Below are 64,081 nucleotides of genomic sequence, written 5' to 3'. Positions count from 1 at the left end.
ACACGCAAAAACCCACAAATTCTGACAAACTCCAAGCATTGATTATGCAAGAATGGGCTGCCATCAGTCAGGATGTGGCCCAGAAGTTAATTGACAGCATGCCAGGGCGGATTGAGGAGATCTTGAAAAAGAAGGGTCAACACTGCAAATATTGACTCTTTGCATCAACTTCATGTAATTGTCATTAAAAGCCTTTGACACGTATGAAATGCTTGTAATTATACGTCAGTATTCCATAGTAACATCTGACAAAAATATCTAAAGACCCTGAAGCAGCAAACTTTGTGGAAATTAATATTTGTGTCATTCTCAAACCTTTTGGCCACAACTGTAGGCTGTCTCATTGTTGCCGGTGATCAGGCCTACCACCGTTGTGTCATCAGCAAACTTAATGTTGGAGTTGTGCTTGGCCACGCAGGCATGGGTGAACGGGGTACAGGAGGGGACTAAGCCCGCACCCCTGTGGGGGCCCCCGTGTTGAGGATCAGTGAGGCAGATGTGTTGTTCCCTACCCTTACCACCTTGGGGCAGCCCATCAGGAAGTCCATGATCCAGTTGCAGAGGGAGGTGTTTAGTCACAGGGCCCTTAGCTTAGTGATGAGCTTTGTGGGCACTATGGTGTTGAACGCTGAGCTGTAGTCAGTGAACAGCATTCTCACATAGGAGTTCCTTTTGTCCAGGTGGGAAAGGGCAGTGTGGAGTGCGATTGAGATTGCGTCTTCTGTGGATCTGTTGGGGCGGGGGAGGGTGGGTGGGTTAGTGAATTGGAGTGGGTCTAGGGTTTACGGGATGATGTGAGCCGTAACCAGCCTTTCAAAGCACTTCATGGCTACCAACGTGAGTGCTACGGAGCGGTAATCATTTAGGCAGGTTACCTTCGCTTTCTTGGTCACAGGGACTATGGTGGTCTGCTTGAAACATGTCGGTATTACAGACTCGGTCAGGAAGAGGTTGAAAATGTCAGTGAAGACACTTGCAAGTTGGTCAGCGTATGCTCGGAGTCCACATCCTGGTAATCCGTCTGGCCCCGCGGTCTTGTGAATGATGACCTGTTTTAAAGAACTTGCTCACATTGGCTATGGAGAGCGTGATCACACAGTCATCCGGAACAGCTGGTGCTCTCATGCATACTTCGGTGTTGCTTGCCTCGACATGAGCATAAAAGGCATTTATCGCATCTGGTACGCTTGCGTCACTGGGCAGCTCGCGGCTGGGTTTCCCTTCGTAGTCCGCAATAGGTTGCGAGCCCTGCCACATCCAACGAGCGTCAGAGCTGGTGTAGTAGGATTCAATCTTAGTCCTGTGTTGACGCTTTGCCAGTTTGATGGTTCGTTTGAGGGCATAGTGGGATTTCTTATGTGTCCGGATTAGTGTCCCGCTCCTTGAAAGCGGCAGATCTAGCCTTTAGCTCAATGCGGATGTTGCCTGTAATCCATTGCTTCTGGTTGAGATATGTACGTACGGTCACTGTGGTGACAACGTTGTCGATGCACTTATTGATGAAGCCGGTGACTGAGGTTGTATATTCCTCAATGCCATTGGATGAGTCCCGCAACATATTCCAGTCTGTGCTAGCAAAACAGTTCTGTAGCGATTGTACAATATTTGCCCATATTTTCTAAATTCTTCAAACTCTGTCAAGGTGGTTGTTGATCATTGCTAAACAGCCATTTTCAAGTCTTGCCATATTTTCTAATCGATTTTAAGTCAAAACTATAACTAGGCCACTTGGGAACATTCAATGTCGTCTTGGTTAGCAACTCCAGTGTAGATTTGGTCTTGTGATTTAGGTTTATTGTCCTGCTGAAAGGTGAATTTGTCTCCCAGTGTCTGTTGGCAAGTAGAATGACCAGGTTTTCCTGTAGGATTTTAACTGTGCTTAGCTGTATTCCATTTTATTTTAATCCTAAAAAACTCCATAGTCCTTGCCGATGACAAGCATACCCATAAAATGACGCAGCTACCACCATGCTTGAAAATATGAAGAGCGGTAGTCAGTGATGTGTCAAGGGCTATTTGACCAAGAAGGAGAGTGATGGAGTGCTGCCTCACATGACCTGGTCTCCACAATCACCTGACCTCAACCCAATTGAGAGGGTTTGGAATGAGTTGGACCACAGAGTGAAGGAAAAGCAGCCAACAATTGCTCAGCATATGCGGGAACTCCTTCAAGACTGTTGGAAAAGCATTCCAGGTGAAGCTGGTTGAGAGGGCCAAGTGTGTAAAGCTGTCAAGGCAAAGGGTGGCTACTTTGAAGAATATCAAATATACTTGTTACACTTTTTTGGTTACTACATGATTCCATATGTTATTTCATATTTTTGATTAGCTAACGTTCTTGATTCTAGTTACTAAGATAAATAAAACATCTCAAATTAGCTACTTTAAACTTCCTTGAGGTATTTTTTTAACAGCTTCACATTTTGTTACTCCAGTTGTCAGTTTGATCACAAACCATTTACCCACTCATTGTGGCGCCCAAATAAAAAAATTACAGTTGGAACTCAACAGCAGAAAATACTTGATTATTGTTGCTAGGCTACCAGTTACAGTGATTTTAGTTTGTGCGCACATTTACGCAGAGTGAATATAAAAATTATAGCTAGTGTATGAAAGAATGACATGGATTTAATATTTGTGAAATTATTGAGCATGTCCTCAAATAAGCATCAGAAACTGTCCTTATTTAGCATATCAAAAAGCAAATCAAGATCCTGATATGGACCTCAGGCAAGCTCATATGAATTGTATGTGCTGAGAAAATATACTATGTAGGCCTACTGTATTTGTCATCATAGGCCTATGTGGACATCTTATTTTCTCTATCTCAGAATATCTAATGAGTCAATATCCGGCCATATCATGTATGATATCCTGAAGGAAAGATTTTTGCATAAAATATGTATTTCATATTTGTCATTATTGAGCACGGGCGGAAAACTCAAATGCATCTGATATCGCCCTTATTTTCACCATATCAAAAAGCATATCAAGATCCTGATATGGACCTCAGCCAAGACAAACATAGGCCTATCTGGAATTAATATAGCTTAACATATTGAATGCTGAGAAAACACATATGTGATGTTGTAAACAGTCAGTATTTGTCAACATGAAGAGAGAAAATAGGATGTCTCAGGATATTGAATGAGTCCATATCCGGCCATAGGAAATGTCCATGTGTGATATTCGGAGTAATCCAAATATCATATACACTGAGTATACCAAACATCGGAACAGCCTGAATTCGTTGGGGCATGGAGTGTGGATTTAACAAGTGACATCAATAAGGGATCATCGCTCTCACCTGGTATGTCTTTGTCATGGAAAGAGCAGGTGTTGTTAATGTTTTGTTCACTCTGTATGTCTGAAAGACGTGCATATACACAAAACTAAAAAAATGCATGTTTGTTTTCTCTAGAATATCAAAAACGTGTCATTGACTATGTTGTCCCTCAGCAATCTGGAATGCAGGCAGACATATGGAGAGAGATAGAGAGAGAGCCTGTTTTGCTCTCTATTTACATTTCTTAGGCAACAGGCTGGATAACTTCTGTACTCCTTCCCTTTTGTTCCCTCCTCCGTCCTTCCATCCAAGTTAGAAGATTCCTGCAAAAGAAGAGAATCAAGAATTGAATAAGGCAGTTGAGAGTTGTAACGTTAGAATGAGTGTTGAGGGGGAGCAGGGACAGGCAAAATGTATCGTACTGTCAAATACCAAATACACAAAAATACAACGATCCCTGATGAATCAAGAATCAAGATCCCTGATGAATCTGTCCCTACTGCAGTATGGAGTGTTGACCGCTCTGTCCCAACTGCAGTATGGAGTGTTGACTGATACGCTCGAGCAAGCAGCCTGTGCACAGAGATCTACTGCTGAGTGTGAAGCACAGATTCAAATCCTAGTTTTAGCTGGAACTGATATGCCAACCTCCTTATTTAGATACTGAAATTAAAATAAGATTACTGCACGCTTTATGTTAATTGCTTAAAGGGAAAATATAGTAGTCATATTTTCACGGTCAAATTCAGGTGCTATAATTTTGGACTAATTATTGATGGAAATAAATGCGATTAAAATAGGGTTTTGTAAATCCTGGTGGATTATAGTAAGATTTTGAAATGAAAGACAGGCCTACGTGTTATTTAGTTAGTCATAATTTAGTTAATTTAGTTTAGTTAGTTGGTCATAACAACATTCAGTGGAACATACAAAATATGCAGCCGACACACACAGCAAGACGTAGTAAAAGTGAAAGCATTTATAACATCAGAGATTCTCTAAATTAGGGACCATCTTTGATAGCTATAGGACCGCAGAGACTGTCACACATTTTGGCTTTTAATGATCTAGCAAATTCGATGACTTGGAAGTGAACTATATCAACTTTCTTTGGTATTACATCACCTGCCGAATATAAACCTCAAATGGCCCTACTCCTGAAAAAGTTAAGTGGGACAGATAAGCTGAAGTTGACTCAGCCCGAGTACCATTAGCCGAAGCCCATAGTAATATGATTCTGCCGGACTTGGGAAGAGCTCGGCCGGCATGAAACCCCGCTGAGTCCCCTGAGTCTCAAACGGAATAGGCCCGAGCCCAGCGTGTTGACTGGGTACAGTATGCCACGAGACCCAAAGCCGCTTTGGTGCATTCTGCCAGCTGTTGTTTGCCAAGTGTGCTAAGCTGAAACATGCAAAACCTGCTGAAAAAATAACATTACCCCAATTTTAATAACTGTAATGATGTCTTATGTGCAAACACTATGCACATGTTTATATAGATTGGTGTTTACTAATTGAGTAGCATTTCGATAACTGGTCAGTAGTTCAATCAGATTTAAATCAAAAACTAGATATCAAAGCAAATAAGATGTATTTTTCATGATGTCAAAAGACTTCATGAAAAGTACATATTTTAATCAAATCAAATTGTACTTGTCACATGCACCTAATACAGGTGTAGACAGGTGTAGACCTTACAGAAAAATTCTTACTAACAAGCCCTTAACCAACAATGCAGTTTATAAAAAAAAGGGAAAAAAAGCAAGGGCTAAGAATAACAAATAATTAAAATGAAAAGCAGCATAAAAAAAACAATAGCAGGGTTATATACAGGGGGTACCGATACAGAGTCAATGTGCGGGGGCACCGGTGTCGAGGTAATTGAGGTACATGTAGGTAGAGTTATTAAAGTGACCATTTGTATTTTTATTTGCTTCAACTTTATTTAACCAGGTAGGCCAGTTGAGAACAAGTTCTCATTTACAACTGTGACCTGGCCAAGATAAAGCAAAGCAGTGCGACAAAAACAACACAGAGTTACACATAAACAAAGGTACAGTCAATAACCCAATATAAAAAATCTATGAACAGTGTGCAAATGTAGAAGAGTAGGGAGGTAGGCAATAAATAGGCCATAGAGGTGAAATAATTAAAATGTAGCATTAACACTGTAGCGATAGATGTGCAGATGATGACGTGTAAGTAGAAATACTGGGGTGCAAAAGAGCAATAAGATAAACAACAATATGGGGATGAGGTAGTTGGGTGTGCTATTTACAGATTGGCTGTGTACAGGTACAGTGATCGGTAAGCTGCTCTGACAGCTGAAGTTAGAGAAGGAGATATAAGTCTCCAGCATCAGTGATTTTTGCAATTCGTTCCAGTCATTGGCAGCAGAGAACTGGAAGGAAAGGCGACCAAAGGAAGTGTTGGCTTTGGGGATGACCAGTGAAATATACCTGCTGGAGCGCGTGCTACGGGTGGGTGTTGCTATGGTGACCAGTGAGCTGAGATAAGGCGGCGCTTTACCTAGCAAAGACTTATAGATGACCTAGAGCCAGTGGGTTAGGCGACAAATCTGTAGAAAGGGCCAGCCAACGAGAGCATACAGGTCGCAGTGGTGGGTAGTATAAGGGGCTTTAGTGACGGTGAGAGACTTGTTTCTGGAAAGGTGGATTTTTAAAAGTAGAAGCTCTAATTGTTTGGGCACAGACCTGGATAGTATGACAGAACTCTGCAGGCTCTCTCTGCAGTAGATTGCAACTCCGCCCCCTTTGGCAGTTCTATCTTGTCGGAAAATGTTGCAGTTGGGGATGGAAATATCAGGATTTTTGGTGGCCTTCCTAAGCCAGGATTCAGACCCGGCTAAGACATCCGGGTTGGCGGAGTGTGCTAAAGCAGTGAATAAAACAAACTTAGGGAGGAGGCTTCTAATGTTAACATGCATGAAACCAAGGCTTTTACGGTTACAGAAGTCAACAAGTGAGAGCGGCTGGGGAATGGGAGTGGTGCTGGGGCTGCAGGGCCTGGGCTAATCTCTACATCACCAGAGGAACAGAGGATGAGTAGGATAAGGGTACGGCTAAAGGCTATAAGAACTGGTTGTCTAGTGCATTCGGGAAAAGGGAGTAAAATTAGCAGATTTCTGGCTGTGGAATAATAGATTCAAGGCATAATGTACAGACAAGTGTATGGTAAGATGTGAGTACAGTGGAGGTAAGCCTAGGCATTGAGTGACGATGAGAGAGGTTTTGTCTCTAGAGGCACCAGTTAAGCCAGGTGAGGTCAGCGCATGTGTGGGGGGTGGAACAAAAGGGCTATCTAAGGCATATTGGGCAGGGCTGGGGGCTCTGAAATAAGACAATAATCACTAACCAAAACAGCAATAGAGAAGGCATATTGACATTAGGGAGAGGCATGTGTAGCCGAGTGATCATAGGGTCCAATGAGTAGCAATAGATGAGTCAGGGAGCTGATTCAGTTGTCGCTACTATGCTAGGCGAGCTGGAGACACGGCGATTCAGACAGCTAGTGGGCCGGTGCTAGCAGATGGGCCTCCGGCGACGTCGCAACGGAAGAGCCTGTTGAAACCACCTCGGACGATTACATCAACAGACCAGTCGTGATTCGGCGGGGCTCTGTGTCTGCAGTAAAGGGTTCAGGACAATTGGCAAAAGAGGTATTGTAGCTCAAGAATTGGCTGGTGGACCTCTTCGGCAAGCCGGAAGATGGGCCTAGCTCAAGGCTAGCTCAAGGCCAACTGGTGCTTTCTTCGGGACAGAGACATTAGCCAGGAGTAACCACTCGGATTCTAGCTAGCTAGCTGCGATGATCCGGTGTAAAGGTTCAGAGCTTGCGGTAGGAATCCGGAGATGTGGAAGAGAAAAAGCAGTCAGATATGCTCTGGGTTGATATCGCGCTGTGCAGACTGGCAGGTATCGACTGAGCTGAGGCTTGCTGGTGTCCGATTTAACGGTGAAGACAGCTAGCAGTGGCTAACTGACTACTAGCTAGTAGCTAGTTCGCTGGCTAGCTTCTGATGGGGGTTCCGGTTCTAATGTATGAAAATAGCAGATCCGTACCACATTGGGTGAGGCGGGTTGCAGAAGAGTATATTCAGTCCGTAGATGGAAAGTGAGATTAAAATATATATGAAATTTAAACAACAAAAAAAACGAGGAAGAAAATTATATTTATATAGGACAAGACGGGACAAGAGAAAACACACATCCGACTGCTACGCCATCTTGGAACGAAGAAATGCATAGATAATAACAGTGTAGCAGCAGCGTAGAAGGGGGGGGCTTTGCAAATAGTCTGTGTAGCCATTTGATTAGATGTTCAGGAGTCTTATGGCTTGGGGGTAGACGCTGTTTAGAAACCTCTTTGACATAGACTTGGCACTCCAGTACCGCTTGCTGTGCGGTAGCAGACAGAACAGTCTATGACTAGGGTGGCTGGAGTCTTTGACAATTTTTAGGGCCTTCCTCTCACACCGCCTGGTATAGAGGTCCTGAATGGCAGGAAGCTTGGACCCAGTGATTTACTGGGCCGTTCACACTACCCTCTGTAATGCCTTGTGGTCGGAGGCCGAGCAGTTGCCACACCAGGCAGTGATTCAACCAGTCAGGATGCTCTCGATGGTGCAGTTGTAAAGCCTTTTGAGGATCTAAAGACCCATGCCAAATCTTTTCAGTCTCCTGAGGGGGAATAGGTTTTGTCGTGCCCTCTTCACGACTGTCTTTGTGTGCTTGGACCATGTTAGTTTGTTGGTGATGTGGACGCCAAGGAACTTGAAGCTCTCAACCTGCTCCACTACAGCCCCATCGATGAGGATGGGGGCGTGCTCGGTCCTCCTTTTCCTGTACTCCACAATCATCTCCTTTGTCTTGATCACGTTAAGGGAGAGGTTGTTGTCCTTGCACCACACGGTCTGGTCTATGACCTCCTCTCTATAGGCTGTTTCATTGTTGTCGGTGATTAGGCCTACCACTGTTGTGCCATCAGCAAACTTAATCATGGTGTTGGAGTCGTGCATGGCCGTGCAGTCATGACGGAACAGCGAGTACAGGAGGGGACTGAGCACGCACCCCTGAGGGGCCCCCGTGTTGAGGATCAGGATGGCGGATGTGTTGTTACCTACCCTTACCACCTGGGGGCGGTCCGTCAGGAAGTCCAGGATACAGTTGCAGAGGGTGGTGTTTAGTCCCAGGGTCCTTAGCTTAGTGATGAGCTTTGAGGGCACTATGGTGTTGAACACTAAGCTGTAGTCAATGAACAGCGTTCTCACATAGGTGTTCCTTTTGTCCAGCTATGAAAGGGCAGTGTGGAGTGCAATAGAGATTGCATCATCTGTGGATGATGCAAATTGGAGTCGGTCTAGGGTTTCTGGGATAATGGTGTTGATGTGATCCATTACCAGCCTTTCAAAGCATTTCATGGCTACAGATGTGAGTGCTATGGGTCGGTAGTCATTTCGGCAGGTTACCTTCACTTTCTTGGGCACAGGGACTATGGTGGTCTGCTTAAAACATGTTGGTATTACAAACTCAGACAGGAAGAGGTTGAAAATGTCAGTGAAGACACATGCCAGTTGGTCAGCGCATGCTCGGAGTACATGTCCTGGTAATCCATTTGGCCCTGCGGCCTTGTGAGTTTTGACCTGTTTAAAGGTGTTACTCACATTGGCTGCGGAGAGCATGATCACGCATTTGTCCGGAACAGCTGATGCTCTCATGCATGTTTCAGTGTTATTTGCCTCAAAGCGAGCATAGAAGTTATTTAGCTTGTCTGGTAGGCTCGTGTCAATGGGCAGCTCTCGGCTGTGCTTCCCTTTATAGTCTGTAATAGTTTGCAAGCCCTGCCACATCCGACGAGTGTTGGACCGGTGTAGTACGATTCAATCTTAGTCCTGTATTGACGCATTGTCTGTTTGATGGTTCGTCGGAGGGCATAGCAGGATTTTTTAAAGCTTCCGGGTTAGAGTCCTGCTCCTTGAAAGCGGCAGCTCTACTCTTTAGCTCAGTGCGAATGTTGCCGGTAATCCATGGCTTCTGGTTGGGGTATGTATGTACAGTCGCTGTGGGGACGACATCCTCAATGCACTTATTGATAAAGCCAGTGACTGATGTGGTGTTCTCCTCATGCCATCGGAAGAATCCCGGAACATATTCCAGTCTGTACTAGCAAAACAGTCCTGTAGTTTAGCATTAGCTTCATCTGACCATCTTTTATAGACCGAGTCACTGGTGCTTCCTGCTTTAATATTTGCTTGTAAGCAGGAAACAGGAGGATCAAATTATGGTCAGATTTGCCAAATGGAGGGCGAGGAAGAGCTTTCTACATGTCTCTGTGTGTGGAGTAAAGGTGGTCTAGAATTTTCTTCCGTCTGGTTGCACATTTAACATGCTGATTGAAATTAGGAAAACTGATTAAACTTTCCCTGCATTAAAGTCCCGGCCACTAGGAGTGCCGCCTCTGGATGAGCGTTTTCCTGTTTGATTATGGCGGTATACAGCTCATTGAGTGTGGTTTTAGTGCCAGCATTGGTCCTTGGTGGTATGTAGACAGTTACGAAAAATACAGATGAAAACTCTCTAGGTAGATAGTGTGGTCTACAGCGTATCATGAGATACTCTACCTCAGGCGAGCAAAACCTCAAGACTTCCTTAGATATCGTGCACCAGCTGTTGTTTACATATATGCATAGGCCCTCGCCCTGTGTCTTACCAGAGGCTGCTGTTCTATCCTGCCGATAGAGTGCATTACCCGCCAGCTGTATGTTCTTAATGTCACCGTTCAGCTACGACTCGGTGAAACATAAGATTTTACAGTTTTTAATGTCCCGTTGGTAGGATATGGCTGCTTTCAGTTCATCCCATTTATTTTACAGCGATTGAACGTTAGCTAGCAGGACGGAAGGCAAAGGCAGATTAACCACTCGTCACCTGATCCTCACAAGGCACCCTGTTCTTTTTCCGCAAAATCCTAACAATGGATTCCTTCTCCAGCGAATGACATGGATCTGGGTCTGGTCGGGTATCTGTAGTACATCCTTCCCGTCCGACTCATTGAAGAAAATCTTTGTCTAATCTGAGATGAGCAATCGCAGTTCTGATGTCCAGAAACTGTTTTCGGTCATAAGAGACAGTAGCAGCAACATTATGTACAAAACAAGTTACGAACAATGCGAAAAAACAAACAAAATAGCATGGTTGGTTAAGAGCCGATAAGATGGCAGCCATCCCCTCCGGCGCCATCTTTAATCCTTTAATCCACAATCTGGTTGTAAAACGTTCCGACCAGATTTCAACCAGCAAAATACGTCTTTATCACATCGTATGCCAACTGGGAAGTAACTCCATTCTTATGTATTTTATTCCTCTCATGTTGCTATTTTTATTATATTTTTTAACTCTGCATCATTGGGAATGGTTTGTAATAAGCAAGCAGTGCCCCGTTGTATTTGGCACATGTGACAAATATAATTTGATGATTAGATTTTTGTGTGATTCCCCAAGTCAGTGATGGAATACAGAAGCATAACTGCCTTTGAGGTCCACCATCAAAATGTGCTGTTGCTATGGTAACAAGCAGCAGCAGAAATTATGTTTTGAGCAAGTAGTGTTCTTGGGGGAGATGAAAATAAAATTATATTTCTGTCTCAATGGAATGAACATGTCTAGACACTGTTACTCATACATCCAAATCAATATTTGCAAATAAAATCAACTCTTCACAACATTGATTTGATATCGATCGTCTCGCTCACATCAAAAGTCCAACCAAGAGGTTTTTCTTTTTCCTATTTAATCGCCCCTGTTGCCATGGTGAGGGCAGGACCATGAGGGATTATTACCACAAAAAATGTAATTTCAAGATGGAGCAATAATAAGACCATTAGCCTGAAGTGGCGTATTGGCCGAATGATGTCATGTTCTATGCAGGACAGACACAGACAGTATGCCTGAACATGGCTGGAATAGCAGAAAATACCTGGGACAGGAGACTCGAGGACAATGAGTAGGATGAAGATCATGCTGAAAAATGTAAGTAAAACTGTAATCAAGCAAGTCCAATTCAAATATTAATCTTTCCATTAGAACATGTCTGACATACTTTGCTGAATTCATATCAACAGGTCCCTGGTCAAGGTCTTTCAGAATGCTTCATTGCCTCTGTTCGGACAGCCTCTGATCAACTACTACCTTGCGAGCATTCTGCCAATGGCCACAAGGTAATTTCAGTTTTATGTAAATGGTTCACCAACCCTAGATTTTATTTATTTGTTGTTGTTGATACTTTTGCATAAAGGATTGGCAGAAATTACAACCTACAATATAATAATACCATAAAGATCAATGTTTAAAATAAACTACAAAACATTTTTATTTGAATTAAATACATTTCAAAATGCAGGTACTGTATTTTGCATTTTAAAATACAGAAATACATTTGCAAGTAGTCTGCCCGAACAGCAACAACATTCTCACCATCGGTTACAAAAACTTCTTACTTGCTATAACTGTGTTTTGTTGTTATTTAGCTACGCCAGATGAATGCACTTACTGTAAGTCATTCTGGATAAGAGTGTCTGCTAAATGACTGAAATGTGAAAGTGAACATACCAAAATGAACCACAAAGCACACTGGGTATTATAATTGGCCGTGTTACAGGGTAGAGCTCATTACAATAATACTCAGCATGCTTTGCATTTGTCAATTTTTACTTATAAACTCAGCAAAAAAAGAAATGTCAACTGCATTTATTTTCAGCAAACTTAACATGTGTAAATATTTGTATTAACATAAGATTCAACAACTGAGACATAAACTAAACAAGTTCCACAGACATGTGACTAACAGAAATTGAATAATGTGTCCCTGAACAAACGGGGGTCAAAAGTAAAAAGTAACAGTCAGTATCTGATATGGCCACCAGCTGCATTAAGTACTGCAGTGCATCTCCTCCTCATGGACTGCACCAGATTTGCCAGTTCTTGTTGTGAGATGTTACCCCACTCTTCCACCAAGACACCTGCAAGTCCCTGGACATTTCTGGGGGGAATGGCCCTAGCCCTCACCCTCCGATCCAACTGGTCCCAGACGTGCTCAATGGGATTGAGATCCGGGCTCTTCGCTGGCCATGGCAGAACACTAACATTCCTGTCTTGCAGGAAATCCCGCACAGAACGAGCAGTATGGCTGGTGGCATTGTCATGCTGGAGGGTCATGTCAGGATGAGCCTGCAGGACGGGTACCACATGAGGGAGGAGGATGTCTTCCCTGTAACGCACAGCGTTGAGATTGCCTGCAATGACAACAAGCTCATTCCGATGATGCTGTGACACACCGCCCCAGACCATGACGGACCCTCCTCCTCTAAACTGATCCCGCTCCAGAGTACAGGCCTCGGTGTAATGCTCATTCCTTCGACAATAAACGCAAATCCGACCATCACCCCTGGTGAAACAAAACCGCGACTCGTCAGTGAAGAGCACTTTTTGCCAGTCCTGTCTGATCACGCGACGGTGTTTTTTGTTGTTGCCCTGGCCACATCTGCAGTCTTCATGCTACAGACCAAACTGCTACAGACCTATATCTATCCTACCCTGTCTTTCTAAGGTCTTCGAAAGCCAAGTTAACAAACAGATTACCGACCATTTCGAATCCCACCGTACCTTCTCCGCTATGCAATCTGGTTTCAGAGTTGGTCATGGGTGCACCTCAGCCACGCTCAAGGTCCTAAACAACATCATAACCGCCATCGATAAGAGACATTACTGTGCAGCCGTATTCATCGACCTGGCCAAGGCTTTAGACTGTCAATCACCACATTCTTATTGGTAGACTCGACAGCATTGGTTTCTCAAATGATTGCCTCACATGGTTTACCAACTACTTCTCTGATAGAGTTCAGTGTGTCGAATCAGAGGGCCTGTTGTCCGGACCTCTGGCAGTCTCTATAGGTGTGCCACAGGGTTCAATTCTCAGGCTGACTCTCTTCTCTTTATACATCAATGATGTTGCTCTTGCTGCTGGTGATTCTCTGATCCACCTCTATGCAGACGACACCATTCTGTATACGTCTGGCCCCTCTTTGGACACTGTGTTAACAAACCTCCAGACAAGCTTCAATGCCATACAACTCTCCTTCTGTGGCCTCCAACGGCTCTTAAACGCAGGTAAAACTAAATGCATGCTATTCAATCGATCACTGCCCGCATCCTGCACTCATGCTGCCAAACATACCCTCGTAAAACTGACCATCCTACCGATCTTCGACTTCAGTGATGTCATCTATAAAATAGCCTCCAACACTCTACTCAAGAAACTGGATGCAGTCTATCACAGTGCCATCCGTTTTGTCACCAAAGCCCCATACACTACCCACCATTGCGACCTGTACGCTCTCGTTGGTTGGCCCTCGCTTCATACTCGTTGCCAAACCCACTGGCTACAGGTTATCTACAAGTCTCTGCTAGGTAAAGCCCCGCCTTATCTCAGCTCATTGGTCACCATAGCAGCACCCACTCGTAGCACGCGCTCCAGCAGGTATATCTCACTGGTCACCCCCAAAGCCAATTCCTCCTTTGGTCGTCTTTCCTTACAGTTCTCTGCTGCCAAAGACTGGAACGAACTGCAAAAATCTCTGAAGCTGGAGACTCATATCTCCCTCACTAGCTTTAAGCACCAGCTGTCCGAGCAGCTCACAGATCACTGCACCTGTACATAGCCCATCTGTAAACAGCCCATCTACCTACCTCATCCCCATACTGTATTTATTTATTTATTTATCTTGCTCCTTTGCACCCCAGTATCTCTACTTGCACATTCATCTTCTGCACATCTTCCATTCCAGTGTTTAATAGCTATATTGTAATTACTTCACCACCATGGTCTATTTATTGCCTTAACTTACCTCATTTGCACTCACTGTATATAGACTTTTTGTTTTCTTTTGTTCTACTGTATTATTGACTGTATGTTTTGTTTATTCCATATGTAACTCTGTTGTTGTATGTGTCGAATTGCTATGCTTTATCTTGGCCAGTTCGCAGTTGCAAATGAGAACTTGTTCTCAACTAGCCTACCTGGTTAAATAAAGGTCAAATAAATAAATACATTTGACAAAAATGCCTCCTTGCAGCATGCCTAAGGCACATTCACGCAGATGAGCAGGGACCCTGGGCATCTTTCTTTTGGTGTTTTTCAGAGTCAGTAGAAAGGCCTCTTTAGTGTCCTAATTTTTCATAACTGTGACCTTAATTGCCTACCGTCTGTAAGCTGTTTGTGTCTTAATGACCGTTCCACGTGTGCATGTTCATTAATTGTTTATGGTTTATTGAACAAGCATGACAAACAGTGTTTAAACCCTTTACAATGAAACATTTGGGGATTTTTACGAATTATCTTTGAAAGACAGGGTCCTGAGCAAGGGACGTTTCTTTTTTTTGAGTTTACATTTATATTTAGTTTATTTAGCAGATGCTCTTATCACACCATAGTGCAATCAGACTTTTGATACCAATAAAGGGTGAAAAGGGGCCACAAAATTGTGAAACACAAAAAATAAAATGTATATATATATATATATATATATATATATAACAGAAAAGTAATTTGTATTTTGAAATACATATTTTAGCTCTCGAATGCATCTTTTTAGAAAATACATTGGAGTGTAGTTCAGCCCAGTGCAATACAAATGACAAAATACTCAGACGTAATTGAAATACATATTCAAATACATGTAACATCAATACTGCCCATCTCTGGTTGGCATCAGGTTACCTAGTGGAGTCCCGCAGAGGAATCAAAGCTTCAGAATGTCTGGAATGAATTGTGTCCACACACACACACACACACGACATGACCTAAAACCTTGAATTACCACCAGCATGACATCATCGTGGCAGCACTGAGCTTGAATAATTTGTGTTCAGACTGAGTCGTGTGTGTGTAACATGCATATTATAGACCACCCCTCCCCCGACTACACACTCAGCCTCCACACAGAGTCTAATCCCCACATGCTGAAACCTAATGCAAAAATCGTTCATGAAAAAAAAAATGGACCCGATAACTTTAACAGGATCGGGGGGAAAAAAAAGCGTCTGGCAACAGTCGATATTAAAACATGCAGAGGCAGACGAGCTTGGGGCCTTACTGAGAGGAATGAGACTGCAGCAGAGGGGAGAGGAGAGGGAGAGCTGCCTACTGCAGCCTGCCTGCCACACAGAGTCAGAGACAGATGACTACTACTATTATCACATGTTATTTTCCCCCGCTCAGCTACCCGTTGATTTGTGTATGAAAACCTAGCGCTTTTCTTTTACTCCTGCATGCTTGCCCCCCTTCTGGGTTTCTGCTTTTCGAGTGATCAGCTGATGAAGAGGCTAGCAGCTCGCCGCTATGCTGGCTTGCTAATTCTCTCCCCTCCAGCTGCAGCCGCAGCCCATCCAGCTACAACCCATTCTGATCCACGGAGTCAGACTGCAGACTGCAGCCAGGTAAATATTTGTCCTTCCTTCTTTCATTGTCTTCCTTCATTCGCCCTCGCTTCCTCTCTTTATTCTGAGGATAGGATTCAGCCAGGCTGCATCGCACAGACCGGCACAGAGGGAGAGAGGGAGACAGGAGAGAGAGAGAGCGTGTGTGTGAGTGTCTGTCTGTCTGTGTAAGTGTGTGCAGTGTCTGTGTGAGCGGGAGAGGAAGTGAGTGTGTAGGTGTGAGCTGTAACAGATGAGGGGGTATCGTCTGCCAGTCGAGGAGGGGAAGGAAGAGGCAGGCTTGTTTGGTGATGATGGTACAAGCATAGAGCAACAAACACACACACACACACACACACACACACACACACACACACACACACACACACACACACACACACACACACACACACACACACACACACACACACACACACACACACGGGGTGTTCAGCTGTTTTATCCGTCTTTTAGGATTACTCTGTATCCCATTGCATTCCACTGTAGCCCTGTAGAGAAGGCTTTATAATGATAACCTTAAAGCTGACCGATTATCCGCATGTCTTTTGTTGTCCTTTTTACTGTTCTTGTTGCACTCGATCATTCTCTTTTGTTCATGCTTTTCTCGCTTTCACTGTGTGTGTGTGTGTGTGTGTGTGCACATGTTTATTAGTGTACGTGTGTGGAAGTGTACATGCATATTCCACCGTTGGTAATGTCATACAGATCCTTCGTCATTGATGATGGTTATTAGGCCACTTTCGATATGGTCCCCCAGGGTGTGTTTGTCTGTGTGTGTCTGTGCTTATGGTGAGAGGGAGGGGGTTGACTGATCGCATAGGCATTCATTAGCACAGATTACATATGTTTGAATATACAGTTACATGCACTTTCATCTGTTTCCTTGTAGATATTCACATTCTAATACAATATAATATGATGTGGGTGTGCACTATTTTGGCTGCATTTCCGTATGGTTCATACATCAATATTCCGTTCAGATTGGAGTGCATTCCTCAGTCTCTGCTGAATGTGAACACATATTCACACCCTCTCTCTTTCTCTCCCCCTTTCTGTCTCCCTCTCTCTCTCCCTCTCCCTTCCAGCCTGGACAAGTAATGCTGCATGCATACGTCTACGCTTTAATTGCCTTTGTGTAAAATACAGCAGTTGCTTGCTGCAGACATTTGCAGCTATGAGAGATTAAAATAAGATAGACACCACCATGGTGCATTTCCACTGGGGATTTACCCCATTGTTTTGGCTCAGGCTTTAGTGTTTCCACCTCCATGGCCTGGCTCCTTGGCCATGGCCTCAGTGGACCTGCTTTAACTTGGGGCCAAGGCAAGGCCGCTGGGGCTTTTTCGGGCAGCATTTACATAACATTGGCTATCTGCGAACATGGGTATACATCTTCCACAGTTAACACCTTCTCACAAAGCAACTGACCTGTAGTTAACCCTTTTTTTTAGGCACTAAAGTACCTCCATATATACTTACATTCATTTTTGAAAACTGGTACCAGTCTTGTGAGGCTTGTGGGTGTCCTAGAGCAAAATATGTACGTGTTCGTTTGAGTCCCACCTTTCCATGGTGGGGTCATATTAGTGTATAGACCAAACTGATCGGACACTGCAGACAGAAATGAGCAGATCTTCGGTAACGACTTGTAAGGGTCCTATCTTTCCATAGAGGGGTCATATTAGTTTGTAGACCAAACCGTTCAGAGGCTACAGACATTTCCATGAGAATACCGATTTTCGGGATGTCTCCTGGTATAATAAACACAGCAAATTTGGAAGGGGAAGAGCATATGCAAAAAAACATATCTCTAGCGTAAACAGATTGAGTTCTATGGGGATTTTTCGATTATGCTAATGTGATATCTGTGGGGTGCAGACATCAACTCTAGGTTAATTAATTATTTAATAGTGAAATCAATAATCTATGCACATTTAGTTCATTCTTTGAAGTAGTTTTTGGAAGAGGCTGTTGAATTGTTTTTCAAGGTCAAACTTTGACTGTCTAAATCGTTAAGTCATCTAACTGCTAGACTTTCTTCAGAGAGGAGATCAATTGAACAGCTATTTAAGAACCACTAAGCTGTCAGGAGTGTAGCTGACAGGAGTTACAGGGGTCAAATCACTGTCAAGAGCACAGTTGTTTCTTATCCCATCCCCAAACTCATTTCCAAATCCCTCTTTGGTCCTATCGCATTTACATTTTATTGGGCCAATCTTTCTCCTCTTGAATAAGAAGAGAACTTGTACACAACACTGATTAGTGTGTGTAAATTCTCTCTCCACTCAAATATTTGTTAATGTACTGTATATTCCGGGCGGCAGGTAGCCTAGAGGTGGGCGGCAGGTAGCCTAGCGCTTAAGAGCGTTGGGCAAGTAACCGGAAGGTTGCTGGTTCAAATACCTGTGCCGGCAATGTGGAGAAATCTGTTGTTCTGCCCTCGAGCAAGGCAATTAACCCCCAACACCAGCAGCCCCCCGGGCACCGATGACATCGATTAAGACTGAACCTGTTTGATTCATACGGGTTGGGTTAAATGCGAAATAAGTTGTGCAACTGACTCAGTATCCACTTCCAGCAGCTTGTGCATTCCTATATCCATCCTTTGTTTTCTGTGGTTCCCAGGAAGTGTAGATGTTCCTTAAGTAACAGCTAATTGAGATCCAAATAAACAAACAAATCCTCTCCCCTTCTCATCTTCCTCCTCCTTGACCTCCCCCCATGTGGAGGAGAACGGGGCCTTGGAGGACATGGAGGAGGACATCAGCCTAAAGAAACGGAAAGGTGATCACCATGGCGACAAAGACTCTGAGTCCCGAGACTCCGGCCAGGAGGCTGGAGGTGAAAAGGTCAAGAAACGCAGAGGTAGACCTCCGGCAGAGAAACTGCCCCCCAACCCTCCCAAGCTCACCAAGCAGCTTAACACACTGGTGGACATGGTTATCAACTATAAAGACGGGTGAGATTACCAGGGAGAATTGGGGGCGCTGTGGTAATTATGTATTAATGGGTAATGCAATTATATCCACACAGTATTAATTAACTACTTATTAGCGATGTGTAGATATGAAGGGCAATGGTGTTTGATGTCAGACCATGCAGGGAATGGTTAGACATGAATAACTTATATTTTGTGCCTCTATTTCACAGTGTGGGCATTGTGTTGCAGAAATGATGAGACAGAGAGGACCGGCCCTGACTTCTAAAATAGCATGTTTTCTTTCAAATTCTTTAGTTGCACTTGATTAGACTTGCCTGGAACAATGGAACTAAATCTGGCCAATCTGCCACTCCAGGGAGTCTCAAACACTCAACGCATTTGAAACAAAACAAATACTATTGTTGGTTGGTAACAGTGCCTGTGAATACTAATTCTAGGTTGGGCCGTCAGATCAGCAAAGGCTTCGTCCAGCTGCCTTCTAGGAAGGAGGTGCCAGAGTACTACGAGTTGATCCGCAAGCCTGTGGACTTCAGGAGGATCAGGGTAGGCTCTGCGGACCATCTACACTGCATCTATAGGCACTGCACCAACCCACCCAAATCTTCCCACATACCAATTCAGCTCAGCACCAACCCTCAGCCTTTCAGCCTACTGGTGGCTCACCACTAACTCACCAACTGATCTGCTCTTCCCCCAAATCTCCCCACATACCAACTGAACCAAGGCCTGTTAACGCAGTCATAGATGGCAGCGCTAACCTTTCATCTGTCCAACTGTCCTTCCACAACCCTGTGGTTGTCATTAACAAATTAATATACAGCATTTCCCAGCATCATCCGAGCAAACCTTTATGTTGATGTTGAATTCAGGTACTATACTGAACAAAAATATAAACGCAACATGTAAAGTGTTGGTCACATGTTTCATGAGCTGATATAAAATATTCCAGAAATGTTCCATACTCACAAAAAGCTTATTTCTCTCAAATTTGGTGCACAAGTGTTTATTTCCTTATTAGTGAACAGTTCTCATTTTCCAAGATAATCTGACAGGAGTGGCATATCAAGAAGCTGATTAAACAGCATGATCACTACAAAGGTGCACCTTGTGCTTGGGACAATAAAAGGCCACTATAAAATGTACACAATGCCACAGATGTCTCAAGTTTTGAGAGAGCGTGCAATTGGCACGCTAACTGCAGGAATGTCCACCAGAGCTGTTGCCAGAGAATTGAATGACATTTCTCTACCATAAGCTGCCTCCAACCTCGTTTTAGAGAATTTTGCAGTACGTCCAACCGGCCTCACTACTGCAGACCATGTGTATGGAGTTGTGTGGGTGAGTGGTTTGCTGATGTCAACGTTGTGAACAGAGTGCCCCATGGTGGCGGTGTGGTTATGGTATGTGCAGGCATAAGCTACAGACAACGAACACAATTGCATGTTATCTTTGACAAATTGAATGCAAGAGATACCGTGACGAGATTCTGAGGCCCATTGACGTGCCATTCATCCGCCACCATCACCTCATGTATCAGCATGATAATTCACGGCCCCATGTTGCAAGTATCTGTATACAATTCCTGGAAGCTGAAAATGGCCTGCATACTCACCAGACATGTCACCCATTGAGCATGTTTGGGACGCTCTGGATCGACGTGTATGACAGCGTGTTCCAGTTCCCGCCAATATCCAGCAGCATCGCACAGCCACTGAAGAAGAGAGGGACACTATTCCCCAGGCCACAATCAACAGCCTGATCAACTCTATGTGAAGGAGATGTGTTGCGCTGCATGATGCAAATGGTGGTCACACCAGATACTCGCTGGTTTTCTGATCCACGCTCCTACCTTTAAAAAAAAAAAAGGTCTCTGTAACTAACAGATGCATATCAGTATTACCAGTCATATGAAATCCGTAGATTAGGGCCTAATGCATTTATTTCAATTGACTGATTTCCTCATATGAACTGTAACTCAGTAACATCTTTGAAATTGTTGCATGTTGCATTTATATTTTTGTTCAGTATAATGTGCACTGTATTTATGTGAGTGTTCATGTTTTCTGTCCATGTGTGTTTTTTTGTAGGAGCGTGTGCGCAATCACAAGTACCGGAGTGTGGGAGATCTGGAGAAGGACATCATACTGCTGTGTCACAATGCCCAGACCTTCAACTTGGAGGGATCTCAGGTTTGCCTCAGGGATGTGATTTAGGCCCGCTGGAGTTCACACCACTGCCTACCGTTTCTACATGAAATCCACATGCCATGATGCCCCCAGCTCTTGATTGTGAGAGGCTAATTCGGTGGCTAATTTGGTTCATGTTATGTTATATGTGTGTGTTTGCTTTAGATATTTGAGGACTCAATCGTTCTCAAGTCTGTGTTTGAGAGTGCACGACAGAGGATCGTCATTGACAATGAGGAGAAAAAGGACAGCACTGCCATCTGTGACGATGGAGGTCGAGACAATCAGTTTGGTTCATCAGAAGGTGAGAGACCCGGCCGGTGTGATCTCAAAATAAACTGTTTGAATGACACAATCTTTTAAAAACCCAATAGGAAGATCAAGATGATGCAGTTCAGTTAACAATGAGAAGATCATTTTCACTTTTACACACCCAAACCATTGTGAGTCTTATCAAGCATAATTATTTAGATTTTTGAATAGCTTGAAAGGATTTATTTTCTCAAAGATCAATGACAGAACAAACTATTATATGGTTGTCATTATAAACAGGGTATACTATATGTTGTTCCTTTCTCAATCCTCTCTTTTCAGTGAAAACGGTGACAAAGCAGGTGAAACAGAGGATGAAGAAAGAGGAGCGGAGCAGAAAGATGAAGGTCAAGAAGACAGTCTACAGTGATGTAGACAGCGATGAGGATCTGGAGGACAATACAGCTAAAGATGAGGGTTGACCTGGAGGACCAATGCTAGTTAATTTATCCTCTTTCTTTCTCTCCGCTGTCACTGTTTTTGCAATGCAGCTTATTAGTTCTCACCTTGATAAAGATTTGTCTCATCTCAAGTCAAGAAGGCTGCTCAAAGAAAGGAATTTACGTACCTAATGATGTTGGTCCTCGAGTAATTCATGCAGCCTTAAACGTTCATGTCTCTTTACTATTATTTAGCCTTTTTGTTCTTTGGGATTTTATGGTGTTGCTCTCTTGGTCCTCATATGGAAGCTATTGTGTGTATCCTTAATGCTTAACCAGAGGATATCTCCACCCTGTTTTTTCATGAATTGTTTTTGTATTTGAAAATGTTATTACTGTATGTGTGAAATGCCTTCATACGTCTTGGAGCATGATGATGTATTTCTGCTAAGACGGAGACCGCCCTCAGAGAGTGGCGCATGTTGATGACATCAATATATGTTGTGTTACAGGTGTGGGAGATGGCAGAAAATGGTTGGTCAGTTCTTCAATATGACTAGGATGGACACTACTGGATTGTTTCAAATCTCAAAATGTGTGGATTTAAAATGAAATATGATTCTGTAATAAAACTCCAAATGGGAGAATTGTATTTGAACAATATTGTGTGTTCTGAATGACCTGACCATCAACAATGATTTCATACTTAGTTAGCAGATGTAAACAGATAAAGTTGTACTGTTTCAGCTGTAAGTTTTATATTGTATACTCATGGGCTTCTTGTGTTATTTTTCATCTTTTCCAGTTTGGTTTAGAGTGGCAACTGCCAAGTCCCAGGTGACAAATAAGGAGGAAATAGATCTTCCAGCAGGAGACTGAAGGGATTTCTGTTGAGGTATTTTGTGTTTCTCTCTTGGCAAGACTGAAAGTTGTCATCCTATTCCTATAAAGACGGTCGGCCCTTGGCAGAACATTTCAACAACCAATGGGGAGACCGATTCTGGCAAGAAGAAGTACAAGTCGCTGCAGTAGCGCACTAAGATCAATTCTGGCAAGAAGTTTGTGTGCAAGTTGCTACAGTTCTTCTATTCTAATCATGCGTTGTGTAAAAAAAGCAATACATCAGTCAATGTAGCCAGCAGAAACATATTCTATAGCCCACAGACTGATTATATGGATATTCTTGTATTGTTTAAAGTAACTGTCCAGTGAAAATCTCCCTTTTAAAAGTTCATACTTTGTTAAGTCATGCCCAAATAATGTTGTTGACTCATCCTATACTCCTATTGGTGGCCAAAGCATAAATTAGAGAAAAAACACTTACATTTGAGAAAACACACCTCAAACTTGTATCTGAAACAGACTGTACAAAAAAATGCTTACTCTTTCCTGGTAGAATATGATCTCATACTCCTGAGGAGAATGAGCTGGCCAATCAGCGGTCTACCCTCATGAATATTTTTTATGACCACCCACACTATTCCACTGCAGAAAAGCAGCTTTTTAACATACTTAATTACCGTTTTTTGGAAGGAAAACGATTTCACTCACATGTGACCGACCGCCTTCATTCTCTCTTGTGTAACAACATTTGAAATAGTGTTTTTTACAATAGATAAAAGCAGAGACACAGAGCTACAGAATGGTATATCATACACTGCATTTGAGGAACAATGGGAAAGTAATTCTACTTTGAAAGTTGATAAACTTGTAACCTCACTTTTGAGAAAATGGCCTTTGAATGTTTTGGTACCTACTGGAGAACTCTTCTTTGTCTCCACCCATTTAGCATCGTTCACACCCTCTTAAGATTTAGCCCCACCCGTCTCTAAAGGTTGATTCTAGCATTCTGTCCTAACAACAGCAGTCAAGCACCCAAGCTAACTGGCTAACGTTGGCTAGCTTGCTAGCTACTTCCAGACACAAATGAGAGAACAGCTCACTCTGACCATTTTACTCGCCCTAGCAGAGCTAGTTAGGCTGTTTTATGTTATCTACAGCGTTGGTGACTGCAACTGTGCTGCAACTGTAAATTCGTCACTTTTTCTGCGCTCTGGCACTCTCAGATGAGAGTGCTCTGAAATCGGAATAGATAGCCAGAGCTATCAACAGTTGTCGCAGTGACATTCTATTGAAATGGTAGCTAGGTAAAGAATGAACCATCATTCCAACTCAATACGTTACTACCCTGCATGAATATGCAGGTACAGTTGAAGTTGGAAGTTTACATACAGCTGGGCCAAATACGTTTAATCTCAGTGTTTCACAATTCCTGACATATAATCCTAGTAAAAATTCTGTCTTAGGTCAGTTAGGATCACCGCTTTATTTTAAGAATGTGAAATGTCAGAATAATAGTAGAGAGAAGGATTTATTTCAGCTTTTATTTATTTTATCACATTCCCAGTGGGTCAGAAGTTTACATACACTCAATTAGAATTTTTGGTAGCATTGCCTTTACATTTTTTAACTTGGATCAAACATTTCGGGTAGCCTTCCACAAGCTTCCCACAATAAGTTGGGTGAATTTTGGCCCATTCCTCCTGACAGAGCTGGTGTTTCTGAATCAGGTTTGTAAGCCTCCTTGCTTGCACACACTTTTTGAGTTCTGCCCACACATTTTCTATAGGATTGAGGTCAGGGCTTTGTGATGGCAATACCTTGACTTTGTTGTCCTTAAGCCATTTTGCCACAACTTTGGAAGTGTGCTTGGAGTCATTGTCCATTTGGAAGACCCATTTGCGACCAAGCCTTAACTTCCTGACTGATGTCTTGAGATGTTGCTTCAATATATCCACATAATTTTCTTTCCTCATGATGCCATCTATTTTGTGAAGTGCACCAGTCCCTCCTGCAGCAAAGCACCCCCACAACATGATGCTGCCACCCCTGTGCTTCACAGTTGGAATGGTGTTCTTTGGCTTGCAAGCCTCCCCCTTTTTCCTCCAAACATAACGATGGTCATTATGGCCAAACAGTTCTATTTTTGTTTCATCAGACCAGAGGACATTTCTCCAAAAAGTATGATCTTTGTCCCCATGTGCAGTTGCAAACCGTAGTCTGGCTTTTTATGGTGGTTTTGGAGCAGTGGCTTCTTACTTGCTGATTGGCCTGCCAGGTTATGTTGATATAGGACTCGTTTTACTGTGGATATAGATACTTTTGTACCTGTTTCCTCCAGCATCTTCACAAGGTCCTTTGCTGTTGTTCTGGGATTGATTTGCACTTTTCGCTCCGAAGTACGTTAATCTCTAGGAGGCAGAACGCGTCTCCTTCCTGAGCGGTATGACGGCTGCGTGGTCCCATTGTGTTTACACTTGCGTACTATTGTTTGTACAGATGAACGTGGTACCTTCAGGCATTTGGAAATTGCTCCCAAGGATGAACCAGACTTATGGAGATCTACAATTTTTTTCTGAGGTCTTGGCTGATTTCTTTTGATTTTCCCATGGTGTCAAGCAAAGAAGCACTGAGTTTGAAGGTAGGCCTTGAAATACATCCACAGGTACACCTCCAATTATGTCAATTAGCCTATCAGAAGCTTCTAAAGCCATGACATCATTTTCTGGAATTTTTCACACTGTTTATAGGCACAGTCAACTTAATGCATGCAAACCTCTGATCCACTGGAATTGTGATACAGTGAATTTTAATTGAAATTATATGTCTGTAAACAATTATTAGGAAAATTACTTGTGTCATGCACAAAGTAGATGTCCTAACCGACTTACCAATACTATAGTTTGTTAACAAGAAATTTGTGGAGTGGCAGAAAAACGAGTTTTAATGATGCCAACCTAAGTGTATGTAAACTTCTGACTTCAACTGTAGGTAACCAACCAGGTTCAATGTTTGCTAGCTAACATTAGGCTATAACTAGCAAAGAAAATGGCTCTGAGAAACAAATAATATTACTACACAGATCACACATGTAATGTTAGCTAGCTGACCTAACAACAACAGTCAAGCAGCCAAGCTAACTGGCTAACGTTGGATAGCTTGCTAGCTACTTCCAAACACAAATGAGAGAACAACTCACTGTCCATTTTACTTGCCCTATTGAAATGAATACATGCATAGTGGAGTATTTTGTTAAGACATGTATTTAGCTAAAAATTTAACCATAATCCCAATTCATGACGTTACTACCCTGCATGAATCTGCAGGTAGCTAATCAACCAGGTTCAATGTTATCTAGCTAACATTAGGCTATAACTAGCAAAGCAAATGGCTCTGAAATACAAATAATAAGATCATACACGTAACTTTTGCTAGCGAGCCAGCCAGTTAACGTTACCTAGCTAGCAAACTGTACACTTTAACTTGAAATGAAATTGACTTTGTCAAAATTAGAAATGTGTAATATCTGAAAATGTAGCTAGCTAGACTATCTTACATACATCATGGATGGACGCTTCTCTCTGTCATGGATGCCATGGTTTCCCTAATTTGAATATAAAATCAAATCAAAATTGATTGGTCACATACACATGGTTAGCAGATGTTATTGCGAGTGTAGCGAAATGCTTGTGTTTCTTGTTCCGACAGCGTACCAATATCTAACAAGTAATTGAACAATTCCACAACTACCTAATACACACAAATATAAGTAAAGGGATGGAATAAGAATATATACATATAAATATATGGATTAGCAATAATCTAGAGACAGGTGTTTTCTCCATCTCCTTAGTTATCAAACTCTAAACTCTACTCAAACTCAAAACTACAGAATGTGGAGAGCAACACATGCTATTCTACATAAGATGAGTTAGACAGGATTTCCTACACATACTGACCAGCTCAAATAGACAGAAGCGTGCTACATGGCAGACCAATCCAAACTAATTTCTTGGCATGTCCAGCCCACTCATTATCTCAGCCAAGCATGGCTAGTGGGAAGGTTGCTGTCTTGTTCTGTGGCTAAACCAACTAGGCTCGTAATTTAACAATTTTATTCATATTTACAGATGGTATACAAGTTTGTTATTAAGGCACATGAAAGTTCACATGTTCCAGAAGGCATTTCTTTAAAAAAAACGCATTTTGATAAACAAAAAAGTTTATGCTCAAATGGCTGGACAGTTACTTTACTTTTTAGATACAGTAAGGTTTGCTGAGACACAAGGAGAAAGAGGTTATTGTTCACTACTCATTATTGTGCTTATCACTCTTTTGAAAGTAGGATAATGCTGTAGCGATGCACATAGCCACCCGCTACACTTGTATAGTCTCAGCCAGGAGAAGGGAGAAGGTAAGTGAATTGTATCTAGGCTATTATATGCCACTCTCTCCCAGAGCCACTTATGACGTGATGAAAAATGTGTCTGAATTGCTTGCATCACTCTTTCTCTCTGAAACAATTATGAATTCATTATGCAAGGAGTAGATTTTGACATGGTATGGAATCTGAATCTGAATGACTGTATTCTGTTCGGCTTTGTGATATGAAAGTCTGTTTACAACAATGTCGTTTACAGAGTACAATACACATAGAATCAATCAGAAGAGGACTAAAACATATTCAGTCTTAAATTAATTTATTCATAATTCATTTAATTTGAGTGAGCGGTTTTGTTTCAATATCCTAAACCACATTTTCTTTGCACATACTATAGCTCTGAGTAAGTAATGGGTTTAGTGAGTAATTTACCTGAAGAGAGTCTTTTTTTCCAAAAGAATGGCTGCTGGGAAATTCCTTTTCCCCATCAAACAAATGGGTTTGTACCAAAACTCTAGTGCTTAATTACTAATCGACCCCTAGCCTGTATTACTCTGATTCCCGGGTCCACCCGTACATAGACTGTATGCATGCATGATTTTAAGTTGCTTTGGATAAAAATATCTGCTAAATGGCATGTTTTATATTATTGAGGAGGATTGGATAGGTATAAGCATGATTATTGCTTCACCTTGCTTTCTGATTGGCTGGGACCATAGAGATAGATAGAGGACTCATCTTTATATTAGTTCCATTATAGCATCTTTGACAGCATGCGCCATTGAGGCTATCTACATTTTGAAGTAGTCTGTTTTTTTCACGATTGTTATATCAATATGACTCAAACAGGGTCACCAGGAGGGATCAGGCAATGAATTTGGAAGAACACCCAGTTAACTACATAAAGATTGTGGAAGCTCTCAACAGCACTTCCCATGCTAATACTGCCTTTTTGCCACTAGAGGCCTCTATCCTTCTCTATGGACGAGCCTTAGGTGCCTAGGGCTTAGACTTGGTTGTTTCTGGATAAGATCTATAGAAAGACCATAGAAGATGCATCACCCATACTCTCTGTGTCCCCCCTCCCCTCTTTACCAGTAGGTGGTGCAATCGAGCCATTCAGTCCAATCATGTCCCTCAGATCATCACACAATCACAACTTCATTCCCCTGGGACTGCTGTATCTGCTGCTTCTGCTGGTTGCCCTGTCTCACTGAAACTACAGTAACAAATTAAGTAATTCAGTAGGTAGTGACTGAAAGGTTTCTGGTTCGAATCCCCGTGCCGACTAGGTGACTCAACCCTTGTTGTTCTGGATAAGAATGACATAAAATGTAACTAATTGTCTTTACTGGCTGGAGAGAGGGACCTATAGGTCTCAGCGGAAACAGAAAGGAGGAATAACAGCAGAGACTGTGGTCTCCAGGGAAAGGAGTAGTGTGCTCTTAAATCAAACTACAAACTGTCATCTCAAAGTAGGCTATGTATTGTGTACCATAGTAAACCCCCCAAAAATGCTGTGAAACCCATTAGCAAAAGGGCCCTTTTAATTTTATTTCACCTTATTCTACAGAACTCTACCCAGTTCCAAGAAATAACTTTGATGATTGGCTCTGTGTTTGTGTGGCAGTGAACAATAACAGTTGTGCTGTAGTAGCTATAATGCTACTTGGATACCAAACTGCAACTGAGGAAAAATATCCATGCAAGCACTGAAGGTGAGGCCATTAAAATAATTTCCCCAGTAGAGAACCTAACATGCATAAACAACACACACACACACACACACACACACACACACACACACACACACACACACACACACACACACACACACACACACACACACACACACACACACACACACACACACACACTTTGCTTTACTTCAGCTCTGTGTGCTAAAACAGGTCAACATGAACCCCACTCACATAGATAATGTGATACTGTATCTATGCATAATATTAAAATGCTAATGATTTCAGATGGGGGGCCAGCCAGATATCCATGTGGTTGTGAAATGTAATTGTGCCATAAATACTAAAAGGAATTCGTGAGTTATTAATTTGTAATGCAGGAATTTCAATAGGCATCTGTTTTTCTATACACACAATCATACAGTCCAGGAAGGAGCTACATTAATAAGCAATGGAATGGAGGCCCATTTTAATAAGCCCAATTTTTTTGGTTTCTTTCATTCATTAAAAGGATTTATAACTTTGCCCAACTCCCCAATTTACTGCTCTGTTGTAAATATGCCTATTTGCTCAGTATCTAAATGCTGATGGGTATATTTGATGCTCGGATGCAATGTTTAGCCAGACAAGTTATTTGATTAGCCAGACAAGTTATTAACTAATCAATCTCTAATTGCATTCTTTGTTGGTAGCAGCTGTCTGTGTAATCTCTGTAATGTATTCAGTTTACATTAGAGAGACCAGGACAATGTTTCGCAGTACTGGATATATGCTCAGAATAAGTTTAGAGACACCATTTCTAAAGTTTGTAGGAGGTTGTTATGAGATATCAGATGATGCCATTACTTTCTGTTCTCTTTACATGTTCAGCGATGACCTCTAAGATATTTTTCCTAGAATCATCCTATTACTTCTTTCACCTGAAGTCCACAAATGTCACTACATCAGTTGGTAGAAAATGGTCTTCATTTTATTACCTGTTGAGGAATCCTTTTCTGGTTTGAAATAGAAATGTCATATAAATCATAATAAAAAAAGGGTTTAAGTTATGGTATCCAAAATCTGAATGAATGGAATTCGGGAAATGTGTGTTCACACAGCCGTTTATTCATGCTCTGGGAACTCAGGAACTCAGGACAACCATCTCTGCAACACTCCACCAATCAGGCCTTTATGGTAGAGTGGCTAGATGGAATCCACTCCTAAGTAAAAGGCCAAAAGGCACCTAAAGAACTCTGACCATGAGAAACAAGATTCTCTAGTCTGATGAAACAAAACTGGAACTCTTGCATGAATGTAAAGCGTCACGTCTGGAGGAAACATGGCACCATCCCTACGGTGAAGCATGGTGGTGGCATCATCATGCTGTGGGATGTTGTTTAGCGACAGGGACTGGGAGACTAGTAAGAGAGAAAGATGAACAGAGCAAAGTACAGAGAGATCCTTGATGAAAACCTGCTCCAGAGCGCTCAGGACCTCAGACTGGGGCGAAGGTTCACCTTCCAACAGGACAATTACCCTAAGCACACAGCCAAGACAATGCAGGAGTGGGTTCGGGACAAGGCTCTGAATGTCCTTGAGTGGCCCAGGCAGAGCTTGTACTAGAACCCGATCTTACATCTCTGGAGAGACCTGAAATAGCTCTCCATCCAATCTGACAGAGTTTGAGAGGATCTGTGGAGAAGAATGGGAGAAACTCCCCAAATAGTAGCGTCATACCCAAGAAGACTCGAGGCTGTAATCGCTGCCAAAGGTGCTTCAACAAAGTACTGAGTAAAAGGCCTGAATACTTATGTAAATGTGTTATTTCAGTTTTATACATTTGCAAAAAAAAATCTTTTTTTTTCTTTGTCATTATATGGTGGGGTATTATGTGTATATTGATGAGCAACAATTTTTATGTAATCAATTTTAGAATAAGGCTGTAACGTAACAAAATGTGGAAAAAGGGAAGAGGTCTGAATACTTTTCGAATGCACTGTAAGTCATTTGGGTTTTTCCTCTTTGCATGGCACAGGCAGGCAGGCAGGCAGGCAGGCAGGCAGGCAGGCAGGCAGGCAGGCAGGCAGGCAGGCACACTCACTCTTTCTATTTCTCTCTCTACAACTGACATTCTCCTTGGCATTTCTGAAAAACAACTCCTCAGGTTCAATCTCTGTAACCTCAATACACACTCTGACCTCCCTCCAAACACCTGTGAGCCCTGCCCTCCCTCCCTCCTAAGCTGAGATGATTGATATACTGTATAAGACCCCTGGCATGCAAGGTTACGCACTACCTACTCAATGTCCATCTGGACCCTGTAAAACAGCAACTCACAATTTATTTCCTCTGTACTGGCAGGGGAGTAGATAACACAGTCGGACAGTGACAATACCATCGTGAGTGCCAAAACTGGCTGAAAATCCACCTGCTGTGTCACTTTGACAAGCTAGTCATTTTCCAGAAGTTCCTCACCATTCACAGCTCTCTCCTCAGAAATCAGAAGAAACTGTCTGGAACTGAGATAAAAATATATGTTGTGTGAATGAATATTTTCAGCGCTTTTTGGCAGTCCAATTTGTCTTTCATTTGAATGCCCAGATTTATTTTTTGAAAGGCAGAAAAGAAGCCCATTACACATATGAATAACCATGAAAAGAATTGACCTATAAAATGTGCAGGAGAGTAACAGGACCAAGTGGCCTTTCAACTGCACTTAGGCAGACCACTGAATTGATCAACCATTCACTCAGGCATAATAGACCCAAAAGAGTTGCAGAGGAGGTGATTGTGTAACAAGGTCATGTTATTACTCGCTCTTTTGCAGGTTTTATTATATAATTTCTTCTATCTTAGCCAAATTTCCAAATCTGCTTGCATGCACCTCCCTATATCAAGGTGTTTTGGTACTTCCCTTACGCACTACACGTTTCCGCGCACTAACTCTTATTATACCACAGGTCAGTATAATCTACCAGTCTAACTGTCAATCCTGCCCTCTATCCACCATTCATTGTGACAATAGTGGAAGGTGGATTGTTTTTCCAGATCTGCAATAAGCTAACTGTCAATCATACCACACATACAAGCATTCAAAGCTGCATCAATTTTCAATATGAGTCCACAAGAACAAATAGGAATAGCTGATAGGCAGCGGAGAGGCCAGGTGCATCATTGCGCATGAAAGAACAGTGAAGATGGCGCAGTACTGGATGGCTGCCGTTTTGCAAGCTCCGACCCAACTTTGTTATTTTGTTTATTTTTACTATATTTTCACAAAATGAACCACTATTATTTCTTACAACCGACAAGAACTCTTGAACATCAGATCGGCAGTTACTTACCCCAATTCCGGCTTCTACTTTGACTCATCTGTCGTAATCAGACGTGGCAGCTGTAATGCGATGCTACTGGTGGCAGAGAAGTCAGGCGCAGGAGAGCGGAAACTGATTTACAACAGTTGTGTTTAATAAACATTAACCACCATCAACAGAATAATACAAAAAATGGGTCAAACAAAACCCAGTAAATAGCAGCATTACCGTGCACAAGCACTACAACAAAACAATTACGGACAAGGACATGGGGGGAACAGAGGGTTAAATACACAACATGTAATTGATGGAATTGGAACCAGGTGTGATGGAAGACAAGACAAAACCAATGGAAAATGGATTGGCGATGGCTAGAAGGTCGGTGACGTCGACCACCGAACGCCGCCCGAACAAGAAGAGAAACCAACTTTGGCGGAAGTCGTGACAGCAGCTCTGCTTCTAGCTCCTAAACAACTTTGCAGTATTTATTATATATTTGTGTTTTTATTTATTACATTATTAGCCTAGAACGGTTTTTGTGTTATTACAGTGGCTTGCGAAAGTATTCACCCCCTTGGCATTTTTCATATTTTGTTGCCTTACAAATTGGAATTAAAATTGATATTTTGGGGGTGTGTATAATTTGATTTACACAACATGCCTACCACTTTTAAGAAACAAAATATTTTTCATTGTGAAACAAACAAGAAATAATACAAAAAAACGAAAACTTGAGCGTGCATAACTATTCACCCCCCCAAAGTCAATACTGTGTAGAGCCACCTGTTGCAGCAATTACAGCTGCAAGTCTCTTGTGGTATGTCTCTATAAGCTTGGCACATCTAGCCACTGGGATTTTTGCCCATTCTTCAAGGCAATACTGCTCCAGCTCCTTCAAGTTGGATGGGTTCCACTGGTGTACAGCGATCTTTAAGTCATACCACAGATTCTCAATTGGATTGAGGTCTGGGCTTTGACTAGGCCATTCCAAGACATTTAAATGTTTCCCCTTAAACCACTCGAGTGTTGCTTTAGCAGTATGCTTAGGGTCCTTGTCCTGCTGGAAGGTGAACCTCCGTCCCAGTCTCAAATCTCTGGAAGACTGAAACAGGTTTCCCTCAGGAATTTCCCTGTATTTAGCGCCACCCATCATTCCTTCAATTCTGACCAGTTTCCCAGTCCCTAACGATGAAAAACATCCCCACAGCATGATGCTGCCACCACCATGCTTCACTATGGAGATGGTGTTCTCGCGGTGATGAAAGGTGTTGGGTTTGCACCAGAGATAGCGTTTTCCGTGATGGCCAAAAAGCAACATTTTTGTCTCATCTGACCAGAGTACATTCTTCCATATGTTTGGGGAGTCTCCCACATGCCTTTAAGCGAACACCAAACATGTTTACTTATTTTTTTCTTTAAGCAATGGCTTTTTTTCTGGACACTCTTCCGTAAAGCCCAGCTCTGTGGAGTATACAGCTGTAACGGGCGTCGTAAGGATTGGACCAAGGTGCAGCGGGAACATGTATACTCATCTTCTTTATTAAGAAGGAAAAACAAACAAATCACGTATACAAAACAATGAACGCCACTAAAACAGTCCTGTCAGGTGCACAGACACAAAACAGGAAACAACTACCCACAAATCCCATTACAAAAACACCCCTATACATAGGACCTTCAATCAGGGGCAACGAGGAACAACTGCCTCCAATTAAAGGTCAATCCAATGAACTAAACATAGAAATAGATAGACTAGACTGAACATAGAAATACACTAACATAGAACATAGACCAAAAAACCCCGGAACACATAAAACAAACAGCCCTCTTACATAAGTACATAGCCCAACAAACCCCGAACCACATAAAACAGACACCCCCTGCCACGTCCTGACCAAACTACAATAACAAATAACCCCTTTACTGGTCAGGACGTGACAACGGCTTAAAGTGGTCCTATGGACAGATACTCCAAGGAGCATTGCAGCTCCTTCAGGGTTATCTTTGGTCTCCTCTCTGATTAATACCCTCCTTGCCTGGTCCGTGAGTTTTGGTGGTCGGCCCTCTCTTAGCAGGTTTGTTGTGGTGCCACATTCTTTCAATTTTTTAATAATGGATTTAATGGTGCTCAGTGGGATGTTAAAAGTTTTTGATATTTTTTTTATAACCCAACCCTGATCTGTACTTCTCAACAACTTTGTCCCTGACCTGTTTAGAGAGTTCCTTGGTCTTCATCGTGCCGCTTGCTTGGTGGTGCCCCTTGCTTAGTGGTGTTGCAGACTATGAGGCCTTTCAGAACAGGTGTATATATACTGAGATCATGTGACAGATCATGTGACACTTAGACTGCACACAGGTGGACTTTATTTAATGAATTATGTGACTTCTGAAGGTAATTGGTTGCACCAGATCTTATTTAGGGGCTTCATAACAAAGAGGGTGAATAGATATGCACACACCACTTTTCCGTTTTAAATGTTTTAGTATTTTTTGAAACAAGTAATTTTTTTCATTTCACTTCACCAATTTGGACTATTTTGTGTATGTCAGATACATGAAATCCAAATAAAAATCAATTTAAATTACAGGTTGTAATGCAACAAAATAGGAAAAACGCCAAGGGGGATGAATACTTTTGCAAGGCACTGTACATACAGCCAGAAACAGCGTCGGTAGCTCACCAGCATTCTGACCAGAAATACGACTTTCCTGGATTGTATTTTTTGTTCGTACCCCCCAAGGCAACTGAACTTATTCAAAAGGCTGCTCCAAGCTGGAGCCGGTGGAGAAGAGTTAAATCTAGTCCGACTCAGGAGGCGTGCACACCATCCACTGCTTCCTCGTATGTTGCTCACTAATGTTCAATCCCTGGACAATAAAGTAGACTAGGATCTCCTCTTTGGATCTCCTTCCAGAGAGACATCAGGCACTGTAACATACTCATTTTGTAAAGGCCGTCGTTAGAGAAAGACCAAGGTGCAGCGGAGGATGTGTTCATCTTCAATGAATTTTAATACAAAAAGAGAACACTTGACAAAATAAACAAAATGACAGCCGACAGTTCACGCTCAAACAAATTTGTGCACAAAAGTCGAGATAAATGTTTTTTGTGCGTACGAAACATTTTTGGGATCTTTTATTTCTTGGGAGACCCACTGGAGGCCTGGTCCGTGGAGGAGGCACAGGACTGACCAGGATGGGGAGACCCACTGGAGGCCTGGTCCGAGGAGGAGGAACAGGATAAACCGGGCTGTGGGGGAGCACTGGAGTTCTGGTACGTAGGCTCTTTACCCACACTCCAGGCTGAATGCCCACTTTGGCCCGGCACGGGCGGAGCGCAGGCACTGGGCGAACTGGACCCTCCCAGCGCCCTGGAGACACAGTGCGCAGAGCCGGTGCAGGATAACCTGGACCGAAAAGGCGCACTGGAGACCAGACGCGCTGAGCCGGCACAATCCGTCCTGGCTCGATGCCTGCACTCGCATGGCACTTGCGGGGGGCTGGCCTATAGCGCACTGGGCTATGAACGCGCACTGGAGACACCGTGCGCTTAACCGCATAACACGGTGCCTGACCAGTACTGCGCTGCCTCCAGTAAGCACAGGGAGTTGGCTCAGGTCTACTGCCTGACTCCGCCAATCTCCCCGTGTGCCCCCCCAAAAATATTTTTGGGGCTGCCTCCCGTGTCCGTTGCTCTCCCTCGGCAGGTTATTGCAGTGATCAAATAATTGATCCCATGTCCAGTCAATCCTTGACTCCAACACCTCCAGCGACCAGGATGCCATGACCTCCCGAGCACGCTGCTTCATCCCTTCATTGTGCTGCTCCTTCCTCCGCTGCTTGGTCCGTCTTTGGTGGGTGATTCTGTAACGGCCGTCGTTAGAGAAAGACCAAGGTGCAGCGGAGGATGTGTTCATCTTGAATGAATTTTAATACAAAAAGAGAACACTTGACAAAATAAACAAAATGACAGCCGACAGTACTGTCAGGTACTAACAACGAAACGGAAGCACTAAACAGAAACAATCACCCACAAAAACCCAAAGGAAAACCAGGCTACTTATGTGTGACTCCCAATCAGCAACAACAAACTACAGCTATGCCTGATTGGAAGCCACACGGCCAAAATCAACGAAACAAACCAACCTAGAAAAAAGAACATAGAACGCCCACTCAATGTAACACCCTGGCCTAACCAAAATAAAGAACAAAAACCCCTCTCTATGGCCAGGGCGTTACACTGTTTCACGGAATCATGCCTCTCTCCAGATATACTGTCCTTGTCCATACAGCCAGCTGGCTTCTCAGTACATTGTGCAGACAGGAATAAAGAAGAAAGGCAGAGGTGTATGTTTCATGATTAACTACTCATGGTGTGATAACGTACAGGAACTCAAATCCTTTTGTTCACCCGACATTAAATACCTCACAATCAAATGTCGACTGTATTACCTCCCCAGAGAATTCTCTTCGGTTACAGTCGCAGCCGTGTATATTCCCCCTCAAGCCGATACCACAACGGCCCTCATAGAACTCCACTGGACTTTGTGCAAACTGGAAACCACATATCCTGAGGCTGCCTTTATTGTAGCTGCCCCCTACCCTGTTGAGGGTAGGGGTCAGTATTTGCACGGCCGGATAAAAAACGTACCCAATTTAATCTGGTTATTACTACTGCCCAGAAACTAGAATATGCATATAATTATTGGCTTTGGATAGAAAACACCCTAAAGTTTTTAAAACTGTTTTAATGGTGTCTGTGAGTATAACAGAACTCATATGGCAGGCAAAAACCTGAGAAGATTCTGTACAGGAAGTGCCCTCTCTGACCATTCCTTGGGCTTCTTGACTCTCTTTATTGAAAATGTAGGATCTTTGCTGTAACGTGACACTTCCTACGGCTCCCATAGGCTCTCAGAAGGCGGGAAAAAGCTGAATGATGTCTTTGCAGCCCCTGGCTGAAAAACATTAGCGCCTTTGGTAAGTGGTCTATCAGAGGACAATGAGACTGAAGCGCGTGCACGAGGCGACCCCATGTTTTTATTTTCTCTCTCTTTGAACATAAACACGGTTTCCCGGTCGGAATATTACCGCTTTTTTACGAGAACAATGGCATAAAAATTGATTTTAAACAGCGTTTGACATGCTTCGAAGTACGGTAATGGAATATTTAGAATTTTTTTGTCACGAAACGCGTCGGGCGCGTCACCCTTCTTTACACTTCGGATAGTGTCTTGAACGCACGAACAAAACAGAGGATATTTGAACATAACTATGGATTATTTTGAACCAAACCAACATTTGTTATTGAAGTAGAAGTCCTGGGAGTGCATTCTGACGAAGAACAGCAAAGGTAATCACATTTTTATTATAGTAAATCTGACTTTGGTGAGGGCTAAACTTGGTGGGTGCCTAAATAGCTAGCCCTGTGATGTCGGGCTATCTACTCAGAATATTGCAAAATGTGCTTTCACCGAAAAGCTATTTTAAAATCGGACATAGCGAGTGCATAAAGGAGTTCTGTATCTATAATTCTTAAAATAATTATGTTTTTTGTGAACGTTTATCGTGAGTAATTTAGTAAATTCACCGGAAGTTTGCGGGGGGTATGCTAGTTCTGAACGTCACATGCTAATGTAAAAAGCTGGTTTTTGATATAAATATGAACTTGATTGAACAAAACATGCATGTATTGTATAACATAATGTCCTAGGATTGTCATCTGATGAAGATCATCAAAGGTTAGTGCTGCATTTAGCTGTGGTTTGGGTTTATGTGACATTATATGCTAGCTTGAAAAATGGGTGTCTGATTATTTCTGGCTGGGTACTCTGCTGACATAATCTAATGTTTTGTTTTCGTTGTAAAGCCTTTTTGAAATCGGACAGTGTGGTTAGATTAACGAGAGTCTTGTCTTTAAAATGGTGTAAAATAGTCATATGTTTGAGAAATTGAAGTAATAGCATTTGTAAGGTATTTGAATAACGCGCCACGGGATTCCACTGGCTGTTACGAAATCGTCCCACCTACCCTAGAGAGGTTAACAAAGCAAATCTGAATAAAACGCTACTGAAGTTCTATCAATACATTGCCTGTAGTACTTGTGGTGGTTAATTTCTTTACTATCAAATGAGGGGAGACAAACTTAGCCAAGATACACCCCCTTCAGTCTACAGGACAAACAACAGATGCATGGAATGGGTCACAAGATTAAGATTTGTATGAAATATACTTATAATTGACAGCAGACAGTATCTGCTGTAAAAACTGTTTTCATTGTGTAGAAACCAGGGTCTGGCCCCGAGCCATCTCTCCCTGGAACCTTATAGAACAGAAACATTAACTAATGCCCTGGAATGCGGTATCACCCAAAGACATCGTAAATCTCCTGTCAGTGTTATATCTCCCAGAGGCCCACTTTCAGTGCACACAGACACAATAGAGCTATAAGAACCCCCTATTCTGTTACATAAAACAACCATTTGATGGAATTACAGTATTATAACATAATCTTGCAAGCTCTCACATACTCGCCCTTCAAAAACTCTCGACCATTTTTTCTCTCCCTTCCGGGATGGCTACAAGGCCCTCCCCCGCCCTCCCTTCGGCAAATCAGATCACGACTCCATTCTGCTCCTTCCTTCCTATTGCCAGAAACTCTACAGGAAGTACCCGTGCTAAGGTCTATTCAACGCTGGTCAGACCAATCGGAATCCATGCTTCAAGATTGTTTTGATCTCTTGGACTGGGATATGTTCCGGGTTGGCTCTGAGAATATCATTGATGTACACACTGACATGGTGACTTAGTTCATCAGGAAGTGTATGGGGGATGTTGTTCCCACTGTGACTATTAAAACCTACCAAACCAAAAACTGTGGATAGATGGCAGCATTCGTGCAAAACTGAAATCGATAACCACCGCATTGGGTGACTAGGAATATGGTTGAATCCAAACAGTGCAGTTATGCCATCCATAAGGAAATCAAACAGGCAAAAGTGGAGTCGCAACTCAACGGCTCAGACACGAGACTTATGTGGCAGGGACTCCAGACAATCACGGATTACAAATGGAAAACCAGCGGACACTGACATCTTGCTCCCTAGCAAGCTAAACACCTTCTTCGCCCACTTTGAGGATAACACAGTGCCAACGACGCAGGCCGCTCCTGAGGACCGTGGGCCCTCGTTCTCCATGGCTGACGTGAGTAAGACATTTAAACGTGTTAACCCTCTCATGGCTGCTGGCCCAGATGGTATCCCTAGCCATGTCCAAAGAGTATGCGCAGACCAGATGGCTGGAGTGTTTACATACATATTCAATCTCTCTCTATTCCAGTCTGCTGTCCCCACTTGCTTCAAGATGTCCACCATTGTTCCTGTACCCCAGAAAGTAAAGGTAACTGAAGTAAATGACTATCGCCCCGTCCAACAGGCCTCACAACTGTAGACCACGTGTAACCACACCAACCCAGGACCTCCACGTCCGGCTTCTTCACCCGCGGGATCATCTGAGACCAGCCACCAAACAACTGATGAAACAGGAGTGTTTCTGTCTGTAATAAAGCCCTTTTGTGGGGAAAAATGTATTCTGATTGGCTGGGAGGGCATAGACCCACCCACTGGGGAGCCAGGCCCACACATGGCTGCGCTCCTGCCCAGTCATGTGAAATCCATAGATTAGGGCCTAATTAATTAATTTCAATTAAGTGATATCCTTATACGAACTGTAACTTATTAAAATCTTTGAAATTGTTGCATGTCGCGCTTCTATTTTTGTTCAGTATATATTTATACTGCGGACTCCGACATTGCTCATCCTAATATTTATATATTTCTTAAATCGATTCTTTTACTTTTAGATTTGTGTGTGTTGTTGTGAATTGTTAGATATATATGCACTGTTGGAGCTAGGAACACAAGCATTTCGCTACACCCACAATAACATCTGCTAAATACTGTATGTCTATGCAACCAATAAAATGTTATTGGATTTTATTTGAACTCGGGCAACCCAAGAGGAAACGCTGATGTTATCAGCTAGCGCTGATTGGAATATGTTTCGAGACTCCGCCGATAACATTGGCAGCATTACAGCAAAAATGGAAGAGGCAAGTGGAAGGGGGAAGAAGTAAGGAACTTGTCTGTCGGCCCTGCATTAAAAACCAAAACTGGTTAAAGAAAATTGTGAAAAATAAAAAAATATAGCAGTTTCATTTAAGGACCAAAATATTGACAGCTGTGCCAAATAGTTGGGAAGAGATTTTTTTATTTTACCTTTATTTAACTAGGCAAGTCAGTTAAGAACAAATTCTTATTGGCAATGACAGCCTAGGAACAGTGGGCTAACTGCCTTGTTCAGGGGCAGAACAACAGATTTTTACCTTGTCAGCTCAGGGATTTGATCTTGCAACCTTTCAGTTACTAGTCCAACACTCTAACCACTAGGGTACCTGCCGCCCTGATTCCATGGCACATGGTTTATGAACTGATACGTAAAACTACATTGGATTCAAAACTGCGAAGAGATTAGATCATTTATTTTGGTACTGTCCTTATGTAGCTTGTTTTTGGTCACAGGTCCAGGAATGGCTAAAGAATTTTTACATTTACCTGGAGCTAACACTGCAGATACTTGATGATCTGAAAAGTCATAGTCAATCGATCAATAATATAATAATACTTTTAGCAAAATAATATATATTTAATTTACAATCTGTAGAAACTAAGAGAATAGAAAGGTTCAGAACTTTTGTGAAGAATCACAGCACAGTTGAAAAATATGGTAAATAGAAATCCAATAAGGATGGTCTTAAGAGATAGATGGGAGGAGTTGAATGGAGCTGAAGGGTGGGACTCATAACAACACGATAACAAATGTAAAATATTCTGTGTCTGTAAAAGGATCAGAAATGTTGTGAAACAGCACAGTTAAAAATATAGGTCAAATGATTATATTTTTTTCACCTTTATTTAACCAGGTAGGCCAGTTGAGAGCAAGTTCTCATTTACAACTCCGACCTATCCAAGATAAAGCAAAGCAGTGCGACACAAACAACAACACAGTTACACATGGAATAAACAAATGTACAGTCAATAACGCAATAGAAAAAATCTATATACAGTGTGCAAATAAGGTAAGATCAGGGAGGTAAGGAAATAAATAGGCTATGGTGGCAAAGTAATTACAATTTAGCAATTAAACACTGGAGTGATAGATGTGCAGAAGATGAATGTGCAAGTAGAGATACTGGGGTGCAAAGGAGCAAAAAACGAAATAACAATATGGGGATGAGGTAGTTGGATGGGCAATTTACAGATGGGCTATGTACAGGTGCAATGATCTGTGAGCTGCTCTGACAGCTGATGCTGAAAGTTAGTGAGGGAGATATGAGTCTCCAGCTTCAGTGATTTTTGCAATTCCTTCCAGTCATTGGCAGCAAAAAACTGGAAGGAAAGGTGGCCAAAGGAGGAATAGGCTTTGGGGGTGACCAGTGAAATAAACCTGCTGGAGTGCGTGCTACGGGTGGGTGCTGCTATGGTGACCAGTGAGCTGAGATAAGGCGGGGCTTTACCTAGCAAAGACTTATAGATGACCTGGAGCCAGTGGGTTTTTGCGATGCATATGAAGCGAGGGCCAGCCAACGAGAGCATACAGGTCGCAGTGGTGGGTAGTATATCCTGTTAGGGCTAGGGGGCAGTATTGACACGGCTGGATAAAAAACATACCCGAATTAATCTGGTTACCACTCCTACCCAGTAACTAGAATATGCATATACTTATTACATATGGATAGAAAACAACCTAAAGTTTCTAAAACTGTTTGAATGGTGTCTGTGAGTATAACAGAACTCAAATGGCAGGTCAAAACCTGAGAGATTCCTTTACAGGAAGTGGCCTGTCTGACCATTTCTTGAACTTCTTTTCCATCTCTATCTTTTACTAAGGATCTCTGCTCTAACGTGACACTTCCCACGTCGTCCATAGGCGCTCAGAGCCCGGGAAAAAACAGAATGTCGTCATTCCAGCCCCAGGCTGAAACACATTATCGCCTTTCTCAAGTGGCCGATCAAGGGACTCTGGGCTTATGCGCATGACCCGACCGCCCCCGCCTTTGTGATTTTTTCCTCTGTTTGCCGAAAAGGAGATTCCCTGTCGGAATATTATCGCTTTTCTACGAGAAAAATAGCGTAAAAATTGATTTTAAACAGCGGTTGACATGCTTCGAAGTACGGTAATGGAATATTTACAATTTTATTGTCACGAATTGCGCCATGCGCGCGACACTTCTTTACCATTTCGGATAGTGTCTGGAACGCACGAACAAAACGCCGCTATTCGGATATAACGATGGATTATTTTGGACCAAACCAACATTTGTTATTGAAGTAGCAGTCCTGGGTGTGCATTCTGACGAAGACAACAAAAGGTAATGAAACTTTTATAATAGTAAATATGATTATGGTGAGCTAGTTCTGAACGTCAAATGCTAATGTAAAAAGCTGGTTTTTGATATAAATATGAACTTGATTGAACAAAACATGCATGTATTGTATAACATAATGTCCTAGGGTTGTCATCTGATGAAGATCATCAAAGGTGAGTGCTGCATTTAGCTGTCTTCTGGGTTTTGGTGACATTATATGCTGGCTTGAAAAATGGGTGTCTGATTATTTCTGGCTTGGTACTCTGCTGACATAATCTAATGTTTTGCTTTCGTTGTAAAGCCTTTTTGAAATCGGACAGTGTGGTTAGATTAACGAGAGTCTTGTCTTTAAATAGCTGTAAAATAGTCATATGTTTGAGAAATTGAAGTAATAGGATTTTTAAGGTTTTGAAAATCGCGCCACAGGCTGCAAGTGGCTGTTACGTAGGTGGGACGAATTCGTCCCGCCTAGCCCAGAGAGGATATGGGGCTTTGGTGACAAAACGGATGGCACTGTGAAAGACTGCATCCAATTTGCTGAGTAGTGTTGGAGGCTATTTTGTAAATGACATCGCCAAAGTCAAGGATCGGTAGGATAGTCAGTTTTACGAGGGTATGTTTGGCAGAATGAGTGAAGGATGCTTTGTTGCAAAATAGGAAGCTGATTCCAGATTTCATTTTGGATTGGAGATGCTTAATGTGAGTCTGGAAGGAGAGTTTACAGTCTAACCAGACACCTAGGTATTTGTAATTGTCCACATATTCTAAGTCAGAACCGTCCAGAGTAGTGATGCTGGACGAGCGGGCAGGTGCGGGCAGAAATCGGTTCAAGAGCATGCATTTAGATTTACTTGCATTTAAGAGCAGTTGGAGGCAACGGAAGGAGAGTTGTATTGCATTGAAGCTCGTATGGAGGTTAGCTAACACAGTGTCCAAAGAATGGACAGAAATATACAGAATGGTGTCGTCTGCGTAGAGGTGGATCAAAGAATCACCAGCAGCAAGAGCGACATCATTGATGTATACAGAGAAGAGACGGCCCGAGAATTGAACCCTGTGGCACCCCCATAGAGACTGCCAGAGGTCCGGACAACAGGCCCTCCGATTTGACATGCTGAACTCTGTCTGAGAAGTTGTTGGTGAACCAGGCGAGGCAGTCATTTGAGAAACCAAGGCTATTGAGTCTACCGATAAGAATGTGGTGATTGACAGAGTTGAAAGCCTTGGCCAGGTCGATGAATACGGCTGCACAGTATTGTCTTTTATCGATGGCGGTTAGGATATCGAGGGGGATGACAGCGGCAGATTTCCAATCTTTGGGGGATCTCAAACTATGCAAAAGAGAGGTTGAACCGGCTAGTAATAGGGGTTGCAACAATTGCGGTGGATAATTTTAGAAAGAGAGGGTCCAGATTGTAGAAACTGGATGGACATAAAATACACAGTAGATGGGAGAGGTTGAGGGTAGAGAAAGGACAGGACTAAAAACAAAGAAAATATAACTATTGTGAAATAGATTATCTCCGTCAAATGTATATAGTGTGTATAAGCTAAAAGTAGAAGCCTAAGTGTTGTTGTTTATTAGTTTCCTCCAATTAGGGGAGGGTGGTAGGGTAAGCGGAAAATAATAATGGAAAATATATTTCAAAAAGATGTGTGTGTATATAGTACCAGTCAAAAGTTTGACACACCTACTCATTCCAGGGCTCTTCTACATTATATAATAATAGTGAAGACATCAAAACTATGAAATAACATATGAAATCATGTAGTAACCAAAACATTGTCAAAATATATTTTAGATTCTTCCAAGTAGCCACCCTTTGCCTTGATGACAGCATTGCACAGTCTTGGCATTTTCTCAACAAGCATTATGAGGTAGCCTCCTGGAATGACTTTGAATTAACAGGTGTGCTTTGTTAAATGTTAATTTGTGGAATGTATTTCCATCTTAATTCGTTTGAGCCAATCAGTTGTGTTGTGACAAGGTAGGGGTGGTATACAGAAGATAGCCCTATTTGGTAAAAGACCAAGTCCATATTATGGCAAGAACAGCTCAAATAAGCAAAGAGAAATGACAGTCCATCATTACTTTATGACATGAAGGTCAATCAATTTGTACAATTTCAAGAACTTTGAAAGAATCTTCAAGTGCAGTCGCAAAAACCATTAAGCGCTATGATGAAACTGGCCCTCACGAGGACCGCCACAGGAAAGGAAAACCAGAGTTACCTCTGCTGTAGAGGATAAGTTCATTAGAGTTGCACCTTAGATTGCAGCCAAAATAAATGCCTCACAGGGTTCAAGTAACAGACACATCTCAACATCAACTGTTCAGTGGAGACTGTGTGAATCAGGCCTTCATGGTCGAATTGCTGCAGAGAAACCACTACTAAAGGACACCAATCCGAAGAAAAGACTTGATTTGGCCAAGAAACACGAGCAATGGAAATTAGACCAGTGGAAATCTGTCCTTTGATCTGATGAGTCCAAATTTGAGATTTGTGGTTCCAACCGCTGTGTCTTCGTGAGGCACAGAGTAGGTGAACGTGTGGTATGTGTGGTTCCCCCCGTGAAGCATGGAGAAGGAGGTGTGATGGTGTGGGGGTGCTTTGCTGGTGACACTGTCGGTGATTTATTTAGAATTCAAGGCACACTTAACCAGCATGGCTACAATAGCATTCTGCAGCGATACGCCATCCCATCTGGTTTGGGCTTAGTGGGACTATCATTTGTTTTTCAACAGGACAATGACCCAAACACACCTCCAGGCTGTGTAAGGCCTATTTGACCAAGAAGAATGATGGAGTGCTGCATCAGATGACCTGGCCTCCACAATCACCCGACCTCAACACAATTGAGATGGTTTTGGATGAGTTGGACCGCAGAGTGAAGGAAAAGCAGCCAACAAGTGCTCAGCATATGTGTGAACTCCTTCAAGACTGTTGTGAAAAGCATTCCTCGTGTAGCCTAGTGGTTAAAGCATTGGACTAGTAACTGAAAGGTTGCAAGTTCGACTCCCTGAGCTGACAAGCTACAAAACTGTCCTTCTACCCCTGCACAAGACAGTTAACCCACTGTTCCTAGGCTGTCATTGGAAATTGGAATTTATTCTAAACTGACTGCCTAGTTAAATAAAAAAAATTAAATGCTGGTTGGGAAAGTGCAAAGGCCAGCTACTTTGAAGAATCTCAAACATAACATCTTATTTTATCGTTTTTATGTCTTCACTAATATTCTACATTATACAAAGTAGTAAAAATAAAGAAAAGCCCTTGAATGAGTAGATGTTTCCAAACTTTGGACTGGTACTGTATATGTACAAAAAATATATATTGGGGATTGGAAATTATGCACACAATTACAATTACGTTGATGGAAGATACACTCTCTAATATTAAAGCTGATATACCCCCTAAAAAATATATATTTAAAAGATTAAAAAAACAGTGTCCACCTCCGTCACTGGCTTCATTAGAAAATGTATCAGCAACATTGTACCCACGGTGAGGGGTCGCTGCTTCCCCAACCAAAAGCCTTGGATTAACAACAAGGTTGGCACTAAATGAAAGAACACGTAGAGCTATCGTAGACAACACTGAGGCTATTGCCGAAGACAGGAATAAGTACAAGAAGGCCCTCTATTACCTCAGCAGAGTCATGAAATAAGCAAAAAGACCATATAGGAATAAGGTGGAATCATATTTGTTATGACTGGCCTGTGAGGATCAGTTTACAGTGGATCAGCTCTACAGAGATCTCTCCCTCCCACAGAGGGGGAGAGGGATTGATGGGGGGGGGGGGGGGTTATGACACCTCACACCCATCGTAAATTTTAACCTGTTGGGGCTGGGGGGCAGTATTTTCACGGCCGGATAAAGTAGCTTGTCCAAAGCCAATCCTTGCTTTTTCATGGCTGTGTGCTTAGGGTTGTTGTCCTGTTGGAAGGTGAAACTTCGCCCCAGTCTGAGGGAGTGGCCCAGCCAGAGCTCGGACTTGAACCCGATCGAACATCTCTGGAGAGACCTGAAAATAGCTGTGCAACAACACTCCCCATCCAACCTGACAGAGCTTGAGAAGATCATTCAGGCCAAAAAGTTCAATCTTGGTTTCTTTAGACCAGAGAATCCTGTTTCTCATGGCCTGAGAGTCCTTTAGTTGCCTTTTGGCAAACTCCAAGTGGACTGTCATGTGCCTTTTACTGAGGAGTGGCTTCCGTCTGGCCACTCAACCATAAATGCCTGATTGGTAGAGTGCTGCAGCGATGGTTGTCCTTCTGGAAGGTTCTCCCATCTCCACAGTGGAACTCTGGAACTCTGTCAGAGTGACCATCGGGTTCTTGGTCACCTCCCTGACCAAGGCCCTTCTCCCCCTATGGCTCAGTTTGGTTGAGCGGCCAGCTCTAGGAAGAGTCTTGCTGGTTCCAAACTTCTTTCATTTAAGAATGATGGAGGCAACTGTCTTCTTTGGGACTTTTGCTCTGGCATGCACCATCAACTGTACCTTATATAGACAGGTGTGTGCCTTTCCAAATCACGTCCAATCAATTGAATTTACCACAGGTGGACTCCAAGTTGTAGAATCATCTCAAGGATGATCAAGGGAAACAGGATGCACCTGAGCTCAATTTCAAGTCTCATAGCAAAGGGTCTGAATACTTATGCAAGTAAGTTTTCTTATTTTCAATAAATTTGATTTCTAAAAACCTGTTTTAGATTTGTCATTATGGGGTATGGTGTGTAGATTGATGAGGGGAAAACATGATTTTATAAATTTTAGAATAAGGCTGTAACGTAACAAAATGTGGGAAAAGTCAAGGGGTCTGAATATTTTCAGAGTGCACTGTATGTGGCCTATTATTATAGGAAGACATAGGAGAATGATCTGCAACAGACAGCGCATTTCAGTATCAGAAGTAGAAATACAGCCAGACTGGCCTGCTACTGTGCCTTTCTAGACCTTATAAACTGTCCAGAGTAGAGCCACAACTGATCCAAATGGAATGAGACATTCTTTATCACAAGGCTTTTGCGCAGTTTTTCAAATTACATTTTCCCTGCAGTCTATAGTAGAATTGTGTACTCACTTGAAAACAATAATGCAATTATTCATTGCATTGTGGTGTTGTAGGCTACTATAGTCTAGAGATGGATAATTGTATTGTCCCTAAACAAGCTCAATAGGGGAGCTTTTTGACCTGTGTGTCTGTCTTTTTCAAGTAAACATTGTTTATACATTTTTACATTTACATTTTAGTCATTTAGCAGACGCTCTTATCCAGAGCGACTTACAGTAGTAAATGCATACATTTCAATTCATTTCATACATTTCTTTTTTCTCGTGGGAATCGAACCCACAACCCTGGCGTTGCAAACACCATTGCAAACAACATGCTCTACCAACTGAGCCACAGGGAGGCCAGTAAAGTACAGTAAAACGCCTTTCTTGCAAACTCAAATCCCAACAATGCAATAATCAGTAGCAATGTATTACTAGAAAAAAAACACACACAAGAAATAAGAATAGGAAATATGAATACACAATAAAGTAAGTAAGGAAGTAAGCAAACTATATAAGGAAATATTTAAAAACTCAGTTCCAATACCATATTTACATGTGAGGGATACTGGAGTGGTGGAGGTAGATATGTACAGGGGTAAGGTGACATATCAACTGGATCTAAGAGTGTGTGTGTGTGTGTGTGTGTGTGTGTGTGTGTGTGTGTGTGTGTGTGTAGGGCCCTGTGAGTATGCATAGAGACAGAGATTGATTGATGCACCAGTACCAATTGCCGTGCAGCAGCAGAGAAAATAGTACATGGTTTGGGTGGTTGGGGTCGTTGACGATTTTCCGGGCCTTCTTTTCACACCGCCTGATTTAGAGTAGAGGTAATGGATGCCAGAGAGCTCGGCCCCAGTGATGTACTGGGCTGTCCACACAACCTGCTTGCTATGCTATTACCATACCAGGCAGTGTTGCAGCGAGTCAATTTGCTCTCATTGGTAAAGCTGTACAAACTGTTCAGGATTTGAGGGCACATGCCAAACCTTTTCAACCTCCTGAGGGGGAAGAGGCACTGTCGCGCCTTCTTCACAACTGTGCGTGTGTGTTTGGACCATTTTAAGTCTTTAAGGCTTTAGTGATTTCTGTATAAATTGGTCATAGAATGTCCTCTGATCTTAATCTAAGTCAACAATAGACAATCAAAGTTTGCTTAAACTAATAACACACCAATTATTGAATTTTTCTTGTCTATATTGAATACATCATTTAAACATTCACAGTGTAGTGTCATGACGTTGCCCTCTTTGGGTACAGCGAGCACCATCCTCCTCTCCCTCTCTATACCCCCTTCACCAGGCTCTGTAAGAGAGGTCGTAAATTCCTATGAGGAGACCCTCTCCTCATGGCCACAGTATAGAGAGAGTGAGTTTTCATAGAGAAGACAAAGGAATTTCTTCCACCTCACAGAACTGGAGAACCGAACGACATTTATGTTCTGGAGAAGGTATAAAAGATCGGTGAAGAATCCAGCTACAAACTGGTCCATTTGGTACAATTCATGAGAGACAATATCGCCGTATTACCATAACCATGTTTATAGAAGAGTCTTACATCAAATGGTTGTATAAAATGAATGAATAAGGATTAAACTGTTTGTGAAATTGTGTAATGTGATTTTGGACTATTTAACCTGTTGGGGCAGTATTTTCACAGCCGGATAAAAAATGTACCCGATTTAAACTGGTTACTACTCTTGCCCAGAAACGAGAATATGCATATAATTAGTAGATTTGGATAGAAAACTGTTTGAATGGTGTCTGTGAGTATAACAGAACTCATATGGCAGGCCAAAACCTGAGAAGATTCCATACAGGAAGTGCCCTGTCTGACAATTTGTTGTCCTTCTGTTGCATCTCTATTGAAAATACGGCATCTGTGCTGTAACGTGACACTTTCTAAGGCTTCTATTGGCTCTCTAAAGCCGCCAGAAAGTGGAATGAGGTGTCTGCTGTCTCTGGGCAAAGTACAGCAGCTCTGTTTGTGAGTGGTCAGCCTGGGGACAGTGAGACTGAGACGCGCGTTCACGAGACTTCTCCATTTGTTTTCTTTCAGCCTTTGAATGAATACAACATTGCCCGGTTGGAATATTATCGCTATTTTATGAGAAAAATAGCATAAAAATTGATTTTAAACAGCATTTGACATTCTTCTAAGTACGATAATGGAATATTTAGAATTTTTTTGTCACGAAATGCGCTCGCGCGTTACCCTTCGGATAGTGACCTGAACGCATGAACAAAACGGAGGTATTTGGATATAACTATGGATTATTTGGAACCAAAACAACATTTGTTGTTGAAGTAGAAGTCCTGGGAGTGCATTCTGACGAAGAACAGCAAAGGTAATCCAATTTTTCTAATAGTAATTCTGAGTTTAGTGAGCCCCAAACTTGGTGGGTGTAAAATTACCTAGCCTGTGATAGCCGAGCTATGTACTCAGAATATTGCAAAATGTGCTTTCACCGAAAAGCTATTTTAAAATCTGACATAGCATTTGCATAAAGGAGTTCTGTATCTATAATTCTTAAAATAATTGTTATGTATTTTGTCAACGTTTATCATGAGTAATTTAGTAAATTCACCGGAAGTTTTTGGTGGGTATGCTAGTTCTGCACATCACATGCTAATGTAAAAAGCTGGTTTTTGATATAAATATGAACTTGATTGAACAAAACATGCATGTATTGTATAACATAATTTCCTAGGAGTGTCATCTGATGAAGATCATCAAAGGTTAGTGCTGCATTTAGCTGTGGTTTTGGTTTTTGTGACATATATGCTTGCTTTGAAAATGGCTGTGTGATTATTTTTGGCAGGGTACGCTCTTGACATAATCTAATGTTTTGCTTTCGCTGCAAAGCCTTTTTGAAATCCGACAATGTGGTTAGATTAACCTCTCTGGGCTAGGTGGGACGAAATCGTCCCACCTACGCAACAGCCAGTGTAATCCCGTGGCGCAATTTTCAAATACCTTAGAAATGCTATTACTTCAATTTCTCAAACATATGACTATTTTACACCATTTTAAAGACAAGACTTTCTTTAATCTAACCACACTGTCCGATTTCAAAAAGGCTTTACAATGAAAGCAAAACATTAGATTATGTCAGCAGAGTACCCTGCCAGAAATAATCAGACACCCATTTTTCAAGCTAGCATATAATGTCACAAAAACCCAGAAGACAGCTAAATGCAGCACTAACCTTTGATGATCTTCATCAGATGACACACCTAGGACATTATGTTATACAATACATGCATGTTTTGTTCAATCAAGTTCATATTTATATCAAAAACCAGCTTTTTACATTAGCATGTGACGTTCAGAACTAGCATACTTCCGGGGAATTTACTAAATTACTCACGATAAACGTTCACAAAAAAACATAACAATTATTTTAAGAATTATAGATACAGAACTCCTTTGTGCAATCGAGGTGTCCGATTTTAAAATAGCTTTTCGGTGAAAGCACATTTTGCAATATTCTGAGTACATAGCCCAACCATCACGGCTAGCTATTTAGACACCCACCAAGTTTAGCCCTGACCAAACTCCGATTTACTATTACAAAAGTTTGATTACCTTTGGTGTTCTTCGTCAGAATGCACTCCCAGGACTGCTACTTCAATAACAAATGTTGGTTTGGTCCAAAATAATCCATCGTTATATCCAAATAGCGGCATTTTGTTCGCGCGTTCCAAGACACTATCCGAAGTGTAAATAAGGGTCACGAGCATGGCGCAATTCGTGACAAAAAAATTCTAAATATTCCATTACCGTACTTCGAAGCATGTCAACCGCTGTTTAAAATCCATTTTTATGCCATTTTTCTCGTAAAAAAGTGATAATATTCCGACCGGGAATCTGCGTTTAGGTAAACAGACGAAAGAAAACAAGGCATGGGGTCGACGCGGGCACGCGCCTGAGTCTCACAGTACTGTAACCAGCCACTACCCAAACGCGCTACTTTTTTTCAGCCAGAGCCTGCAAAGCCACGATTCAGCTTTTTGCCGCCTTCTGAGAGCCCATGGGAGCCGTAAGAAGTGTCACGTAACAGCAGAGATCCTCTGTAATGGATAGAGATAATCAAGAAGGGCAAGAAATTGTCAGACAAGCCACTTCCTGCATGGAATCTTCTCAGGTTTTGGCCTGCCATATGAGTTCTGTTATACTCACAGACACCATTCAAACAGTTTTAGAAACTTTAGGGTGTTTTCTATCCAAAGCCAATAATTATATGCATATTCTAGTTACTGGGCAGGAGTAGTAACCAGATTAAATCGGGTACGTTTTTTATCCAGCCGTGTCAATACTGCCCCCTAGCCCTAACAGGTTAATGAGAGTCTTGTCTTTAAAATGGTGTAAAAAAGTCATATGTTTGAGAAATTGAAGTTATAGCATTTTTTAGGTATTTGTATTTCGCGCCACGCTATTCCACTGGCTGTTGACTAGGGTGGGACGCAAACGTCCCACCTAGCCCATAGAAGTTAAGGCCGCAGACAAATCATTTTTCCTTGGAATGTCTGTGTGTGCCTTACAAAACATGCATGTAATGTATAACATAATGTCCTAGGAGTGTCATCTGAGGAAGATAATCAAAGGTTAGTGCTGCATTTAGCTGTGGTTTTGGTTTTTGTGACATTATATGCTAGCTTGAAAAATGGGTGTCTGATTATTTCTGGCTGGGTACTCTGCTAACATAATCTAATCAGTTCGTCGTGACAAAAACATTCTCTTTAATCTGGATATTTTCTACACAACGAAAAGGATGCATACATCATATGCACATTATGAAAACTCTTCGAGTTACAAAGTTTTTGTTATAACGTCTTCATTTAACTTTTAATGACAACACAAAATCAACATTCAATTTCATATTCCATCTGTCATTGTTACCACCATTTTGGCTGATGATATATAATGTCCCAAAGTCCATTTATTGCATGTTACAGTTCTGAGGTAGACTCTCCGTAAGGCACACACAGACATTGTTTTGCTTTCGTTGTAAAGCCTTTTTGAAATCGGACACTGTGGTTAGATTAACGAGAGTCTTATCTTTAAAATGGTGTAAAATAGTCATATTTTTGAAAAATTGAAGTAATAGCATTTCTAAGGTATTTAAATAACGCGCCACAGGATTCAACTGGCTGTTGAGTAGGTGGGAGTAGGTGAGTAGGTGGGACGCAAGCTTCCCACCTAGCCCATAGAGGTTAACTTCTGTCCCACCCTAGTCAACAGCCAGTGGAATCGCGTTGGCGCGAAATACAAATACCTCAAAAATGCTATAACTTCAATTTCTCAAACATATGACTATTTTATACCATTTTAAAGACAAGACTCTCGTTAATCTAACCACATTGTCGGATTTCAAAAAGGCTTTACAGCGAAAGCAAAACACTAGATTATGTCAGGAGAGTACCCTGCCAAAAATAATCACACAGCCATTTTCAAAGCAAGCATATATGTCACAAAAACCAAAACCACAGCTAAATGCAGCACTAACCTTTGATTATCTTCATCAGATGACACTCCTAGGACATTATGTTATACATTACATGCATGTTTTGTTCAATCAAGTTCATATTTATATCAAAAACCAGCTTTCACATTAGCATGTGATGTTCAGAACTAGCATACCCACCAAAAACTTCCGGTGAATTTACTAAATTACTCATGACAAACGTTGACAAAATACATGAAAATTATTGAAAGAATTATAGATACAGAACTCCTTTATGCAAACGCTATGTCAGATTTTAAAATAGCTTTTTGGCGAAAGCACATTTTGTAATATTCTGAGTACATAGCTCGGCCATCACAGGCTAGCTAATTTGACACACAGTTTGGGACAACCTAAACTCAGAATTACTATTAGAAAAATGGGATTACCTTTGCTGTTCTTCGTCAGAATGCACTCCCAGGACTTCTACTTCAACAACAAATGTTGTTTTGGTTCCAAATAATCCATAGTTATATCCAAATACCTCCGTTTTGTTCATGCGTTCAGGTCACTATCCGAAGGGTAACGCGCGAGCGCATTTCGTGACAAAAAAATTCAAAATATTCCATTACCGTACTTAGAGGCAGGTCAAACGCTGTTTAAAATTAATTTTTATGCTATTTTTCTCGTCAAATAGCGATAATATTCCAACCGGGCAACGTTGTATTCATTCAAAGGCTGAAAGAAAAAAACTGGAGAAGTCTCGTGAACGCACATCTCAGTCTCACTGTCCCCAGGCTGACCACTCACAAACAGAGCTGCTGTACTTTGCACAGAGACAGCAGACACCCCATTCCACTTTCTGGCTGCTTTAGAGAGCCAATAGAAGCCTTAGAAAGTGTCACGTTACAGCACAGATGCTGTATTTTCAATAGAGATGCAACAGAAGGACAACAAATTGTCAGACAGGGCACTTCCTGTATGGAATCTTCTCAGGTTTTGGCCTGCCATATGAGTTCTGTTATACTCACAGACACCATTCAAACAGTTTTAGAAACTTTAGAGTGTTTTCTATCCAAATCTACTAATTATATGCATATTCTCATTTCTGGGCAAGAGTAGTAACCAGTTTAAATCAGGTACGTTTTTATCCGGCCGTGTCAATACTGCCCCCTAGCCCCAACAGGTTAAACAGTCCAAAATCACATTACACAATTTCACAAACAGTTTCATCCTTATTCATTCATTTTATACAACCATTTGATGTAAGACTCTTCTATAAACATTGTTATGGTAATGTGGAGGTATTGTCTCTCATGAGTTTCACATAATTGGACCAAATGGACCAGTTCGTAGCTGGATTCTTCACCGATCTTTTATACCTTCTCCAGAACATAAATGTCGTTCGGTTCTCCAGTTCTGTGAGGTGGAAGAAATTCCTTTGTCTTCTCTATGAAAACTCACTCTCTCTCAATACTGTGGCCATGAGGAGATGGTCTCCTCATAGGAATTTACGACCTCTCTTACAGAGCCTGGTGAAGGGGGTATAGAGAGGGAGAGGAGGATGGTGCTCGCTGTACCCAAAGAGGGTAACGTCATGACACTACACTGTGAATGTTTAAATTATGTATTCAATATAGACAAGAAAAATTCTATAATTGGTGTGTTATTAGTTTAAGCAAACTTTGATTGTCTATTGTTGACTTAGATTAAGATCAGAGGACATTTTATGACCAATTTATACAGAAATCACTAAAGACTTAAAGACTTAAAATGGTCCAAACACACACGCACAGTTGTGAAGAAGGCGCGACAGTGCCTCTTCCCCCTCAGGAGGTTGAAAAGGTTTGGCATGTGCCCTCAAATCCTGAACAGTTTGTACAGCTTTACCATTGAGAGCAAATTGACTCGCTGCAACACTGCCTGGTATGGTAATAGCATAGCAAGCAGGTTGTGTGGACAGCCCAGTACATCACTGGGGCCGAGGTCTCTGGCATCCATTACCTCTACTCTAAATCAGGCAGTGTGAAAAGAAGGCCCGGAAAATCGTCAAAGACTCCAACTACCCAAGCCATATACTATTTTCTCTGCTGCTGCACGGCAATTGGTACCGGTGCATCAAGTCTGACACTAACAGGCTCTAGAACAGCTTCTATCCCCAAGCAATACGACTGATAAATAGCTAACAAAATAGCTACACTGACTCTCTTTAAGGACCTTTTCTTTCAATCTCTGTCTCTATGCATACTCACAGGGCCCTACACACACACACACACACACACACACACACACACACACACATACACACACACCCACACACACACACACACACACTCTTAGATCCAGTTGATATGTCACCTTACCCCTGTACATATCTACCTCCACCACTCCAGTATCCCTCACATGTAAATATGGTATTGGAACTGAGTTTTTAAATATTTCCTTATATAGTTTGCTTACTTCCTTACTTACTTTATTGTGTATTCATATTTCCTATTCTTATTTCTTGTGTGTGTTTTTTTTCTAGTAATACATTGCTACTGATTATTGCATTGTTGGGATTTGAGTTTGCAAGAAAGGCGTTTTACTGTACTTTACTGTATAAACAATGTTTACTTGAAAAAGACAGACACACAGGTCAAAAAGCTCCCATATTGAGCTTGTTTAGGGACAATACAATTATCCATCTCTAGACTATAGTAGCCTACAACACCACAATGCAATGAATAATTGCATTATTGTTTTCAAGTGAGTACACAATTCTACTATAGACTGCAGGGAAAATGTAATTTGAAAAACTGCGCAAAAGCCTTGTGATAAAGAATGTCTCATTCCATTTGGATCAGTTGTGGCTCTACTCTGGACAGTTTATAAGGTCTAGAAAGGCACAGTAGCAGGCCAGTCTGGCTGTATTTCTACTTCTGATACTGAAATGCGCTGTCTGTTGCAGATCATTCTCCTATGTCTTCCTATAATAATAGGCCACATACAGTGCACTCTGAAAATATTCAGACCCCTTGACTTTTCCCACATTTTGTTACGTTACAGCCTTATTCTAAAATTTATAAAATCATGTTTTCCCCTCATCAATCTACACACCATACCCCATAATGACAAATCTAAAACAGGTTTTTAGAAATAAAATGTATTGAAAATAAGAAAACTTACTTGCATAAGTATTCAGACCCTTTGCTATGAGACTTGAAATTGAGCTCAGGTGCATCCTGTTTCCCTTGATCATCCTTGAGATGATTCTACAACTTGGAGTCCACCTGTGGTAAATTCAATTGATTGGACGTTATTTGGAAAGGCACACACCTGTCTATATAAGGTACAGTTGATGATGCATGCCAGAGCAAAAGTCCCAAAGAAGACAGTTGCCTCCATCATTCTTAAATGAAAGAAGTTTGGAACCACCAAGACTCTTCCTAGAGCTGGCCGCTCAACCAAACTGAGCCATAGGGGGAGAAGGGCCTTGGTCAGGGAGGTGACCAAGAACCTGATGGTCACTCTGACAGAGTTCCCAGAGTTCCACTGTGGAGATGGAAGAACCTTCCAGAAGGACAACCATCGCTGCAGCACTCTACCAATCAGGCCTTTATGGTTGAGTGGCCAGACGGAAGCCACTCCTCAGTAAAAGGCACATGACAGTCCACTTGGAGTTTGCCAAAAGGCAACTAAAGGACTCTCAGGCCATGAGAAACAGGATTCACTGGTCTAAAGAAACCAAGATTGAACTTTTTGGCCTGAATGATCTTCTCAAGCTCTTTCAGGTTGGATGGGGAGTGTTGTTGCACAGCTATTTTCAGGTCTCTCCAGAGATGTTCGATCGGGTTCAAGTCCGAGCTCTGGCTGGGCCACTCCCTCAGACTGGGGCGAAGTTTCACCTTCCAACAGGACAACAACCCTAAGCACACAGCCATGAAAACGCAAGGATTGGCTTTGGGACAAGCTACACTAAATAGCAGGAGGGTGAAGTCAAGCGCAGGAGACCGAGGTCCGTGAAAACACACGTTTAATAAATAAGTCCATAAATGCCAACACAAGGCAGGGTAAACAACACTCCAAAAACAACAGAAACAAAATAATCCTGGAGAGAGCAGCCCAGCAACCCTAATGCCCAAAATGACAACAGCAGAGGAAGAACAAAATCCCCAACCTACAAATAGGACGACACGAAAATAATCCCGCACAAACCCCAACAAAAACAGACAGACTAAATACCCCACTAACGACTTAACACAAAACAGGTGCTAACCAAGACAGACATAACCAAGTGACACAGAAACAGAGATCGGTGGCAGCTAGTAGTCCGGCGACGACGACCGCCGAGCGCCGCCCGACCGGGGAGAGGCGCCACCTTCTGTGGACGTTGTGACATTAAGTTCTAGATTTCATAACTGTATTCTGGACATATAGTACCAGTCAAAAGTTTGGACACACCTTCTCATTCTGGGGTTTTTCTTAATTTTTACTATTTTCTACATTGTAAAATAATAGTGAAGACATCACAACTATGAAATAATACATATGGATTTATGTAGTAACCAAAAAAGTGTTAAACAAATCAAAATATATTTTATATTTGAGATTCTTCAAAGTAGCCACCCTTTGCCTTGATGGCAGCTTTGCACACTCTTGGCATTCTGTCAACCAGCTTAATCTGGAATGCTTTTCCAACCGTCTTACAAGAGTTCCCACATATGCTGAGCACTTGTTGGGTGCTTTCCTTCACTCTGCGGTCCAACTCATCCCAAATGACAAGCCACTGGGGTCTGACAACTTGGATGAAAAAGGACTGAGGATAATAGTGGACGATACTGTCACTCCTTTTGCCATATCTTCAATTTAAGCCTACTAGAAAGTGTGTGTCCTCAGGCCTGGAGGGAAGCAAAAGTTATTTCCCTACCTATGAATAGTAAAGCCCCCTTAACTGTCTCAAATAGCTGACCAATCAGCCTGTTACCAACCCTTAGTAAACCTTTTGAAAAAATAGTGTTTGACCAGATAAAATGCTATTTCACAGCTAACAAAATGACAACAGACTTGCAGCACACTTACAGGGAAGGCCATTCAAGCACAGCACTTTCATAAATTATGTAGCTGAGAGAAAGTGATGCAAAAAATATTGTGGGGGCTGTTTTGTTAGACTTCAGTTCGGCTTTTGGCATTATCGATCATGGTCTGTTGCTGGAAAACATATGTGTTATGGCTTTACACCCCCTGCTATACTGTGGATAAAGAGTTACCTGTCTAACAGAACACGGAGGGTGTTCTTTAATGGATGCCTCTCCAACAAAATCTGGGTAGAATCAGGAATTCCCCAGGTCGTCTATCTAGGCCCCTTACTTATTTCAGTCTTTACTGACAATATGCCACTGGCTTTGAGTAAAGCCAGTGTGTCTATGTATGCGGATCACTCAACACTATACACGTCAGCTACCACAGTGACTGAAATGACAGCAACACTTAACAAAGAGCTGCAGTTAGTTTCAGAATGGGTGGCAAGAAATAAGTTATAAGTTAAATATAAAAAAAACTAAAAAGCATTGTATTTGGGACAAATCATTCACTAAACCTCAACTGAATATTGTGATGAATAATGTGGAAATTGATCAAATTGAGGAGAATAAATTGCTTGGGGTAACCCTGGATTGTAAACTGCCATGGTCAAAACATATTGATACAACAGTAGCTAGGATGGGGAGAAGTCTGTCTATAATAAAGCGCTGCTCTGCATTCTTAACATCACTATCAACAAGGCAGGTCCTACAGGCCCTAGTTTTGTCGCACCTGGACTACTGTTCAGTCATGTGGTCAGGTGCCAGAAAGAGAGACTTAGGAAAATTGCATTTGGCTCAGAACGGCTGGCCCTTGGATGTACACAGAGAACTAACATTAATAATATGCATGTCAATCTCTCCTGGCTCAAAGTGGAGGAGAGATTGTCTTTATCACTACTTGTATTTGAGAGAGGTATTGCCATGTTGAATGCGCCGAGCTGTCTGTTTACTACTGGCACACAGCTCGGACACCCATGTATACCCCACAAGACATTTCACCAGATGTCTCTTCACAGTCCCCAAGTCCAGAACAGACTATGGGAGGCGCACAGTATTACATAGAGCCATGACTACATTGAACTCTATTCCACATCAAGTAACTCATGTCAGCAGTAAAATTAGATTTAAAAAAAGGATAAAAATACACCTTATGGAACAGCGGGGACTGTGAAGCAACACAAACATAGACACATGCATACAAACACACGGTAACATACGCACTATACATACATGTACACATGGATTTTGTGTTAAAGAAATGTGGTAGTAGACTGGTCGCACTTAATATGTTGTGAAATCTGTTATGAATGTATTGTAATGTTTTTAACATGAATAACTGTCTAAATTTTGCTGGATGCCAGGAAGAGTTAATGGGGATCCATAATAAATACAAATACAAAATCAGCTCAATTGGGTTGAGGTCGGGTGATTGTGGAGGCCAGGTCATCTGATGCAGCACTCCATCACTCTCCTTATTGGTCAAATAGCCATTACACAGCCTGGAACTTTCTCTAACATATATGTAACACTGTTGGTTCATTCGGTTAATTTTTGTTTCAGTATCTATGTTCAGTATTGCTTTTTTCTCAGTAGCTCTTTTTTCTGCCCTCCAACTACAGTATGCACATGCAACACTTTGGTTCATTTGGGTCACTTTTGGTTGGGCCCATTTTCTATAGGTATAGCATGTCTGTTTTGATATTTTCTCTGTGCTCCTTTGGATGAAAGCTTTCTCAGTAAGTATCTCTTTTCTCTTTGTTCCATCTACCTTATGCACATGCAACACTTATTCTTCAGTTAATTCACTTCACTTTCGTTTGGGTCCATTTTCTATAGGTACAGCATGTCTGTTTTGATGTTTTCTCTGTGCTCCACTGGATGAAAGTTAGAGCAGTATTTGAGTGTAATTACTGAGAGAATGTTATGTTATATATGTTCTGTTCTCTTCTGCTCTATTCATAGAACTCTCTCTACCCAGGAGGAAGCAAAGACATACCTTTATTACCACTCAACACACGCAACTCAACACTAAAACCTCTAATTGCCAACTGAAAGGCAATATTTGTAACCTCTTGAGGATACCCTAGGATAGGGGGCGCCACAGCGCATTTTGAAAAAAAATCGTTCCCATTTTCAACGGCCTACTAATCAAACTCAGAAGATAGGGCATGCATATACTTATTATATATGGATAGAAAACACTCTAAAGTTTCTAAAACTGTTTGAATGGTGTCTGTGAGTATAACAGAACTCATTTGGCAGGCAAAACCCTGAGACATTTTCTGACAGGAAGTGGATACCTGATGTGTTGTATTGACTTTAAACCTATCCCATTGAAAAACACAGGGGTTTAGGAATATTTTGGCACTTCCTATTGCTTCCACTAGATGTCGCCAGTCCTTTCACAGTGGTTTGAGCCTTATAGAGTCAAAACTCAGTGAATGACAGGAGTTTGAAATTGGTCACAGGGGATGGGCCATCACCATTATGACGCCGGCGGCCATGTCTGCCCCCACCTTTGGAAACGGTTTTAAAGGCCACGACATCATCCCCCTCGAATCTTATTGGCTCTCTTGGTGTTAGAGGCCCTGAACATTTATTTTATACAACGTTTGACATGTTTGAACGAACCTACATGCGTGAGGATTGCTTTCATTATGAACTGCAGACCTGCGTTTGGAGAGAGCCATAGGACGCGCTACCAACATCAGGCTAATGGAACGTGAAGTATGGACTTTTTGACCGAAAATACATCTGTTGTGGACCTGGGATGCTTTCTGATGAAGACAACTAAAGGTAGGCGATTATTGACAATATTATAGAAGATGAGATGGTTCATACTGTTGCGTCCAAGATGGCGCCGAGCACTGTATATTAGCTGATTTTCTGAGTATCGCATCTCCTTTTATCGCAAAGTGTGATTACCCAGTAAAGTTAATTTAAAATCTGGTATGACGGGTGTTCTCAAGAGATATTCATCTATAAATGTTAGATTGACAATATACATTTAAAAAATCGTTATAGTATAGCAATTTATTGAAACGTAGCATTGTTTACCGGGACGCTTTTGAGGGGAAATTAGGTAGTCAACGTCAGACAGAGATGTAAAATGCTGTTTTTATATATAAATATGACCTTTATTGAACAAAAGAATGCATGCATTGTATAACATGATGTCCTAGGGGTGCCATCTGATGAAGTTTGTAAAAGGTTAGTGCTACATTTAGCTGTTTATTGATAATATGTGATGGAAGTGGTTGGTCGGAAAATGGCTATGAAGCTGCTTTTTACGATGGACTCATCTAATATAATCTAATGATTTGCTTTTCCTGTAAAACCTTTTTGAAATCGGACGACGTGGGTCGATTCAGGAGAGGTGTATCTATAAAAAAAAAAAATATATATTTTTTATTTTTGTAAAAAATTATGATAATTTTTTAATGCTAATTGGCGATATGATTTTTCGCTGGATTTTGATCCCGCTAACGGGATCAGATGCTCACACTTATTCTTCAGTTAATTCACTTCACTTTCGTTTGGGTCCATTTTCTATAGGTACAGCATGTCTGTTTTGATGTTTTCTCTGTGCTCCACTGGATGAAAGTTAGAGCAGTATTTGAGTGTAATTACTGAGAGAATGTTATGTTATATATGTTCTGTTCTCTTCTGCTCTATTCATAGAACTCTCTCTACCCAGGAGGAAGCAAAGACATACCTTTATTACCACTCAACACACGCAACTCAACACTAAAACCTCTAATTGCCAACTGAAAGGCAATATTTGTAACTTACAGTCTGTGGAAAAGGCAGCTGTGAACCATTATTCAGTCCTATCTACAGAGAAGGAGGGAAAAGAGATCACAGTTATCATAAAAAAGCATGAATACGCCTAACCCTCATTTTCACTTCATGTAAAATATCTCTGACCTGTTTTTAAAGGAATGGACAACACTTGGAATGACAGCTAGGACAGCTAGGATGACCACATTTAAAATATCCAAATGTGGGACAATAGGATGATTTTGCAGAACAGTGTAGCCTACATGAATCATTTTTGGGGGGCAGCACCTCCCCCCACACCACAAATATCACCCTCCCGCTGCACCAAGTGAGCTAACTGAAGTGCACCTAGCCTACTCATTTGCCTCGTGCAAAATATGGTGATGTAGAAACAAGAGACCACATGCGTGGCTGTTTTATGAAAATCTTGGTGGGGATGAAAAAAAAATAATAGTAGTTAATTTACTGCATTTCCATCCAGTGGCAGCTCCTTAGAGGAGGAAGGGGAGGATCATCCTCCTCAGTGAACTTCATAAAAATATAAATATTGAAAAGATAAAAAAGTTATGCTTTTTAGATAAAACTATACTAAATATATTCACATCACCAAATAATTGATTAACCTCTTACATCTAGACTTTCCGCTAGCGGAACACCGCTCCAATATCCAATGATAGGGCGTGGCGCGAAATACAAACTCCTCGAAAATCCGAAAACTTCAATTTTTCAAACATATGACTATTTTACACCATTTTAAAGACAAGACTCTCCTTTATCTAACCACACTGTCCGATTTCAAAAAGGCTTTACAACGAAAGCAAAACATTAGATTATGTCAGGAGAGTACCCAGCCAGAAATAATCAGACACCCATTTTTCAAGCTAGCATATAATGTCACATAAACCCAAACCACAGCTAAATGTAGCACTAACCTTTGATGATCTTCATCAGATGACAACCCTAGGACATTATGTTATACAATACATGCATGTTTTGTTCAATCAAGTTCATATTTATATCAAAAAACAGCTTTTTACATTAGCATGTGACGTTCAGAACTAGCATTCCCACCGAACACTTCCGGTGAATTTACTAAATTACTCACGATAAACGTTCACAAAAAACATAACAATTATTTTAAGAATTATAGATACCGAACTCCTTTATGTAATCGCGGTGTCCGATTTTAAAATAGCTTTTCGGTGAAAGCACATTTTGCAATATTCTGAGTAGATAGCCCGGCCATCATGGCTAGCTATTTTGACACCCACCAAGTTTGGCACTCACCAAACTCAGATTTACTATAAGAAAAATTGGATTACCTTTGCTGTTCTTCGTCAGAATGCACTCCCAGGACTTCTACTTCATCACCCAATGTTGTTTTGGTTCCAAATAATCCATAGTTATATCCAAATAGAGGCGTTTTGTTGTGCGTTCAAGACACTATCCGAAGGGTAACGAAGGGTGACGCGCCCGACGCGTATCGTGACAAAAAAATGCAAAATATTCCATTACCTTACTTCGAAGCATGTCAAACGCTGTTTAAAATCAATTTTTATGCGATTTTTCTCGTAAAATAGCGATAATATTCCGACCGGGAGTCGTTGTTTTCGTTCAAAGACTGAAAATGTAAACATGGAGTCGTCTCGTACACGCGCGCCCCCGTCTCATTGTTCTCAGATCGACCACTTACCAAATGCGCTACTGTTTTTCAGCCAGAGACAGCAGAGTCATCATTCAACGTTCTGGCGCCTTCTGAGAGCCTATGGGAGCGTTAGAAAGTGTCACGTTACAGCAGAGATCCTTTGTTTTGGATAGAGATGGCAAAGAAGGCCAAGAAATGTTCAGACAGGGTACTTCCTGTACAGAATCTTCTCAGGTTTTGGCCTGCCATTTGAGTTCTGTTATACTCACAGACACCATTCAAACAGTTTTAGAAACTTTGGAGTGTTTTCTATCCAAAGCTAATAATTATATGCATATTCTAGTTTCTGGGCAGGAGTAATAACCAGATTAAATCGGGTACATTTTTTATCCGGCCGTGAAAATACTGCCCCCTATACATAAAAAGTTGATTAAAACACACTGTTTTGCAATGAAGGTCTACAGTACCCACAACAGCAATCTCTGGGGTAGCACTATGGTGTATGACAGCTAGTTTCCGTCCTCCTCTGGGTACATTGACTTCAATACAAAGCCTAGGAGGCTCATGGTTCTCACCCCCTTCTATAGACTTACACAGTAATTATGACAACTTCTGGAGTACGTCCTCCAACCTATCAGAGCTTTTGCAGTATGAATTGATATGTTGTCGACCCAGTAAAAGAGAATGAATCTAGCACTGAATGCATAAGCTACAGCTAGCTGGCACTGCGAGAAGGAATTATACAACACACAAATTATAATTCTGTTTGTATGTGGCTGCAACGAAAGTGAACTGTGTTTGTGTGTGATCAGGGGTGAATTCATTCTGCCGAT

General features: G+C 41.8%; 1 protein-coding gene across 1 annotated transcript; it reads left to right on the top strand.

Annotated features, from left to right (window-relative positions):
• Positions 1-15,444: 15,444 nt before the first annotated feature.
• LOC106569485 (SWI/SNF-related matrix-associated actin-dependent regulator of chromatin subfamily A member 2) lies at positions 15,445-22,277 on the top strand. The gene is made up of 6 exons (XM_014140881.3): positions 15,445-15,797; positions 18,527-18,756; positions 19,176-19,281; positions 20,826-20,927; positions 21,090-21,228; positions 21,519-22,277. Exons 1-6 carry the CDS (start codon positions 15,630-15,632, stop codon positions 21,656-21,658), a joined length of 885 nt encoding a protein of 294 aa, XP_013996356.3. The 5' UTR covers positions 15,445-15,629; the 3' UTR covers positions 21,659-22,277.
• Positions 22,278-64,081: the final 41,804 nt, after the last annotated feature.

Source organism: Salmo salar, chromosome 01 (assembly GCF_965601325.2).
Source record: "Salmo salar chromosome 01, fSalSal1, whole genome shotgun sequence".
Classification (NCBI taxonomy): Eukaryota; Metazoa; Chordata; class Actinopteri; order Salmoniformes; family Salmonidae; genus Salmo; species Salmo salar.
The sequence above is the reverse complement of the archived record's forward strand: the minus strand, read 5'-3'. Positions and strand labels throughout refer to the sequence as shown.

What these genes read in the sequence shown, in the direction of transcription:
- LOC106569485 (XM_014140881.3), top strand. Translation starts at nt 15,630, where the DNA reads ATGCTTGCCCCCCTTCTGGGTTTCTGCTTTTCGAGTGATCAGCTGATG. An exon ending in GTTATCAACTATAAAGACGG is followed by an intron (nt 18,757 to 19,175) that starts GTGAGATTACCA and finishes TACTAATTCTAG; the next exon opens with GTTGGGCCGTCAGATCAGCA. An exon ending in TCAACTTGGAGGGATCTCAG is followed by an intron (nt 20,928 to 21,089) that starts GTTTGCCTCAGG and finishes TGTTTGCTTTAG; the next exon opens with ATATTTGAGGACTCAATCGT.